The 72,089-nt window shown below is 46.6% G+C and overlaps 1 protein-coding gene and 1 long non-coding RNA gene across 33 annotated transcripts; both read left to right on the top strand.

Annotated features, from left to right (window-relative positions):
• The first annotated feature begins 31,580 nt into the window (after window positions 1-31,580).
• On the top strand, window positions 31,581-63,502 carry LOC118373162 (mothers against decapentaplegic homolog 6-like). Of its 2 annotated transcripts, XM_052509407.1 has the most exons (5): window positions 31,581-33,082; window positions 34,415-34,471; window positions 35,938-36,037; window positions 38,733-38,745; window positions 61,805-63,502. In XM_052509407.1, the coding sequence occupies exons 1-5, from the start codon at window positions 32,299-32,301 to the stop codon at window positions 62,399-62,401; spliced, it is 1,551 nt and encodes a 516-aa protein (XP_052365367.1). In that variant the 5' UTR covers window positions 31,581-32,298; the 3' UTR covers window positions 62,402-63,502. The 2 variants fall into 2 exon arrangements, with proteins under 2 accessions (XP_052365367.1, XP_052365368.1); XM_052509408.1 differs by lacking the exon at window positions 38,733-38,745 and having other exon boundaries at window positions 35,938-36,024; window positions 61,767-63,502.
• On the top strand, window positions 44,365-48,270 carry LOC127924702 (uncharacterized). Of its 31 annotated transcripts, none has more exons than XR_008118627.1 (7): window positions 44,365-46,410; window positions 46,890-47,009; window positions 47,092-47,331; window positions 47,412-47,451; window positions 47,492-47,531; window positions 47,612-47,651; window positions 47,692-48,270. It is a non-coding gene; the product is annotated as an uncharacterized LOC127924702 (long non-coding RNA). The 31 variants fall into 31 exon arrangements; XR_008118638.1 differs by lacking the exons at window positions 47,492-47,531; window positions 47,612-47,651 and adding exons at window positions 46,570-46,609; window positions 46,770-46,809; XR_008118632.1 differs by lacking the exons at window positions 47,492-47,531; window positions 47,612-47,651 and adding exons at window positions 46,570-46,689; window positions 46,770-46,809.
• Window positions 63,503-72,089: the final 8,587 nt, after the last annotated feature.

Raw genomic sequence — 72,089 nt, 5'->3', positions numbered from 1 at the left:
TCTCACAGACCTGTTAGTTTTTCTATAAGAATCACTCCTGTTCTCCACTCATTACCTGTATTAACTGCACCTGTTTGAACTCGTTACCTGTATACAAGACACCTGTCCACACACTCAATCAAACAGACTCCAACCTCTCCACAATGGCCAAGACCATAGAGCTGTGTAAGGACATCAGGGGTAAAATTGTAGACCTGCACAAGCTGGGATGGGCTACATGACAATAGGCAAGCAGCTTGGTGAGAAGGCAACAACTGTTGGCGCAATTATTAGAAAATGGAAGAAGTTCAAGATGATGGTCAATCACCCTCGGTCTGGGGCTCCATGCAAGATCTCACCTCGCGGGGCATCAATGATCATGAGGAAGGTGTGTGATCAGCCCAGAACTACACTTACAGGACCTGGTCAATGACCTGAAGAGAGCTGGGACCACAGTCTCAAAGAAAACCACTACGCCGTCATGGATTAAAATCCTGCAGCGCACGTAAGGTGCCCCTGCTCAAGCCAGTGCATGTCCAGGCCCATCTAAAGTTTGCCAATGACCATCTGGATGATCCAAAGGAGGAATGGGAGAAGCTCATGTGGTGTGATGAGTCAAAAATAGAGCTTTTGGTCTAAACTCCACTCGCCGTGTTTGGAGGGAGAAGAAGGATGAGTACAAACCCAAGAACACCATCCCAACCATGAAGCATGGAGGTGGAAACATCATTCTTTGGGGATGCTTTTCTGCAAAGGGGACAGGACGACTACACCATATTGAGGGGAGGATGGATGGGGCCATGTATCGCGAGATCTTGGCCAACAACCTCCTTCCCTCAGTAAGAGCATTGAAGATGGGTCCTGGCTTGGTCTTCCAGCATGACAACGACCTGAAACACACAGCCAGGGCAACTAAGGAATGGCTCCGTAAGAAGCATCTCAAGGTCCTGGAGTGGCCTAGCCAGTCTCCAGACCTGAACCCAATAGAAAATCTTTGGAGGGAGCTGAAAGTCCGTATTGCCCAGCGACAGCCCCGAAACCTGAAGGATCTGGAGAAGGTCTATATGGAGGAGTGGGCCAAAATCCCTGCTGCAGTGTGTGCAAACCTGGTCAAGAACTACAAGAAATGTATGATCTCTGTAATTGCAAACAAAGGTGTCTGTACCAAATATTAAGTTCTGCTTTTATGATGTATCAAATACTTATGTCATGCAATAAAATGCAAATTAATTACTTACAAATCATACAATGTGATTTTCTGGATTTTCTTTTAGATTCCGTCTCTCACAGTTGAAGTGTACCTGTGATAAAAATTACAGACCTCTACATGCTTTGTAAGTAGGAAAACCTGCAGAATCGGCAGTGTATCAAATACTTGTTCTCCCAACTGTATATCTATATCTGGATTTACTTCTGGATCTGGATCTATATCTGGATCTACATCTGGATCTGGATTTATATCTGGATCCACATCTGGATCTGGATCTATATCTGGATCTGCATCTGGATCTATATCTGGATCTATATCTATATCTGGATCTAGATCTTGACTGACTATTTGGACTGAAGAGTACAAGGTTTGTAGTTCCGAGATATGAACTATTCTACATAAAAGGCCTGACCAATATAAATGTTTTGAATATCCCAGGATGATCCCAGGATCATTTTGCAGAAGGGACATCTGATCCATGTTCTTCCTCTGAACCTCTGAGTGGGGCACGTTGTATTGGATTATTTCATTATTGCTATGATTCAGCACTAGTGAATCCACCTCTCTGGTATGGGTTAGGGTCCGCCTCTGTGTTCACTTCCCAGCAGCCACACTCACACAGACCAGAGGTCACAGGTCATACGTCTTATGGGTCATTGATGTGTGTGTGTGTGTGTGTTTTTACTCTCCTTGTGGGGACCAGAAGGTTAGTAAAAGGATAGTAAAACACGGACAGATTAGCTGGTCCCTACGAAGGAAAAAAGCTGCTTTTGTGGTTAAGCTGTGTACGTGTGTGTGTGTGTGTGTGTGTGTGTGTGTGTGTGTGTGTGTGTGTGTGTGTGTGTGTGTGTGTGTGTGTGTGTGTGTGTGTGTGTGTGTGTGTGTGTGTGTGTGTGTGTGTGCGTGCCTGCATTCGTGAGAGGCCATATCTCTACTGTGGGCGCCTGCTGTGTCAGCCAGCCAGAAAGAGAACGAGAGAGAGAGAGATGTGTGTGTTTGTGTGTGGAGTCAGTGCTCTTATCTCCCGCCTGTACTGACGCCACTCTCTTCCTGTCTCCAATCTGCACTTCTGATTTCTCCTCTCTCTCTCTCCTCTTTCTCCTTTCTCTCCAGACCTCTCTCTCTCTCCTCTCTCTTCAGACCTTCTCTCCCCAGCCAACCAGCCCGCATGGCTCCCCAGCCAGTCAGTCAGCCAGACAGCCAGCCCTCATGACTCCCCAGTTCCTACTCTCTGGTTTTAGAGGAGGTTTTCTTCCCCTCTGAACAGATTAGATGTAGGATACTGGTCTTTTCCAACGTCATAGGGTGCAGCCCTAGACGGCCACCAGCTAGTGAGATTGTTGTTGTCGGGACACTAAAGGATGTGAGCTGAGGGACACAACGGTGACGCAGTGAAACACATACTGTCCACTGTACAGACATGTATTCTCATTCACACTTCATCTGAACCCATTCTCTACAGAACCTCAAATCTATTGGCTCTATACATATACAACATTATTATCCAACAATGGAACATACATGGAGAAAGGGCCACTCGGTGCAGATAATGTGCAACTTATAGCACGGCAGACGATCGAGTTGGGAAAAGTTACATGTGCCTGAATAACATGGGCAGTAAGCAAATAACTCAAATATTCAAAATATGACACTTTACATCATGAAGAGAATACTGCATGTCTGCTGGTTGAAATGGGGACAGCAAAGCCTGTTGGACAGCATGTGTAGATGGAGAAGTGCCTGTTCCAACCCCTCTGGTTCTGTCCCAGTATGAGTCTGGCAAGGGAGAGGATTGGGCCTGGCCTCATCTGTCACAAACTCATGGAACATTCACTCACAAACTGGGACACAATGTCCACGGTAGATATACTGTTCCAAGGGGTTGAGACTTTTGTTGAACTGTGGTCTGTGACTAAAATGAGGTTACCAGACAAGCGTGTGTTTGGAGTCAGGACAAAGTATGAATTTGTCATCATACCTCAGATTCCCCTTATGGCACCATGCAAAAATATTTTCACAATATAACTTTGCAAAATGCAACACAAATAAATGTACAATTTACAGTTTCATCAAGGGCAGTGCATTCTATGAATCTTTCTCAGTGCATTCTATGAATCTTTCTCAGTACATTCTATGAATCTTTCTCAGTGCATTCTATGAATCTTTCTCAGTACATTCTATGAATCTTTCTCAGTGCATTCTATGAATCTTTCTCAGTGCATTCTATGAATCTTTCTCAGTGCATTCTATGAATCTTTCTCAGTGCATTCTATGAATCTTTCTCAGTGCATTCTATGAATCTTTCTCAGTGCATTCTATGAATCTTTCTCAGTGCATTCTATGAATCTTTCTCAGTGCATTCTATGAATCTTTCTCAGTGCATTCTATGAATCTTTCTCAGTACATTCTATGAATCTTTCTCAGTGCATTCTATGAATCTTTCTCAGTGCATTCTATGAATCTTTCTCAGTGCATTCTATGAATCTTTCTCAGTGCATTCTATGAATCTTTCTCAGTACATTCTATGAATCTTTCTCAGTGCATTCTATGAATCTTTCTCATTCTATGAATCTTTCTCAGTGCATTCTATGAATCTTTCTCAGTGCATTCTATGAATCTTTCTCAGTGCATTCTATGAATCTTTCTCAGTGCATTCTATGAATCTTTCTCAGTGCATTCTATGAATCTTTCTCAGTGCATTCTATGAATCTTTCTCAGTGCATTCTATGAATCTTTCTCAGTGCATTCTATGAATCTTTCTCAGTGCATTCTATGAATCTTTCTCAGTGCATTCTATGAATCTTTCTCAGTGCATTCTATGAATCTTTCTCAGTGCATTCTATGAATCTTTCTCAGTGCATTCTATGAATCTTTCTCAGTGCATTCTATGAATCTTTCTCAGTGCATTCTATGAATCTTTCTCAGTGCATTCTATGAATCTTTCTCAGTGCATTCTATGAATCTTTCTCAGTGCATTCTATGAATCTTTCTCAGTGCATTCTATGAATCTTTCTCAGTGCATTCTATGAATCTTTCTCAGTGCATTCTATGAATCTTTTCAGTGCATTCTATGAATCTTTCTCAGTGCATTCTATGAATCTTTCTCAGTGCATTCTATGAATCTTTCTCAGTGCATTCTATGAATCTTTCTCAGTGCATTCTATGAATCTTTCTCAGTGCATTCTATGAATCTTTCTCAGTGCATTCTATGAATCTTTCTCAGTGCATTCTATGAATCTTTCTCAGTGCATTCTATGAATCTTTCTCAGTGCATTCTATGAATCTTTCTCAGTGCATTCTATGAATCTTTCTCAGTGCATTCTATGAATCTTTCTCAGTGCATTCTATGACTCTTTCTCAGTGTGTTCTATGAATCTTTCTCAGTGCATTCTATGAATCTTTCTCAGTGCATTCTATGACTCTTTCTCAGTGTGTTCTATGAATCTTTCTCAGTGCATTCTATGAATCTTTCTCAGTGCATTCTATGAATCTTTCTCAGTGCATTCTATGAATCTTTCTCAGTGCATTCCACAAATCTTTCTCAGTGCATTCTATAAATCTTTCTCAGTGCATTCTATGAATCTTTCTCAGTGCATTCTATGAATCTTTCTCAGTGCATTCTATGAATCTTTCTCAGTGCATTCTATGAATCTTTCTCAGTGCATTCTATAAATCTTTCTCAGTGCATTCCACGAATCTTTCTCAGTGCATTCCACAAATCTTTCTCAGTGCATTCTATGAATCTTTCTCAGTGCATTCTATGAATCTTTCTCAGTGCATTCTATGACTCTTTCTCAGTGTGTTCTATGAATCTTTCTCAGTGCATTCTATGAATCTTTCTCAGTGCATTCCACGAATCTTTCTCAGTGCATTCTATGAATCTTTCTCAGTGCATTCTATGAATCTTTCTCAGTGCATTCTATGAATCCATCCTTTGTCAGAAAGAATATTGACACAACAAACTGTAGCACAACATTTCTCCCCTGTTAATTCTCTGCACTGACCTACGTAGCTGTGAACGTGTGGTTTTCCATGAAAGTCCACGTCCGCTCTCAGCCTATGGCCGGTTGTAGTGTGGCGCCATGTTTTGCACGACACCACTGCAGCCAGGAACAGCAAGGGACAGGCTCTATCACATAGGGTCCTTTCCTCTTCCTTTGTTTTGGGCCTGTTTCCTTCCTCGTTTTCTTAGATACTGTTCCCCCCTGATGGAAGTCTAAACAGACACTTGTTTTGAAAGCAAACAAACGAACAAGTATAAGGTCCTTGAACTTGCCCCTTGTGGAGAAAGGCCTAAAGACGTGTGGTGGAGGAGGGGGGGAGGAAGAGGAGAGGACGAGGAGGAAGAGGAAGAGGACGAGGACGAGGAGGAAAAGGAGGACAAGGAGGAGGAGGAAAAAGAGGAGGAAGAGCATGAGGACGAGGAGGAAGAGGAGGAGGATGAGGAAGAGGAGGAGGAAGAGGACCAGGAAGAGGAAGACGAGGAGGAAGATGAGGAGGAGGAGGACAAGAAAGAGGAGGAGGAAGAAGACCAGGAAGAGGAAGACGAGGAGGAGGATGAGGAGGATGAGGAGGAGGAGGAGGAGGAGGAGGAGGAGGAGGAGGAAAGGAGGAGGAAGAGCATGAGGACGAGGAGGACGAGGAAGAGGACCAGGAAGAGGACCAGAACGAGGACCAGGAAGAGGAAGACGAGGAGGAAGATGAGGAGGAGGAGGAGGAAGATGAAGAGGAGGAGGAAGAAGAAGAGGAGGATGAAGAGGACCAGGAAGAGGAAGACGAGGAGGAAGATGAGGAAAATAGGAAAGGAGAGAGTGATGTATTAAAACAGTAAACCATTTGATCCACCAGATGTGGCTGTAAGAGGTGCGTTGTTTATCCCCTGTTTACATCCTGGATTATATTCATGAAACATTGAAAGGCATTTTGGCTCAATATTGAACACTTGAACTCACAATTGAATGGCTCACAAGTGAACATTTGTGAACATTCATGTTTGCTATAGTGGGATAAATGTCAACTAAAACACACTCAGGAATGATTCTTAACACTCTGATGAGCTCTACCTAAATATTCCTACATGTCCATGTCAACAGATGGGTTGGTGCATCACTCAGTGCATAATATCCATCAACCTGTTTGCGGTTGTGGACTCCGATGATGCCGGTATTAGAAATGATGAATGTTTGCTTATTCAGCGCTCAATTCTGAAGCTCCACCAGGGATCATTTAAAATCCTTTACTAACATTTAAAATCCCCCCTCCTCCTCTCCTCCTCCCTACCTCTCGTGCTATTTAGACATGTAATGGAAATCCTTAATGAATACTTAATTTCCAGGAAACACTGGTGTCCTGTGTCACACGAGTGTGTTTCATTCATTGCCGACTCCCTCTTTTAAAATGGAGGGAAGCAAGGAAGAGAGGGAATAGTGATAAACGAGTAGGAGGACCAGCCAGTCGGCCTCAACCCAAAGCGCCGGTCGGTCCCGTGAAAGGAAGAGAGGGAATAGTGATAAACGAGTAGGAGGACCAGCCAGTCGGCCTCAACCCAAAGCGCAGGGTCGGTCCCGTGAAAGGAAGAGAGGGAATAGTGATAAACGAGTAGGAGGACCAGCCAGTCGGCCTCAACCCAAAGCGCCGGTCGGTCCCGTGAAAGGAAGAGAGGGAATAGTGATAAACGAGTAGGAGGACCAGCCAGTCGGCCTCAACCCAAAGCGCAGGTCGGTCCCGTGAAAGGAAGAGAGGGAATAGTGATAAACCCAGCCAGTCGGCCTCAACCCAAAGCGCCGGTCGGTCCCGTGAAAGGAAGAGAGGGAATAGTGATAAACGAGTAGGAGGACCAGCGGGTCGGTCCCGTGAAAAGAGAGGAAGAAAAATAAATAACCGGCGGGGGGGAAATAGCGTGGAAAGACATTAGGCTTGAAAGTTGAGTGCCGTTTCAAAGGGCCGGGACAGCATTAGTGTTGAACTGTGAGTGAAGGGAGCAGAGCGGCTCCTGATTGGGCCTCTTCCCTCTCATTAATATCGCTGGTCGCTGTATGTCTCAGTCCAGCTGACATGAGAAGTGTGGGCTAGATGGAGAACCCAAATACAGTCGATAGTAGAAAGGTACTGTAGATACTACTGCACTGTAGCTCAGTAGAAAGGTACTATAAATACTACTGCATTGTAGCTCAGTAGAAAAGTACTGTAGGCCTCCTGAGTTGTCTAAGACACTGCATCACAGTGCTAGCTGCACCACTAGAGATTCTGGGTTTAAGTCCAGGCTATGTACGCCGCCCCGGGAGACCCATGGGGCGGCGTACATTTGGCCCAGCGTCGTCCGGGTTAGGGGAGGGTTTGACCGGCAGGGATGTCCTTGTTCCATCGTGCACTAGCGACTCCTGTGGCGAGCCGGGCGCAGTGCACGCTGACACGGTCGCCAGGTGTACGGTGTTTCCTCCGACACATTGGTGTGGCTGGCTTCCGGGTTAAGTGGGCATTGTGTCAAGAAGCAGTGCGGCTTGGTTGGGTTGTGTTTCGGAGGACGCACGGCTCTCAACTTTCGCCTCTCCCGATTCCATACGGGAGTTGCAGCGATGAGACAGGGCTGTAACTACCAATTGGATACCACGGAATTGAGGTATTGTAAATACTACTGTATTGTAGAAAGGTACTGTAGATTCTACTCTACTGTAGTTCAGTAGAAAGGTACAATAAATACTACTGTATTGTAGTTCAGTAGAAAGGTACTGTAAATACTACTGTACTGTAGTTCAGTAGAAAGGTACTATAAATACTACTGTATTGTAGTTCAGTAGAAAGGTACTATAAATACTACTGTATTGTAGCTCAGTCGAAAGGTACTGTAGGCCTCCTGAGTGGTCTAAGACACTGCATCACAGTGCTCGCTGCGCCACTAGAGATTCCAGGTACTATAAATACTACTGTATTGTAGAAAGGTACTGTAGATTCTACTGTATTGTAGAAAGGTACTGTAGATTCTACTGTATTATAACTCAGTAGAAAGGTACTATAAATACTACTGTATTGTAGCTCGGTAGAAAGGTACTGTAGATACTATTGTACTGTAGTTCAGTAGAAAGGTACTGTAGATACTACTTACTGTATTGTAGTTCAGTAGAACGGTACTGTAGATTCTACTGTACTGTAGTTCAGTAGAAAGATACTATAGATTCTACTGTACTGTAGTTCAGTAGAAAGGTACTGTAGAATCTACTGTACTGTAGTTCAGTAGAAAGATACTGTACATTCTACTGTACTGTAGTTCAGTAGAAAGGTACTGTAGATTGTACTGTACTTCAGTAGAAAGGTACTGTAGATTCTACTGTATTATAACTCAGTAGAAAGGTACTATAAATACTACTGTACTGGAGTTCAGTAGAAAGGGACTGTAGATTATACTGTAATGTAGTTCAGTAGAAAGGTACTGTAGATTATATTGTATTATCACTCAGTAGAAAGGTACTATAAATACTACTGTACTGTAGTTCAGTAGAAAGGTACTGTAGATTCTACTGTACTGTAGTTCAGTAGAAAGGTACTATAAATACTACTGTACTGTAGTTCAGTAGAAAGGTACTGTAGATTCTACTGTACTGTAGTTCAGTAGAAAGGTACTGTACATTCTACTGTACTGTAGTTCAGTAGAAAGGTACTGTACATTCTACTGTACTGTAGTTCAGTAGAAAGGTACTATAGATTATACTGTACTGTAGTTCAGTAGAAAGGTACTATAAATACTACTGTACTGTAGTTCAGTAGAAAGGTACTGTAGATTCTACTGTACTGTAGTTCAGTAGAAAGGTACTGTAGATTCTACTGTAATGTAGCTCAGTAGAAAGGTACTGTAGATTCTACTGTAATGTAGAAAGGTACTGTAGATTCTACTGTACTGTAGTTCAGTAGAAAGGTACTGTAGATTCTACTGTATTGTAGAAAGGTACTGTAGATTCTACTGTACTGTCATTCAGTAGAAAGGTACTGTAGATTCTACTGTACTGTCGTTCAGTAGAAAGGTACTGTAGATTCTACTGTACTGTAGCCAGAGTTTGAGTGGAGTTGAGCTCAGAGCTCATGAATCGGTGCCTGGCACTCCACGTCCTTTCCTGCCTCTCTGCTAAAAAATACAAATAAACTGTGCACCGAATTCACTCCATTCATTAAGATCACAATTTAACCACCACCCATCTATTGTTGTGACTACCTGGACCTACATTACCATTTGGGTTTGAAGTATTGAAACCAAACCATATGATTTGAATGAAAAGTATTATAATTAACATGAAAAGGTGAATGTAAGAAGTTCTCATCATTTCAAATAGTCTCTATGTCATAGTTAACATCATAGAAACACTTTAAATAGGTCAGGACCCAGACAGGGAGCCTAAGAATATGAATTATTTAGGCTATATTATTTCAATTATTTCAAGGCTATAGCCTACAAATAAACACATTGTGAAGCATTAGCGAGTGCGACACACTAGGCTGGTAGGGAGTCATAGACATTAAGCGCTCAGCATTTAAACAACATTTTGATGTATTAAGGCTGTGACTCAGAATGAAATACAAATTAAACTTATTAGGCTCAGTCAACAGTGTCATTGAATTCATTTCTAGAAAAACCAGTGTGGCCAGAGTCTGTGGATTCAGTGCCTGGAGAGCAGGCCAGCAGGGGAGAATATCTTCTCTGCGCTTGCAGAGCCACTGGGGATGCTAAACACCCTTTTGGCCACTCTTGCTAGGCTGGGCAGGGATGCAGAGTTATTTTCTTATACAGACTATACAGTATATACACCCCTTCATATTAGTGGATTTGGCTATTTCAGCCACACCCGTTGCTGATAGGTGTATATAATCGAGCACACAGCCATGCAATCTCCATAGACAAACATTGGCAGTCAAATGGCCTTACTGAAGAGCTCAGTGGCTTTCAACGTGGCATCGTCATAGGATGCCACCTTTCCAATAAGTCAGTTTATAACATTTCGAACCTGCTAGAGCTGCCCTGGACAACTGTAAGTGCTGTTACTGTGAAGTGGATACGTCTAGGAAGAACAACGGCTCAGCTGCGAAGTGGTAGGTCACACAAGCACACAGAAGGGGACAGCCGAGTGCTGAAGTGGTAGGTCACACAAGCACACAGAACGGGACAGCCGAGTGCTGAAGTGGTAGGTCACACAAGCACACAGAAGGGGACAGCCGAGTGCTGAAGTGGTAGGTCACACAAGCACACAGAACGGGACAGCCGAGTGCTGAAGTGGTAGGTCACACAAGCACACAGAACGGGACAGCCGAGTGCTGAAGTGGTAGGTCACACAAGCACACAGAACGGGACAGCCGAGTGCTGAAGTGGTAGGTCACACAAGCACACAGAAGGGGACAGCCGAGTGCTGAAGTGGTAGGTCACACAAGCACACAGAACGGGACAGCCAAGTGCTGAAGTGGTAGGTCACACAAGCACACAGAACGGGACAGCCGAGTGCTGAAGTGGTAGGTCACACAAGCACACAGAAGGGGACAGCCGAGTGCTGAAGTGGTAGGTCACACAAGCACACAGAACGGGACAGCCGAGTGCTGAAGTGGTAGAACGCACAAGCACACAGAACGGGACAGCCGAGTGCTGAAGTGGTAGGTCACACAAGCACACAGAACGGGACAGCCGAGTGCTGAAGTGGTAGGTCACACAAGCACACAGAACGGGACAGCCGAGTGCTGAAGTGGTAGGCCACACAAGCACACAGAACGGGACAGCCGAGTGCTGAAGTGGTAGGTCACACAAGCACACAGAACGGGACAGCCGAGTGCTGAAGTGGTAGGTCACACAAGCACACAGAAGGGGACAGCCGAGTGCTGAAGTGGTAGGTCACACAAGCACACAGAAGGGGACAGCCGAGTGCTGAAGTGGTAGGTCACACAAGCACACAGAAGGGGACAGCCGAGTGCTGAAGTGGTAGGTCACACAAGCACACAGAACGGGACAGCCGAGTGCTGAAGTGGTAGGTCACACAAGCACACAGAACGGGACAGCCGAGTGCTGAAGTGGTAGGTCACACAAGCACACAGAACGGGACAGCCGAGTGCTGAAGTGGTAGGCCACACAAGCACACAGAAGGGGACAGCCGAGTGCTGAAGTGGTAGGCCACACAAGCACACAGAATGGGACAGCCGAGTGCTGAAGTGGTAGGTCACACAAGCACACAGAACGGGACAGCCGAGTGCTGAAGTGGTAGGTCACACAAGCACACAGAACGGGACAGCCGAGTGCTGAAGTGGTAGGTCACACAAGCACACAGAACGGGACAGCCGAGTGCTGAAGTGGTAGGTCACACAAGCACACAGAACGGGACAGCCGAGTGCTGAAGTGGTAGGTCACACAAGCACACAGAAGGGGACAGCCGAGTGCTGAAGTGGTAGGTCACACAAGCACACAGAACGGGACAGCCGAGTTCTGAAGTGGTAGGTCACACAAGCACACAGAACGGGACAGCCGTGTGCTGAAGTGGTAGGTCACATAAGCACACAGAACGGGACAGCCGTGTGCTGAAGTGGTAGGTCACACAAGCACACAGAAGGGACAGCCGAGTGCTGAAGTGGTAGGTCACACAAGCACACAGAACGGGACAGCCGAGTGCTGAAGTGGTAGGTCACACAAGCACACAGAAGGGACAGCCGAGTGCTGAAGTGGTAGGTCACACAAGCACACAGAAGGGACAGCCGAGTGCTGAAGTGGTAGGTCACACAAGCACACAGAAGGGACAGCCGAGTGCTGAAGTGGTCGGTCACACAAGCACACAGAAGGGGACAGCCGAGTGCTGAAGTGGTAGGTCACACAAGCACACAGAAGGGGACAGCCGAGTGCTGAAGTGGTAGGTCACACAAGCACACAGAACGGGACAGCCGAGTGCTGAAGTGGTAGGTCACACAAGCACACAGAACGGGACAGCCGAGTGCTGAAGTGGTAGGTCACACAAGCACACAGAAGGGACAGCCGAGTGCTGAAGTGGTAGGGCACACAAGCACACAGAACGGGACAGCCGAGTGCTGAAGTGGTAGGTCACACAAGCACACAGAACGGGACAGCCGAGTGCTGAAGTGGTAGGTCACACAAGCACACAGAACGGGACAGCCGAGTGCTGAAGTGGTAGGCCACACAAGCACACAGAAGGGGACAGCCGAGTGCTGAAGTGGTAGGCCACACAAGCACAAGGAAGGGACAGCCGAGTGCTGAAGTGGTAGGCCACACAAGCACACAGAACGGGACAGCCGGGTGCTGAAGTTGTAGGTCACACAAGCACACAGAACGGGACAGCCGAGTGCTGAAGTGGTAGGTCACACAAGCACACAGAAGGGGACAGCCTGGTGCTGAAGCGTGTAAAAAGAAAATATGTCCTCGGTTGCAACACAGAGGCAGTTCCAAACTGCCTCTGGAAGCAAGCTTCATGAAATGGGTTTCCATGGCCAAGCAGCCTCACACAGGCCTAAGATCACCATGCGCAAAGCCAAGCGTCGGCTGGTATGGTCTAAAGCTCTCCGCCATTGGACTCTGGAGCAGTGGAAACACGTTCTCTGCAGTGATGAATCACGCTTCACCATCTGGCAGTCCAACGGATACCTCTGGATTTGGCGGTTGCCAGGAGAACGCTACCTCCCCGAATGCAAAGTGACAACTGTAAAGTTTGGTGGAGGATGAATAATGGTCTGGGTCTGTTTTTCATGATTCGGGCCCCGTAGTTCCAGTGAAGGGAAATCGTAACGCTATAGCATACAATGACATTCTAGACAATTCTTTGCTTCCAACTTTGTGGCAACATTCTGGGGAAGGCCCTCTCCTTTTCATCATGACAATTCCCCCGTGCACAATGCGAGTTACATACAGAAATGGTTTTTTGAGATCAGTGTGGAAGAACTTGACTGGCCTGCACAGAGCCCTGACCTTAACCCCATCAAACACCTTTGGGATGAATTGGAACACCGACTGTGAGCCAGGCATAATTGCTCTAACATCAGTACCCGAAATCACTAATGCTCTTGAGGTTGAATGGAAGCAAGTCCCAGGTACTGTAGATACCACTGCTGGGCACAGGGTACTGTACAGTTCCATACAAATGGAATGGAAAGATACTACTGTACTGTAGCTCAGTAGAAAGGTACTGTAGATACTATTGTATTGTAACTCAGTAGAAAGGTACTATAAATACTACTGTACTGTAGTTCAGCAGAAAGGTAATGTAGTTCAGTAGAAAGGTACTGTAGCTCAGTAGAAAGGTACTGTAGCTCAGTAGAACGGTATTATAGATTCTACTGTACTGTAGCTCTATAGAAAGGTACTATAAATACTACTGTACTGTAGTTCAGTAGAAAGGTACTGTAAATAATTCTGTATTGTAGTTAAGTAGAAAGGTACTGTAGATAGAAGATCTCAAGGTAGACAATTTCCATGACATACTGTACGTATCTAGGATTGGTTCTCTTTTCTCAATCAGCCAATATCCAGACCCCAAACATGTAAACTCGCTAGCTGGCTAAAGTGGTTAATGTTTGGCAGGCCGTCTTCACAGAGATTCCTATGGTCCAAGATTAAGAGTTGCTGGCATCTATCCAGTTGTCTGGCCCCACATTATCTTCAACACCCCGGACAGCATGTTTTCATAAGGAGGCTCCTTGTCTAGCCAGGACCCAGGGGGGTTTGTGTGTGTGTGTGTGTGTGTGTGTGTGTGTGTGTGTGTGTGTGTGTGTGTGTGTGTGTGTGTGTGTGTGTGTGTGTGTGTGTGTGTGTGTGTGTGTGTGTGTGTGTGTGTGTGTGTGTGTGTGTGTGTGTGTGTGGGAGCTTGGTGAGGAGTTGAGTACACTCTGTGTATGAGTAGCAGAGGGCCATTAGGGGAGCAATGGAGCTGATGACATGTTATTCCTGTGACATGCCTGGCCCCTGGCTCCTGGCTCCTCTGCTCTCTACTGGACCATGGGAGCCCCAGGGCCTCCAAGTGGACAGAGACAGACAAACGCACAGACAGAGGGAGGGAGGGAGGTTATTTTAGGAGGTGGTCTGGTGCCGGACGCCGGACGCCCTGTCTCCCACCACCAGCCAGTCCAGCACACAACATGTCTCCTGATACACTATCAACAGGCCGGCAGGCAGGCAGATCGGCGCGTTTTTAAACGGGAGCCAGGGCAATTATTAGACTGACGCCAAGGGAACAGAGTTATCAGAGGCCCGGGAGACAGTAGATAAAATGGCTGTTCCTCCAATAAGAACAGTCTGGAGGGAAACAACACGTCCACAGTAAAAACACTCTACCGAGAACACTACGTAGTTATAGTAACTAAGTAAAAACACTCTACCGAGAACACTACGTAGTTATAGTAACTAAGTAAAAACACTCTACCAAGAACACTACGTAGTTATAGTAACTAAGTAAAAACACTCTACCGAGAACACTACGTAGTTATAGTAACTAAGTAAAAACACTCTACCGAGAACACTACGTAGTTATAGTAACTAAGTAAAAACACTCTACCGAGAACACTACGTAGTTATAGTAACTAAGTAAAAACACTCTACCGAGAACACTACGTAGTTATAGTAACTAAGTAAAAACACTCTACCGAGAACACTACGTAGTTATAGTAACTAAGTAAAAACACTCTACCGAGAACACTACGTAGTTATAGTAACTAAGTAAAAACACTCTACCGAGAACACTACGTAGTTATAGTAACTAAGTAAAAACACTCTACCGAGAACACTACGTAGTTATAGTAACTAAGTAAAAACACTCTACCGAGAACACTACGTAGTTATAGTAACTAAGTAAAAACACTCTACCGAGAACACTACGTAGTTACAGTAACTAAGTAAAAACACTCTACCGAGAACACTACGTAGTTACAGTAACTAAGTAAAAACACTCTACCGAGAACACTACGTAGTTACAGTAACTAAGTAAAAACACTCTACCGAGAACACTACGTAGTTATAGTAACTAAGTAAAAACACTCTACCGAGAACACTACGTAGTTACAGTAAATAAGTAAAAACACTCTACCGAGAACACTACGTAGTTACAGTAACTAAGTAAAAACACTCTACCGAGAACACTACGTAGTTACAGTAACTAAGTAAAAACACTCTACCGAGAACACTACGTAGTTACAGTAACTAAGTAAAAACACTCTACCGAGAACACTACGTAGGTAGTTACAGTAACTCAGTAAAAACACTCTACCGAAAACACTACGTAGTTACAGTAACTAAGTAAAAACTCTCTACCGAGAACACTACGTAGTAACAGTAACTAAGTAAAAGCACTCTACCGAGAACACTACGTAGTTACAGTAACTAAGTAAAAACACTCTACCGAGAACACTACGTAGTTACAGTAACTAAGTAAAAACACTCTACCCAGAACACTACATAGTTACAGTAACGCAGTGCTTCAGAAGTTATCACAACAAGTCAGCTCACTTTTGAACACACAACTACTCTTCTTACAACAAAAAATAACACGCAATTGATTTAGAGATTTTGTATGTGCATCAAATCAAATCATTTTATTGGTCACATACACATATTTAGCTGATGTTATTGGTCACATACACATATTTAGCTGATGTTATTGTGGGTGTGGCGAAATCCTTGTGTTTCTAGCTCCAACAGTGCAGTAGTATCTAACAATACACAACAATACACACACATCTAAAAGTAAAAGAATGGAATTAAGAAATATAGAAATATTAGGACGAGCAATGGCATTGACTAAAGTACAGTAGAATAGAATACAGTCAGTGGTGATTTTAGCATGTGAATCTTGGTGGGGGAAAATAAAACAATGTAGGATGCATGTCAGCAAAGCCACTACACAACACTAAACAATATAGGAATTATTGCTCTATAACGTTGACAAACGGTGCCCACAAACTGTTAGGGCTGACATAAAGATGTCCCAACAGCAGTCCCAGCATCTTACCACTGCTGAACCCGGCTTTCAGCAGAGCCTTGTCTGGCAGCGAAACAGTTCATTCAGCCACATTTATTGCCTTTTTTAAAAATCTAAGCTGATATGGCAGACTTGCTTAAACAAATGTGGTTTCTACTGTCAATTGAGATGTAAAAATTATGGCACAGGGGGACGACAAGCGGATAAGAGGCAATCCGTCATTTCGATGAAGACATTAATGAGCGAGCGAGTACGGACGTAGTCAGTATAACTATTGGTTCAGCACTTTCTAAATGTACAGCAAAAGAATTCAGAACATGGGCCGATCTTACAGTGTACTCCCTGTACACCAACTCAGAACCGTAGGATAAACAAATAGGACATATAAACAGACAAAGAAAGCTCTTACAATATTTGATGATTACATTTCTCTAAAACAGGTGATAGGCTATTTGTGCACCACCAAGTCAGAACAGTAGGTGAAATGAAGAGGTGACAATAGACCAAATTATTAGGGTAAGGCACATTGAACACCGTTTGGGTCTTTGCGTGTCAAAAAATACATAACACTATAACACTCTACCGAGAACACTACGTAGTTACAGTAACTAAGTAAAAACACTCTACCGAGAACACTACGTAGTTATAGTAACTAAGTAAAAACACTCTACCGAGAACACTACGTAGTTATAGTAACTAAGTAAAAACACTCTACCGAGAACACTACGTAGTTATAGTAACTAAGTAAAAACACTCTACCGAGAACACTACGTAGTTACAGTAACTAAGTAAACGGGTTAAATAAGCTTTTAATTTGACATTATAGAATGTTGTGTGTGTTGAATTTGCACATGGTTAAAAAAATATTTCTTACGTTCAAACTACTCCCCTGTGAAGTCGTGACTTGTGACATACGGCTAGTTTCCTGAATCGGGTCACATATAACTCTATGGCAGAACCTAAGGGGCAAAAATGTTCTGAGCCAATCATCACAGAAAATTGAGCCAATCAGGTGCAACGCTCTGTATTTTCTGCTGGCTAGCCCCACCACCATAGAAAGCCCTGAGCTAGGCTGAAACACCTGCATTTTGGAGCTGCCTTACTCAAGAATGCAAAAAAGAGACCATGTTTGTACGCGGCTTTATTAACTCAATTACAATTTTTTTTTACATTGTTTGCAAACTGATATGTGACTCGTATTAATATCAAAATTACAAGCAAAACAGGCAAGCCCCCCCCAATGCTATTTTTTTTTTACCTAAAAGTGTGGTTCTCAAAACAGGTGGGGCCCTGCCCCACCCGCCCTGAATGACGGGTCACCACTGAATACAGTATTCGTATGAGATGAGTAAAGCAAAAATATGTGAACATTATTAAAGTGACTAGTGTTCCATTATTAAAGTGACCAGTGATTCCATGATTCCTATGTATATAGGGCAGCAGCTTCTAAGGTCTGATGGCCTTAGAAGCTGTTTTTTAGTCTCTCGGTCCCAGATTTGATGCACCTGTACTGTCCTCGCCTTCTGGATGGTAGTGGGGTGAACAGAACGTGGCTCGGGTGGTCGATTGATGTCTTTGATGATCTTTTTGTCCTTCCTGTGACATCGGGTGCTGTAGGTGTCCTGGAGGTGAGGCAGTGTTCCGCTGGTGATGCACTGGACAGACCGCACCACCCTCTGGAGAGCCCTGCGGAGCCCTGCGAAGTTTCCAAACCAGGTGGCGATACAGCCTGACAGGATGCTCTCAATTGTGCATCTGAAAAATTTTGTGAGGGTCTCAGGGGCCAAGCCGAATTTCTTCAGCCTCCTGAGGTTGAAGAGGCTCTGATGCGCCTTCTTCACTACACTGTCTGTGTGGGTGGACCATTTCAGATTGCCAGTGGTGTGTACACCGATGAACTTGAAGCTTTTCACCTTATCCACTGTGGTCCCGAAGATGTGGATAGGGGCGTGCTCCCTCTGCTGTTTCCTGAACTCCACAATCAGCTCCCTCGTTTTTGTTGACGTTGAGGGAGAGGTTATTTTCCTGGCACCACTCTGCCAGGGCCCTCACCTCTTCCCTGTAGGCTCTCGTCATTGTTGGTAATCAGGCCTACTACTGTTGTGTTGTCTGCAAACTTGATGATTGAGTTGGAGGCGTGTGTGGCCATGCATTCATGGGTGAACAGGGAGTACAGGAGGGGGCTGAGCACACACCTTTGTGTGACCCCTGTGTTGAGGATCAGCGAAGTGGAGATGTTGTTTCCTACCTTCACCACCTGGGGCGGCCCGTCAGGAAGTCCAGGACCCAGTTGCACAGGGCGGATATCAGACCCAGGGCCCCGAGCTTAATGATGAGCTTGGATTGTACTATGGTGTTGAAGGCTGAGCTGTAGTCTATGAACAGCATTCTTACATAGGTATTCCTCTTGTCCAGATGGGATAGGGCAATGTACAGTGCGATGGCGATTGCATCGTCAGTGGACCTATTGGGGTGGTATGCAAATTGAGAGGGTCTAGGGTGTCTGGTAAGGTAGCAGGTATATGATCCTTAACTAGCCTCTCAAAGCACTTCATGATGACAGAAGTGAGTGCTACGAGGCTATAGTCATCTGGTTCAGATATCTTTGCTGTCTTGGGTCCCGGAACAATGGTGTACACCTTGAAGCAAGTGGGGACAGCAGACTGGGAAAGGAAGAGATTGAATATAACAGCCAGCTGGTCTGCGCATGCTCTGAGGACGTGGCTAGGGAGGCCGTCTGGGCTGGCAGCCGTGCGAGGGTTAACACGCTTAAATGTCTTACTCACGTCAGGCACGGAGAATGAGAGCCCACGGTCCTTGGGAGTGGGCAGCGTCGGTGGCACTGTGTTATCCTCAAAGTGTGCAAATAAGGTCTTTAGCTTGTCCGGGAGCAAGACGTCAGTGTCCGCGACGTGGCTGGTTTTGCCTTTGTCTGTAGACCCTGCCACATACATCTTGTGTCTGAGCCGATGAATTGCGACTCCACTTTGTCTCTGTACTGAAGTTTTGCGTGTGTGTGTGTGTGTGTGTGTGTGTGTGTGTGTGTGTGTGTGTGTGTGTGTGTGTGTGTGTGTGTGTGTGTGTGTGTGTGTGTGTGTGTGTGTGTGTGTGTGTGTGTGTGTGTGTGTGTGTGTGTGTGCTATTTTAACACACAATCTTGTTGTCCCTCATCACTAAAGACTAACCAAATTCGGCTAGTTAGAATTCAATATAATTACCTTTTCTGCCCTCGAGACACTAATTATTTATTGAGCAACATCAGAACGAGGCTTCCATATCAGCTAAAAATGACCAATTAAGCAGGAATCTGGCAGATGTTTTTCATTTCATATCAAATTAGAATAAACTGAACATCCTTTGTTTGTTTGTGTTTTGGGATTTGAAGTGGGCTCTTCAGTCTACGTTGCTTTAAGGGGTCAGCCGCGAGGTGGCTTCAAAACAAATCCATTCTGACAAGGCTGCCTTAATGTCTGATTGGGTCAGCTTCTCAGAAAATAACGCTGAGATGCCTTTTGCGTTCAGGTAATTTAGGTCATGGTTGGGGATCAAGAGGTTCGGTTAAAGATATAGAGCTCATTCAGAAAGTATTCAGCCCCCTTGACCTTTTCAACATTTTGTTACGTTACGCCCTTATTCTAAAATGGATTGAATGTAAATATTCCTCAGCAATCTACACACAAAACCCCAAAATTACAAAGCAAAAATCAGTTTTTAGAGATGTTTGCAAAAAATATATATATATATATTTTTTTAAACTGAAATACTTCATTTACATAAGTATTCAGACCCTTTGCTATGAGACTCGAAATCGAGTTCATGTGCAGCCTGTTTCCATTGATCATCCTTGAGATGTTTCTACAACTTGATTGGAGTCCACCTGTGGTAAATTCAATTGATTGGACATGATTTGGAAAGGCACACACCTGTCTATATAAGGTCCACAGTTGACAGTCCATGTCAGAGCAAAAACCAAGCAATGAGGTGGAAGGAACTGTCCGTAGAGCTCCGAGACAGGATTGCGTCGAGGCACAGATCTGGGGAAGGGTACCAAAAAAGGTGTGCAGCATTGAAGGTCCCCAAGAACACAGTGGCCTCCATCATTCATTTTATTTAACTAGGCAAGTCAGTTAAGAACCAATTCTTATTTACCAAACCCTAACCCGGGCGAAGCTGGGAAAATTGTGTGGCGCCCCATTGGACTCCCAATCACGGCCGGTTGTGATATAGCCCAGGATCGAACCAGGGTCTGTAGTGACGCCTCTAGCACTGAAATGCAGTGCCTTATTCTGCTGCCCCACTCGGGAGCCCCTTCTTCAATAAAAGAAGTTTGGAACCACCAAGACTCTTCCTAGAGCTGACTACCTGGCCAAACTGAGCAATTGGGAGAGAAGGGCCTTGGTCAGGAGGTGACCAACGACCTTAAAGGTCACTCTGACAGAGCTCCAGAGTTCCCCTGTGGAGATGGGAGAACCTTCCAGAAGGACAACCATCTCTGTGGCACTCCACCAATCAGGCCTTTATTGTAGAGTGGCCAGACAGAAGCCACTCCTCAGTAAAAGGCACATTACAGCCTGCTTGCAGTTTGCCAAAAGGCACCTAATGGACTCTCAGACCACGAGTAACACGTTTCTCATGTCTGATGAAACCAAGATATAACTCTTTGGCCTGAATGCCAAGCTTCATGTCTGGAGGAAACCTGGTACCATCCCTACAGTGAAGCATGGTGGTGGCAGCATCATGCTGTGGGGATGTTCTTCAGCTGGAGGGTCTGGGAAACTAGGCAGGATTAAGGGAAAGATGAACAAAGTACAAAGTACAAAGAGATCTTTGATGAAAAGGACCTCAGACTGGGGGCGAAGGTTCAAATTCCAACAGAACAAAGACCCTAAGCACACAGCCAAGACAACGCAGGAGTGGCTTCAGGACAAGTCTCTGAATGTCCTTGAGTGGCCCAGCTAGAGCCCGGACTTGAACCCGATCGAACAGCTCTGGAGAGACCTGAAGAGAGCTGTGCAGCGCTGCTCCCCATCCAGCCTGACAGAGATTGAGAGGATCTGCAGAGACGAATGGGAGAAACTCCCCAAATACAGGTGTGTCAAGCTTGTAGTATCATACCCAAGAAGACTCGAGGCTGTAATCGCTGCCAAAGGTGCTTCAACAAAGTGCTGATTAAATGGTCTGAATACTTATGTAAATGTGATATTTCAGTTTTTATTTTTGTTTTTGCTTTGTCATTATGGGGTAATGTCTGTAGATTTATTAGGTATAAAAAAAACGATTTAATACATTTTAGTATAAGGCTGTAACGTAACAAAATGTGAAAAAAGTCTAAAGCACTGTATCTACTAGGCATCTACTAGGTATCTACTAGGCAATACAGGAACATGGCATAAATTGCCTTGTGGGAGTTTGCTTCTGTAGCCGGAGTGGATTTTAATCTTCCACCTTGAAACTTTCTGATGCTTTCATTCTAATCTAACGGCTACTAGTCCAAGATACACTCTAATAACAGTAATTCTAATCTAACCACTTGGCTAACAGCTACTAGTCCAAGATACTCTCTGATAACAGTCATTCTAATCTAACCACTTGGCTAACAGCTACTAGTCCAAGATACACTCTAATAACAGTAATTCTAATCTAACCACTTGGCTAACAGCTACTAGTCCAAGATACACTCTAATAACAGTCATTCTAATCTAACGGCTACTAGTCCAAGATACACTCTAATAACAGTCATTCTAATCTAATGGCTACAGCTACTAGTCCAAGATACACTCTAATAACAGTCATTCTAATTTAACCACTTGGCTAACAGCTACTAGTCCAAGATACACTCTAATAACAGTCATTCTAATCTAACCACTTGGCTAACAGCTACTAGTCCAAGATACACTCTAATAACAGTCATTCTAATCTAATACTAACACTCTAATAACAGTCTTCTACTAACGGCTACCAAGATACACTCTAATAACAGTCATTCTAATCTAACGGCTACTAGTCCAAGATACACTCTAATAACAGTCATTCTAATCTAACAGCTACTAGTCCAAGATACACTCTAATAACAGTCATTCTAATCTAACCACTTGGCTAACGGCTACTAGTCCAGGATGCACATGATAGGTTTTCCATGTATCTATTAATTAACAACATGGGTTATCTCGGATGACACGGACACATTTCCTTGTCAAATTGGCTCCCAGAACCCCCCAGATGTTTAGTTATGACCAGTGTGACAAGCTGCCTAAAAAGTCTCCTTGTGTGGAGGCCTATTGTTTGTCATATTTCGCCACCATTCCAAATGGATAATTGTATGACACGCTACAGACCGGGTTTACATTAGACCTATGATACATCAACCTTGTCTTTCCTGTCTCAATGGCGTTTTAAAATGCCAGTATGCAGAAGCTCTCTAACAACAGTTATCTTTTCCCTGTCCAACATTTGATTGAGTTACACTGGGGAACACATTTTGAACAGGTGCCTTGCATACACCCCTTCCCCATACCCATCAACCCCTTTCCACCTCCGCCTCCACTACCCCCAACTCTCTGATCTATTGGACGAAACCGGACCCCCACAGAAAGACTTTAACGTGCCTCTCAGTCCTCCCAGACCCTTGGTTGAGATGGGGCTGCAAAGAGAGGAACAAGGCATAACTCTACGTACTGTGTAACCTGCGTACACACAGAGTTATCTCTTCTTATTTCAGTCACAAGCAGTTCATGACCTGGAACCAGTGGAGGCTGCTGAGGGGAGGACGGCTCATAATAATGGCTGGAACGGAACAAATGGAATGGCATCAGTTGTTGATTGTTTTATTTTACCTTTATTTAACTAGTCAGTTAAACAAACAAATTCTTATTTACAATGACGGTGATCCATTCCCACCTGTTCCGCTCCAGCCATTACCACGTGCCCGTCCCGCTCCAGCCATTACCACGTGCCCGTCCCGCTCCAGCCATTACCACGTGCCCGTCCCGCTCCAGCCATTACCACGTGCCCGTCCCGCTCCAGCCATTACCACGTGCCCGTCCCGCTCCAGCCATTACCACGTGCCCGTCCCGCTCCAGCCATTACCACGTGCCCGTCCCGCTCCAGCCATTACCACGTGCCCGTCCCGCTCCAGCCATTACCACGTGCCCGTCCCGCTCCAGCCATTACCACGTGCCCGTCCCGCTCCAGCCATTACCACGTGCCCGTCCCGCTCCAGCCATTACCACGTGCCCGTCCTGCTCCAGCCATTACCACGTGCCCGTCCCGCTCCAGCCATTACCACGTGCCCGTCCTGCTCCAGCCATTACCACGTGCCCGGTCCCGCTCCAGCCATTACCACGTGCCCGTCCCGCTCCAGCCATTACCACGTGCCCGTCCCGCTCCAGCCATTACCACGTGCCCGTCCCGCTCCAGCCATTACCACGTGCCCGTCCCGCTCCAGCCATTACCACGTGCCCGTCCCGCTCCAGCCATTACCACGTGCCCGTCCCGCTCCAGCCATTACCACGTTCCCATTACCACGTGCCCGCTCCAGCCATTACCACGTGCCCGTCCCGCTCCAGCCATTACCACGTGCCCGTCCCGCTCCAGCCATTACCACGTGCCCGTCCCGCTCCAGCCATTACCACGTGCCCGTCCCGCTCCAGCCATTACCACGTGCCCGTCCCGCTCCAGCCATTACCACGTGCCCGTCCCGCTCCAGCCATTACCACGTGCCCGTCCTCCCTAATTAAGGTGCCTCGAACATGGTGCTAATCCCACAGCCTGGTATCTGCCAAACAGCCAACACTCCCAAACAAAAGGAGAATTACAACACAGACCTTGAGTCAGTTGTTGTGTTGGTGCAATCATCATCAATGCCAAAGGAGAAGGTCCTCTTGTCTCTCAATGGATTCATCTGTTCTAGGATCAGTGGTTACCATGTTTTTCATCTGCACTTTTTGTCTTTCACTTGTCTTATTTTGTGTGAATAAATAAATAAATATAGGTGTGTTTGCACTTTTGTCATTGGGTTTGAGGTTTCAAAGAACTGGGGGTGTTCAGTAGGAAGACTGTGCAGGAAACAATTACTGTAGTAGGTTAATGTTTTTTCCAGGTTCTCTTTGTACTTCTGCAATATGAATTCTCCTTTTAGTTTGGCATTTGGATAAGTATTATCCTGTTTGTTCCCGCTGCTATACACCACTCCGGTTGACAAAGGGTTAACAGCTGACCTTTGACCAGGGCTCGATTAAGAACATAGCTTTGTCCAACACTGAGATAATATAATAATAATAATATATGCCATTTAGCAGACGCTTCCTGCTCCAAAGCCACTTACAGTCATGTGTGCATACATTCTAATTATGGTGGTCCTCGGAATCAAATCCCACTACCCTGGTATCTGCAAGCAGCCATGCTCTACCAACTGACAAAAGGACAACAGAGATCCTGAGTCAGTTGAGTGGACTTTCAATCATCATAACTGTATCACCTTTAGATGGCATGACCTACCTCTGGTTGGTTCAGGCATTCCTGTGGGGGAAATGACATCTGCACTCTGGTTGGTTTAGCCATTCCTGTGGGGGAAATGACCTACCTCTGGTTGGTTCAGACATTCCTGTGGGGTTTCAAATGACCTACCTCTGGTTGGTTCAGACATTCCTGTGGGGAAATGACCTACCTACTAGTGGTTGGTTTTTTCAGGCATTCCTGTGGGGTTCTGAAATGACCTACCTCTGGTTGGTTCAGACATTCCTGTGGGGGAAATGACCTACCTCTGGTTGGTTCAGACATTCCTGTGGGGGAAATGACCTACCTCTGATTGGTTCAGGCATTCCTGTGGGGCTGAAATGACCTACCTCTGGTGGTTCAGACATTCCTGTGGGGGAAATAATACCTAATAATGGTTGGTTCAGACATTCCTGTGGGGGAAATTACCTAGTCTGGTTGGTTCAGACATTCCTGTGGTCCCGGGAAATGACCTACCCTGGGTTCAGACATTCCTGTGAAGGACCAAATGACCTACCTCTGGTTGGACTTCAGGACCTTATTCCTTTGGGGGCAATGACCTACCTCTGGTTGGTTCAGGCATTCCTGTGGGGGAAATGACCTACCTCTGGTTGGTTCAGACATTCCTGTGGGGGAAATGACCTACCTCTGGTTGGTTCAGACATTCCTGTGGGGGAAATGACCTACCTCTGGTTGGTTTAGACATTCCTGTGGGGGAAATGACCTACCTCTGGTTGGTTCAGACATTCCTGTGTCAGAAATGACCTACCTCTGGTTGGTTCAGACATTCCTGTGGGGGAAATGACCTACCTCTGGTTGGTTCAGACATTCCTGTGGGGGAAATGACCTACCTCTGGTTGGTTCAGACATTCCTGTGGGGGAAATGACCTACCTCTGGTTGGTTCAGACATTCCTGTGGGAGAAATGACCTACCTCTGGTTGGTTCAGACATTCCTGTGGGGAAATGACCTACCTCTGGTTGGTTCAGACATTCCTGTGTCAGAAATGACCTACCTCTGGTTGGTTCAGACATTCCTGTGGGGAAATGACCTACCTCTGGTTGGTTCAGACATTCCTGTGTCAGAAATGACCTACCTCTGGTTGGTTCAGACATTCCTGTGGGGGAAATGACCTACCTCTGGTTGGTTCAGACATTCCTGTGGGGGAAATGACCTACCTCTGGTTGGTTCAGACATTCCTGTGGGGAAATGACCTACCTCTGGTTGGTTTAGACATTCCTGTGGGGGAAATGACCTACCTCTGGTTGGTTCAGACATTCCTGTGGGGGAAATGACCTACCTCTGGTTGGTTCAGACATTCCTGTGGGGGAAATGACCTACCTCTGGTTGGTTCAGACATTCCTGTGGGGGAAATGACCTACCTCTGGTTGGTTCAGACATTCCTGTGGGGAAATGACCTACCTCTGGTTGGTTCAGACATTCCTGTGGGGGAAATGACCTACCTCTGGTTGGTTCAGACATTCCTGTGGGGGAAATGACCTACCTCTGGTTGGTTCAGACATTCCTGTGGGGAAATGACCTACCTCTGGTTGGTTCAGACATTCCTGTGGGGGAAATGACCTACCTCTGGTTGGTTCAGACATTCCTGTGGGGAAATGACCTACCTCTGGTTGGTTCAGCCATTCCTGTGGGGGAAATGACCTACCTCTGGTTGGTTCAGCCATTCCTGTGGGGGAAATGACCTACCTCTGGTTGGTTTAGCCATTCCTGTGGGGGAAATGACCTACCTCTGGTTGGTTTAGACATTCCTGTGGGGGAAATGACCTACCTCTGGTTCGTTCAGCCATTCCTGTGGGGGAAATGACCTACCTCTGGTTGGTTCAGACATTCCTGTGGGGGAAATTACCTACCTCTGGTTGGTTTAGCCATTACTGTGGGGGAAATGAATGAGGAAAGAATGAGGTTTTGGGATAAAGGTGAAAATCAAATCTGAGGTTAACACATAATTAGGAGTTCTTATTTTACCTTTACTTAATTAGGCAAGTCAGTTATGAACAAATTCAAACAATGGCTGCCTGCCCCGGGCAAACCCTAATGACACTGGGCCAATTACGTTCCAGCCCCCTGCCCATCCGCTCAAGAAAGAATCGGTCAGCAGGTGGATCTAGTTGATGATCCCTGGTATAAGATCTCCTAAACCTGCGTTTAGGAGATCTTATGTTTGGTGTTTATCCCCCCAAAAAATGATCATTTCTCCATAGGCTTTGGCCAACAAGTAATGGCAGAGTTATTGTCTACAAAAAAGTCACCATTACTATTGCTCTCTATGTTGGTTGCAAGTGAGTTTAGCTGTGCAGGTGATTTTAGCGTGTATTGATGGTTTAATGAGAAATGAGCTGTTCATAATCTGGTGGCTTTCCATGATTGCAACTGGCCCCACGAGTCTTGCCAATGACTTTTAGGATGTGTGAACGAGTTACCCTCTACTGTCCTCCTAGAAAAAGTTGAGGAGTTGAATGGTACAAAATGTTAAATTTGGACGTTTCATGCTGTTAGAATGTTTCATAAACTACACTCTTGGAAAAAAAGGTGCCAACTAGAACCTTAAATGGTTATTTGGCTGCCCCCATAGGAGAACCCTTTGAAGAACCCTATTTGGTTCCAGGTTGAACCCTTTGAAGACCTGGAAGTATGTAGAACCAATCAGAGGTTGGGTATTCCTGAATGGGGCGAGGCTATGACTTCTTAAGTGCTACTCTGAGCTATTTCAATATATAATTGGGCAGCTATGTCATCTTAACTGCTTCTCTGAGCTATAGCAATATATAATGGGAAGCTTTGCCTTCTTAACTGCTTCTCTGAGCTATAGCAATATATAATGGGAAGCTTTGCCTTCTTAACTGCTTCTCTGAGCTATAGCAATATATAATGGGAAGCTTTGCCTTCTTAACTGCTTCTCTGAGCTATAGCAATATATAATGGAAGCTTTGCCTTCTTAACTGCTTAACTGCTTCTCTGAGCTATAGCAATATATAATGGGAAGCTTTGCCTTCTAAACTGCTTCTCTGAGCTATAGCAATATATAATGGGAAGCTTTGCCTTCTTAACTGCTTAACTGCTTCTCTGAGCTATAGCAATATATAATGGAAGCTTTGCCTTCTTAACTGCTTCTCTGAGCTATAGCAATATATAATGGAAGCTTTGCCTTCTTAACTGCTTCTATGAGCTATAGCAATATATAATGGAAGCTATGTCATCTTAACTGCTTCTCTGAGCTATAGCAATATATAATGGAAGCTTTGCCTTCTTAACTGCTTCTCTGAGCTATAGCAATATATAATGGAAGCTATGTCATCTTAACTGCTTCTCTGAGCTATAGCGATATATAATGGAAGCTTTGCCTTCTTAACTGCTTCTCTGAGCTATAGCAATATATAATGGAAGCTTTGCCTTCTTAACTGCTTCTCTGAGCTATAGCAATATATAATGGGAAGCTTTGCCTTCTTAACTGCTTCTCTGAGCTATAGCAATATATAATGGGAAGCTTTGCCTTCTAAACTGCTTCTCTGAGCTATAGCAATATATAATGGGAAGCTTTGCCTTCTTAACTGCTTCTCTGAGCTATAGCAATATATAATGGAAGCTTTGCCTTCTTAACTGCTTCTCTGAGCTATAGCAATATATAATGGAAGCTATGCCTTCTTAACTGCTTCTCTGAGCTATAGCAATATATAATGGGAAACTTTGCCTTCTTAACTGCTACTCTGAGCTATAGCAATATTAAATGGGAAGCTTTGCCTTCTTAACTGCTTTTCTGAGCTTTTGCAATATATAATGGAAGCTTTGCCTTCTTAACTGCCTCTCTGAGCTATAGCAATATATAATGGAAGCTATGCCTTCTTAACTGCTTCTCTGAGCTATAGCAATATATAATGGGAAGCTTTGCCTTCTTAACTGCTACTCTGAGCTATAGCAATATATAATGGAAGCTTTGCCTTCTTAACTGCTACTCTGAGCTATAGCAATATATAATGGAAGCTTTGCCTTCTTAACTGCCTCTCTGAGCTATAGCAATATATAATGGAAGCTTTGCCTTCTTAACTGCTTCTCTGAGCTATAGCAATATATAATGGAAGCTTTGCCTTCTTAACTGCTACTCTGAGCTATAGCAATATATAATGGGAAGCTTTGCCTTCTTAACTGCTTTTCTGAGCTATTGCAATATATAATGGAAGCTTTGCCTTCTTAACTGCCTCTCTGAGCTATAGCAATATATAATGGGAAGCTTTGCCTTCTTAACTGCCTCTCTGAGCTATAGCAATATATAATGGAAGCTTTGCCTTCTTAACTGCTACTCTGAGCTATAGCAATATATAATGGGAAGCTTTGCCTTCTTAACTGCCTCTCTGAGCTATAGCAATATATAATGGGAAGCTTTGCCTTCTTAACTGCCTCTCTGAGCTATAGCAATATATAATGGAAGCTTTGCCTTCTTAACTGCTACTCTGAGCTATAGCAATATATAATGGGAAGCTTTGCCTTCTTAACTGCTTCTCTGAGCTATAGCAATATATAATGGGAAGCTTTGCCTTCTTAACTGCTTCTCTGAGCTATAGCAATATATAATGGAAGCTTTGCCTTCTTAACTGCTTCTCTGAGCTATAGCAATATATAATGGGAAGCTTTGCCTTCTTAACTGCTTTTCTGAGCTATAGCAATATATAATGGGAAGCTTTGCCTTCTTAACTGCTTCTCTGAGCTATAGCAATATATAATGGAAGCTATGTCATCTTAACTGCTTCTCTGAGCTATAGCAATATATAATGGAAGCTTTGCCTTCTTAACTGCTTCTCTGAGCTATAGCAATATTAAATGGGAAGCTTTGCCTTCTTAACTGCTTTTCTGAGCTATTGCAATATATAATGGAAGCTTTGCCTTCTTAACTGCCTCTCTGAGCTATAGCAATATATAATGGGAAGCTTTGCCTTCTTAACTGCTTTTTCAATATTAAATGGAAGCTATAGCTAAATATATAATGGAAGCTTTGCCTTCTTAACTGCTCTCTGAGCTATAGCAATATATAATGGAAGCTTTGCCTTCTTAACTGCTTCTCTGAGCTATAGCAATATATAATGGGAAGCTTTGCCTTCTTAACTGCTTCTCTGAGCTATAGCAATATATAATGGAAGCTTTGCCTTCTTAACTTAACTGCTCTCTGAGCTATAGCAATATATAATGGGAAGCTTTGCCTTCTAAACTGCTTCTCTGAGCTATAGCAATATATAATGGGAAGCTTTGCCTTCTTAACTGCTTCTCTGAGCTATAGCAATATATAATGGAAGCTTTGCCTTCTGCTAGAGCTATAGCAATATATAATGGAAGCTAAACTGCTTTCTGAGCTATAGCAATATATCTGGAAACTTTGCCTTCTTAACTGCTACTCTGAGCTATAGCAATATATAATGGGAAGCTTTGCCTTCTTAACTGCTTCTCTGAGCTATAGCAATATTAAATGGGAAGCTTTGCCTTCTTAACTGCTTTTCTGAGCTATTGCAATATATAATGGAAGCTTTGCCTTCTTAACTGCCTCTCTGAGCTATAGCAATATATAATGGGAAGCTTTGCCTTCTTAACTGCTACTCTGAGCTATAGCAATATTAAATGGGAAGCTTTGCCTTCTTAACTGCTTTTCTGAGCTATTGCAATATATAATGGAAGCTTTGCCTTCTTAACTGCCTCTCTGAGCTATAGCAATATATAATGGAAGCTTTGCCTTCTTAACTGCTTCTCTGAGCTATAGCAATATATAATGGGAAGCTTTGCCTTCTTAACTGCTTTTCTGAGCTATAGCAATATATAATGGGAAGCTTTGCCTTCTTAACTGCTTCTCTGAGCTATAGCAATATATAATGGGAAGCTTTGCCTTCTTAACTGCTTCTCTGAGCTATAGCAATATATAATGGGAAGCTTTGCCTTCTTAACTGCTTCTCTGAGCTATAGCAATATATAATGGGAAGCTTTGCCTTCTTAACTGCTTCTCTGAGCTATAGCAATATATAATGGGAAGCTTTGCCTTCTTAACTGCTTCTCTGAGCTATAGCAATATATAATGGAAGCTTTGCCTTCTTAACTGCTTCTCTGAGCTATAGCAATATATAATGGAAGCTTTGCCTTCTTAACTGCTTCTCTGAGCTATAGCAATATATAATGGAAGCTATGTCATCTTAACTGCCTCTCTGAGCTATAGCAATATATAATGGAAGCTATGTCATCTTAACTGCACTTGAAAGGGCATTAACCCTTTAATGAATGAAAAGTGAAATACTTGAATCATAGCAATAGTAATGATGAAAATAGCCTAAATATAACAATGATGATAATGATAGTAATAATAATAACAACATAACATGTGTTGAATAGTAATATGGTCCTTGTTGATTATTATGATGATTATACATATTATTGTGTTGTTTATAACTTATAAATCAATAATGGCATTTTGCATGTGTAATAAATAAGGTCATCATGCCAAAACAGGAAGTCAAATATGGACCTACAGGGCACACACTGCCAGTATCTGCTGGTTTCTCAATGACACACGTTCAAGAGAAAATCATTCTGTTCAGATTGTGCTTTTATAGAATGAAAATCAGAAATAATTCAGATTCCATACAGTATTTTACTGAATGGGCGTTTTCCTGTCATTAAATATGAAGTGTTTCCCTGAGATAAACGTGTGGATTGCTGTTTCGGTAGGTTAGTAAACGTGTTCAGTGTGATATAAAGTTCGTGGGAAGAGTTGAAAGTTTGAGAGAAGAAAGGTGGATGTTGCGCCTTTAAGAGTTAAGAAACTTGAAACCATGTTTGCGCAACAATCAGTGCGGCTCACAGCCGCCAAAGTGTCTAGACTGGCACGTGATGGGAATCAACCAATGGCTCCAGAGCTTTCCTGGGGCCCCCGTGTGTGTACGGGCGAGTGTGTCCGAAAAGAATAGCAGAGGGTGAGACTGGCAGCAAAGTAATTCAAGTTTTCCTTTAAACCACTCCTGAGTCTTGAATCGGAGTAGCTTCATCTGCATCCGTATGTTTGAGCAGCATAAAAACCCAATCTAAACTTTTTATTTCGGGGTTGCAAACGGATTATTCTACACCACGGTGGAAAATAACATTGGAATCTGAATGCGGCAAGGATTATTTGGGATTATTTCGTGGTGAAGCAACTCCATCGATGTGCCGTCAGAAGGATTCTCAAGCGAAGGATTTAACCAAGGCTGCTCAAAGTCCAAGACAAAAAACTAACTATTTTGCTGTCGTTTCATGTGGTAGCTATAGTGTAGTTATTGGAGGAATAATTATGGTATAGCCTATAAATTGCTGCTCGGAAGATTGTCTTGGCGAATTGTGTTGCCTCTGTAAAAACAAACGTTTTCATTGAGTTGGTAGACTATATGGTTGTAGGATATAACAGACCAGTAAATGCATGTATGTCGCATTCTGTTTTGTTGTGTAATATCGTTACATTTGACTTTGTTTAATGCAACATACAACCGTAAATTACATTCTAATGCTGCGAGTTAGTCATAAATCTACGACCCCCGGCTGCGCATGTAGTGCGCGCCGTTTACAAAACATTAATGTTGTGCGGAGACCATAAATCAATGTGGAATCCTCACAGACCTGGACGGGAACAATACGACACATCCAAAACTGTTTAAATTGTCGTATGTTCAGGTCGAAACGCTCAGGTCTTATACGGCGACTCTGGAGAAGCCGTTTAGTCCCAGACAGAGACGGGGGAGATGGGAGAAGCAAACGAAGCGAGGAGTTTCGGGACGGTTCGTGTGGCAGTAACCCAGAAAAAATTCCCAAAACGGAGCTCCGGTCGGTGACCCGTGCCTCGCCATCTCTGGGAACTTTCGACGAAGTGTGCAACACAGACCTCACGGACAGCGCAGAGTCGGCGCCGGGGGACAATTCGGACCATGGTCAGGGGGATGCCATGTGTGTCCCCGTCCCTCATCACCGAGGCTCTCAGACAGAACACGAGAATGACAGTAGAACGGTTACATGCTGTTTGTTTCGAGACAGGGATCCTCGACCTCGGAGCCCCGTCTTGACCCGGGGTATTCCAAATTCTAGTCCCCGCGATGGAGGTATCCTCACGGGACGGGAGGGGAATACTGGCTCGGTGGCGGAGCAAGAACTCAAGAACGTTACCTATGCTCTTTTGAAAAGACTCCAGGAGAAACCGCTGGATGCCTTGTTGGAGGCGGTGGAGTCGAAAGGAGGGATGCCCAGTGACTGTGTTCTGGTACCCCAGACGGAGCTGCGTTTAGGTGGCCACTCGACATCTCCTCCATTTCTGCTCTGTAAACTCTACCGATGGACTGACCTGCACCACTCGACTCAACTCAAAGCGCTGTGCCACTGTCAAAGCTTCCGGGCATTGGACAGCAGCGAAACAGTGTGCTGTAACCCCTATCACTACAGTCTCTTGTGTGGGCCAGGTAGGACAACTGAGATTGGTTACAATCACACACTTTTACCCCCTTCTACACAAATCAAATCTGTATGAATTGAAAGGGTCTATTTTTTTTAGATCGGTTTACGCACAAGTGCGCATAGTGAGGCTACACGTATATATGCTTTTCAAACGTGATAACCAAGCACTGCGTGCCAATAGCGATGCCAGAAAGGTAGGCCCACATTCTACCTGAAGTCAGGAGGATGGTGAAAGATGGACTCATTAGAAGGCCAGGCTGCGCTAAAGGTGTCCACCGTATGTGAGGTGAAATTAAAACGTGTTATACAGTCACAAAGCCAATTAATAACCACTTAGGGTTATACTTCTCTGCGTTTAAGTGAGACATACTTGTACCCTTGAAGTTTTGTTGATGCGCATTGTTGTAAATATTTGGTTGCTTAGCCAATGCGCGGGAGTTAACATTTTCTAGCGAATTGTATGATTACAGCAACTGAATTCCAACTGTTGGAAGTGTAGCTAGTATACTCTCCCTCAAAAACAACACTGTACACACACTCACACAGAGCTAGAGGGAAAGGGAGAGCTTGAGTTATAATGTATTTGCAGCAAATATTTTCTCTGCTAAGTACTCAACAACACATTCCTCTATGTTTTAGTTCATGATATCGATTATATTCATTTGTTTCGTTTCTACGTTATCCATTTGAAGATCGCTCTGAAGTAGCGCTTTGAAAGGCTCTTTTTCCTTCCCTAGGAGGTCCCCCTCTTGCTATTTAGGTGAAGGAGTGGTGATAATATACAGTTTGCATACTGCTGGCGCCAGGCTGACTAGCTGGGTATCTCACTGACTGAGTACTCCAGCAATTACTGCCTCCACTCTTAAAGAACCCGCAGCCATTATATCCACTCCGTTCCCATGGACTGTTTCTTTGTCCCAGACAACTATTTCGACAGTTCACCATTAGCTTTCTTGGTTTTATGTTTGGAAAATGCCCTTTGACAACATGTAGCCTACTTTTCTTTTGTGTTCTTTATTTATAGCCGTTTAATTAGGACCTGAAAACATATTTTATATGTGATGTAATTACGTTTTTAGGTATGAACCGTTGGAAGTGCTTATTCAATAGAGTTGTGAAGGTCTCATCTTTTATTCTATATTCTGTCTGAATAATTGTAAGTTGATCTGCCCATTCAACCATCAACTGCTTCTTTTTTACTGCCATGCAGATTGTTGTCTGTGTTTCCCCAGTAATCCATGTTATTTATGATTTGATACAGTAACTGATTATTCTCTGATACCTAACTGTGTACTTCAGCAGTACCAAGCATCTAAGACACATATTTTGTGTTTCAGAATCACCACCACCCCCCTACTCACGACTATCTCCCTCAGATGAACACAAGCCACTGGGTAAGTCAGGAAGCAACAGTCATGCCCCCCCCCTCAGCAACAGTCATGCCCCCCCTCAGCAACAGTCATGCCCCCCCCCCTCAGCAACAGTCATGCCCCCCGCCCCTCAGCAACAGTCATGCCCCCCGCCCCTCAGCAACAGTCATGCCCCCCCTCAACAACAGTCATGCCCCCCCCTCAGCAACAGTCATGCCCCCTCAGCAACAGTCATGCCCCCCTCAGCAACAGTCATGCCCCCCCCTCACCCCCCCTCAGCAACAGTCATGCCCCCCTCAGCAACAGTCATGCCCCCATAGCAACAGTCATGCCCCCCTTAGCAACAGTCATGCCCCCCCTCAGCAACAGTCATGCCCCCCCTCAGCAACAGTCATGCCCCCCCCCTCAGCAACAGTAAGCCACAGAGATATCTGCTAAGTTCACAAGTGGTTTCACTGTAATGGAGTTTTGGTAGCATTTTACTTCCCAGCACAGTTTTGTTTTGTCTTTTTAAAGTAATTATATATTTATTAACATAACATTTATATAGTTGTGAAAAACTAAAAGTAATTACATCTTGTTCCCACTTCATCCAGGCTGTATTAGAACCGGCCGTGATTGGGAGTCCAATAGGGCGGCTCACAAATGGCCCAGCGTTGTCCGGGTTTGGCCGGTGTAGGCTGTCATTGTAAATAAGAATTTGTCCTTAACTGACTTGCCTAGTTAAATAAAGGTTAAATAAATATATACCATGGGTGCCCAAGTGGTGCAGTGGTCTAAGGCGCTGCATCTCAGTGCAGGAGACGTCACTACAGTCCCTGGTTTGATTCCAGGCTGCATCACAACTGGCCATGATTGGGAGTCCCATAGGGCAGTCCACAATTGGCCCAGCGTGGTCCGGGTTTGGCCGGTGTTTGTTCTTAACTGACTTGCCCAGTTAAATGAAAATAAATACCATTGTCTCCTGACTGGTATAGTGGTCTAAGGCGCTGCATCTCAGTGCAAGAGACGTCACTACAGCCCCTGGTTTGATTCCAGGCTGTTTCACATCTGGCCATGATTGGGAGTCTCATAGGGCGGCGCACAACTTTCACAGAATCGTCCGGGTTTGGCCAGGGAAGGCTGTCATTGTAAATAAGAATTTATTCTTAATTAACTGACTTGCCTAGTTAAATAAAGGTAAAAAATAAAATCAAAAATCAAAGTTATACCCCTTATTTTCTGTGCTGGAAAGTGAAGTGTTACCGGAGCTGAAATGTAGGGTCTTTACCTCAAAGGTATGTGCCAGTACATTATTCCTGCTTTCACATGCCTTCTCCTGCTTCAAATTCATTTTGTATTCTCCTCACACCTCTCTTTGAGGAACATGGCGTTATAGTAGGACCACAACACAACGCTCTCTGGACAGTAGTTAACGCCAAAGTCTATGGTTACAATGGTTTCCATGGCGCTCCGGATTTCACTCCCCTGTCATGTTCTGTCCTTTGCAGAACTATCAGATTCAACACTTTCAACACTGTCGTACACTGAAACTGTGGCCCCCCAGTCCCCCGATGTCGCGCCAAGACTCTTCTCAGGTGAGACGCTACTGTCAACCAGCTTCCATGCTCCAGACTTATTACCACGGAATGCTAGGCCAACATTAGCATAGGGGGCTATTGATTTAGCGTTCAGTCCATTGATCGAAAGAGTGACATAGTTTAACACAAAATTCACTTATTTCATTCCTTTATTGTTTGTTTGGGATGGGGTTTTGTTGTTGGTTAATATAATGTTGGAATACAGTAGTAGAACATATGAATTTTACTTCATGTCTAGTCTGGTTCGTGCTGTGCACTATTGTTTGTGGAGTTCACTCCTAACCAATCATTCTGATCACATAGGGAAGCAGCGTATTACTGATAGAGAGATCTGATCTGAGATCTGAGTACCTCTGCCATGCATTACTCATGTTTGTATTCAGATCAAACCCTGATGAACACAGCTTAGCTGTCCAAACTTTGGTTAAATAAATCATTGCGTCGGAGCCATTAGAGTGATGATGCTTTTCCTTTCATTATCTACTGTGTCCATTAGGCTCCAAATGGAAGAAACTACACTGAAACAGGGAGGGAGGGACTGACTGAAATTGACCAATAAGAAATTATTGTTTCAGGTTTCCTGTCGCAAAACATTTTGCGACGGTGTGCCTGCCCTGAAAGCAAACAACACAGTTCTTTTTAGTATGAGCACCCTAAAGGTAAAGAGGAGTGTTGAACACAGGAGTAGTGCCCCCCCTAAAGACAAAGAGGAGTGTTGAACACAGGAGTAGTGCCCCCCTAAAGGTAAAGAGGAGTGTTGAACACGGGAGTAGTGCCCCCCCTAAAGACAAAGAGGAGTGTTGAACACAGGAGTAGTGCCCCCCCTAAAGACAAAGAGGAGTGTTGAACACAGGAGTAGTGCCCCCCCTAAAGACAAAGAGGAGTATTGAACACAGGAGTAGTGCCCCCCCCTAAAGGTAAAGAGGAGTGTTGAACACAGGAGTAGTGCCCCCCCTAAAGACAAAGAGGAGTGTTGAACACAGGAGTAGTGCCCCCCCTAAAGACAAAGAGGAGTGTTGAACACAGGAGTAGTGCCCCCCCTAAAGACAAAGAGGAGTGTTGAACACGGGAGTAGCCCCCCCCTAAAGGTAAAGAGGAGTGTTGAACACGGGAGTAGCCCCCCTAAAGGTAAAGAGGAGTATAGAACACGGGAGTAGCCCCCCTAAAGGTAAATAGGAGAATAGAACACGGGAGTATGCCCCCCTAAAGGTAAAGAGGAGTATAGAACACGGGAGTAGCCCCCCTAAAGGTAAAGAGGAGTATAGAACGCGGGAGTAGGCCCCCCTAAAGGTAAAGAGGAGTATAGAACACGGGAGTAGCCCCCCCCCCTAAAGGTAAAGAGGAGTATAGAACACGGGAGTAGCCCCCCTAAAGGTAAAGAGGAGTATAGAACACGGGAGTAGCCCCCCTAAAGGTAAAGAGGAGTATAGAATGCGGGAGTAGGCCCCCCTAAAGGTAAAGAGGAGTATAGAACACGGAGTAGCCCCCCTAAAGGTAAAGAGGAGTATAGAACACGGGAGTAGGCCCCCCTAAAGGTAAAGAGGAGTATAGAACACGGGAGTATCCCCCCTAAAGGTAAAGAGGAGTATAGAACACGGTAGTAGCCCCCCTAAAGGTAAAGAGGAGTATAGAACACGGGAGTAGCCCCCCTAAAGTTAAAGAGGAGTATAGAACACGGTAGTAGCCCCCCCCCCTAAATGTAAAGAGGAGTATAGAACACGGGAGTAGGTCCCCCCTAAAGGTAAAGAGGAGTATAGAACACAGGAGTAGTCTCCCCCCTAAAGGTAAAGAGGAGTATAGAACACGGGAGTAGCCCCCCCCTAAAGGCTAAGAGTAGTATTGAACACAGGAGTATGGCCCCCCCTAAAGGTAAAGAGGAGTATAGAACACGGGAGTAGCCCCCCTAAAGGTAAATAGGAGTATAGAACACGGGAGTAGGCCCCCCCCTAAAGGTAAAGAGGCGTATAGAACACGGTATTATGGACCCCCTAAAGGTAAAGAGGAGTTTGGAAAACACGGGAGTAGGGCCCCCCCTAAAGGTATAGAGGAGTATAGAACACGGGAGTAGGGCCCCCCCTAAAGGTATAGAGGAGTATAGAACACGGGAGTAGGGCCCCCCCTAAAGGTATAGAGGAGTATAGAACACGGGAGTAGGGCCCCCGCTAAAGGTCAATAGGAGTATAGAACACGGGAGTAGGCTTCCCCCCCTAAATGTAGAGAGGAGTATAGAACACGGGAGTAGCCCCCCCCCCCCCTAAATGTAAAGAGAAGTATAGAACACGGGAGTAGCCCCCCCCTAAAGGTAAAGAGGAGTATAGAACACGGGAGTAGGGCCCCCCTAAATGTAAAGAGAAGTATAGAACACGGAGTAGCCCCCCTAAATGTAAAGAGAAGTATAGAACACGGGAGTAGCCCCCCCCTAAAGGTAAAGAGGAGTATAGAACACGGGAGTAGCCCCCCTAAATGTAAAGAGAAGTATAGAACACGGGAGTAGCCCCCCCTAAAGGTAAAGAGAAGTATAGAACACGGGAGTAGGGCCCCCCCTAAAGGTAAAGAGAAGTATAGAACACGGGAGTAGGGCCCCCCCTAAAGGTAAAGAGGAGTATAGAACACGGGAGTAGGGCCCCCCCTAAAGGTAAAGAGAAGTATAGAACACGGGAGTAGGGCCCCCTAAAGGTAAAGAGAAGTATAGAACACGGGAGTAGGCCCCCCTCCCCCGTAAATGTAAAAGAGGAGTATAGAACACGGGAGTAGGGCCCCCCTCCCGTAAATGTAAAGAGGAGTATAGAACACGGGAGTAGGGCCCCCCTAAAGGTAAAGAGAAGTATAGAACACGGGAGTAGGGCCCCCCCTAAAGGTAAAGAGGAGTATAGAACACGGGAGTAGGGCCCCCCCTCCCGTAAATGTAAAGAGGAGTATAGAACACGGGAGTAGGGCCCCCCTCCCGTAAATGTAAAGAGGAGTATAGAACACGGGAGTAGGGCCCCCCTCCCGTAAAGGTAAAGAGAAGTATAGAACACGGGAGTAGGGCCCCCCCCTCCCGTAAATGTAAAGAGGAGTATAGAACACGGGAGTATGCCCCCCTCCCGTAAATGTAAAGAGGAGTATAGAACACGGGAGTATGGCCCCCCCCCTCCCGTAAAGGTAAAGAGGAGTATAGAACACGGGAGTAGGGCCCCCCTCCCGTAAATGTAAAGAGGAGTATAGAACACGGGAGTAGGCCCCCCCCCCTCCCGTAAATGTAAAGAGGAGTATAGTGTGCAAGTATCAACACGCTATGAGCCATAAATCAGGGTCAATGCGGACAAGGAGCATGGGGGCTGGAAAGTGGAAACCCATTTCCCAGAATTCCTTGTTTATGAGGTGGGGTTGCTTGTTATTTATTGGCCTTGCCAGTTGTCAACCACTGTACATGTTTTCAAGGACATGCTCATGTTATTGACAAAGAAAGTTACTCCAGGTGATAAGAAAATATAGAACCATGTTGGGAAACTGGTCTGCTGTCAATACTAGAACTGGCCCACATATTGCTTTTCACTGACACATCATCAGCGACCAGACAAGCACTCACAACATAAGCAGCTGAGCTTCTTGTTGCCATCTATGGAAATGAGGTCCAGATGAGGAGACCTGACATCAGGGGTCTCCGCAATACTTCCATGATCATTTTACTCTTCTCTTTAAAAAGTCCCACAAAAGTCAACGCAACCAGTAACATTGTATGCTAAAGCAATAGCATATTTCTGAAATTAATTTCACTCGAGTTCGCCCACATTTCATCACCTACCTATGTGGATTTTGTTATCGGACATCAGTTCACCTCCAAAACTAGAAAGGGTTAACAGTTAGTCTTGAATATGGCAGCCCAAACACACACCCCTAGCCTAAGGTATATTGGCCCCCCCATCTGTATGTTTGCATAAATGGGCAAACTCTGCAGTTAATGAAGTTATTATGTTGTGCTTTACTCCCTCTGTTGAAAGCCTATTAAGACCAACCAAAGAGAGGGCCACATAATGCTCCTATTGTGAAAGTCGGATGGAGGGGGTCTTCTACAATCTAGATGCCACAGCAATGTAGCTATGTTCTCACTCTTTCTCTCTGCCCCCCTCTCTCTCTCTGTCTCTCTCTCTTTCTCTGCCACCCCCCTCTCTCTCTGTCTCTCTCTCTCCCCCTCCCTCTCTCTCCCTCCCCCTCTCTCTCACTTTTTCTCCCTCTCCCTCCCTCCCCGTCCCCACTCCCTCTCTCACCCTGTCCCCCTCTCCCACTCCCTCTCTCTCCCTGTCCCCCTCTCCCTCTCTCTCCCCATCCCCCTCTCCCACTCCCTCTCTCTCCCCCATCCCCCTCTCCCACTCCCTCTCTCTCTTCCCTCAAATCCCTCCATTCCTCTGGGTAATTGAGCAGTGGAAGGGGGTTGGCATTTTGTAAAGCAGAGTGGAGCAGAGTTCTGGTAAGAGGGGCTTTGGGGGGCTGGCTAGCAGGGCTGGCTGAGGCAGGAAACAGTCCCCTCTGGTTGAAACTCGAGTCCTGTTTGTTTACGCTGGGGGTCCTTGTAGTGCGGAGAGAGACCGCAGACTCACTCCATCAAACTCCACTGCCCAGCTCGTGGGGTGTTGAAAGGTGAACTAGCGTTATGTCCAACCTATCTTCAGCCGACTGTTTGTTCATAGCCAATCAAAACAGCCCTGAAAGCCCCGCCATGAGCCCCCATAGTCATTCAGTTATTTAGTGTGTTGTGTGTCGTTCCAAAACTCTTTACTCCCCAAATGTTTCGTTCTCTTGTTACTGTTTACAGGAATCATGGCACATTCCCTAGCTACTGTTGGTTCTACAAACTCCCAACACTTTTAGCTTCCTTCTGAATCTGTTGAAAGTGGAGTTTTGGGGGAGAGGGAGAGGTTAACATTTCTGATTCAAAGTGAGTGCATTCAGTCCTGTCAATCCACAATGTTGATGTTGGTTGTAATTTGTAGCAGGCACACAGAGCCAGTGACCCAGAGATAACTAAGGGAGGGCTTCTCCTATTGTTGGCCAGGAGAGTTGAGTGGAAATGGAAAGATCAATTTACCAAAGGTCGTCTGTGTGGTCCCTTCACTGCCCCGCCCCCCAGGCTGGATCAAATGACAGGAGGGGAATAAGGAAGGAGTGCAGCAGGCACACAAATGTATTCATTCCTCAACGTTTAAAGATCAAATGAAATCAACCTATTCAGAACTTCTTTTTTTTTTTTTTATTCAGCCTCAGTTTAGTTTATCTATTATGGATTAGATTATTGTGAAATAATTTCTCTTTATACTTTACAAATGATCAGTTCAAACTACAGGTGTAAAAAAAAAAGAATGGTTGCATTTGGTTGAATCATCTATGATCTCTTCTCTTTATTCATCTTAAAACAGTTGTTGTGAAGGCCTTGCAGCAGACAGGGTGTGGTGGTGCATACCTTCTACACAGACCTTTATCATTCCATCACTTAACGTAACCTGAAAACACACCACAAAATGTCCCTTGCTTTACAAATAGAAATGTCAACTGGAAGCTTTTAGGGCTTTTAGGGGGCCAGCTAGCGAGCGAGCTATCTCTACCTTCAGTCTAAGGTCTGTAAATAACACAGGGGTAGACCGCGTGTCACAGGCCTGTTTGTCGTTAAGGTCTCATTCATGGGAAAACCAGGGCAATGCCTTGTGTGAGACGCTCAGGAATGCCTTTCTGAATGACTTGGTGGAGATAACATCGGCGCTGAGGACTCTCATAGGGGTTCTACCAGGACACCGGCTAACTCAGCACTCTACACAAGAACACTATCAAGGAAGAGATCTATTGAACTTGATGTGGAGACTAGAGGCATAAGCAAAGCATACCAGCTCAACCCTTTTTCCTACCGAAGGTAATGGGGGACCATGTAAGATCAGGCAGATTATCAGGGTAGGACCGCTTGATGTTGACTCACGAAGGTAACTATATTTGTTGCGTGTTGTTTCTTCAAAGTGTAAGAGCATAAAAGAGAGATTCCACTGCTGGTGGTATTACATTGAGAGATAACGTGTTGTCTAACTGGCTACATCTAAAAATGAATTGGCTTCCTCTCCTTGCCTCCTCTCTATATTATCCACTGACCTACACAAAGCCCAGATAGTTCAAGGTAATTATTCTGCATGAGCTTCCCGTACTGTTCTGACCTATCCTGGATCCTATCCTGGATCCAAGCTAGCTGCTTTACAGTAATGAGACTGGGTATGAGTTGCACTCTAGTCTTGAGGTTAGGTGAGTGGACCCACTTCCTCTTTGCCCACCCTCCCAAATCCTATTTTTTGCGGCTTGTTGGTTTAAGCGGTGCGAGGAGGACTCAGTCAAACAACATCCTGCTTCAGAGCCCCTGTCTGCTCTTGTAGCCGCGCCAGGCCATGAATTGGCCCTTTGACTGTGGGGGCACGGCACTGGAATGCTGGGAAGAGAAGAGGGGGGGCCAGAGTGTTTCAGAAACAAGGAGAGGATGGTGGGGAGAGAGGGGGAGGAGGGGGTGGTCGAGAGTTACAGGTGATACGTGTTCGAACGTATCGCCGTCAGGACGAGGTTTTGTAGAAGTCCGTGTGTGTGTTTTCTATGCTGTGACTGACGTGCTACATTCTCAGCTACATTTCCAGCCACAACAGGGCTGCACAATTTAAGTCTTTAAAGCCCATAGTCTGGTTTTAGCTGCCACTTAATGGATCCATACCTGAACTCCCTAGTATCAATTCATCTCTAATTAGAAGTCAAAGATGAAAATGTACTACTACATACTAAAACCAGCATCCCTACAGAAACATTATTCTTCCCATCTCAGGGTTCTCTGTTTGACCTGAAGCGATAGCGTGGTCCCTTTGACCTGAAGCGATAGCATGTCCCTTTGACCTGAAGGGATAGCATGTCCCTTTGACCTGAAGCGATAGCATGTCCCTTTGACCTGAAGCGATAGCATGTCCCTTTGACCTGAAGCGATAGCGTGGTCCCTTTGACCTGAAGCGATAGCATGTCCCTTTGACCTGAAGCGATAGCGTGGTCCCTTTGACCTGAAGGGATAGCATGTCCCTTTGACCTGAAGCGATAGCATTGTCCCTTTGACCTGAAGCGATAGCATTGTCCCTTTGACCTGAAGGGATAGCGTTGTCCCTTTGACCTGAAGCGATAGCATTGTCCCTTTGACCTGAAGCGATAGCGTGGTCCCTTTGACCTGAAGCGATAGCATTGTCCCTTTGACCTGAAGCGATAGCATTGTCCCTTTGACCTGAAGCGATAGCGTGGTCCCTTTGACCTGAAGCGATAGCGTGGTCCCTTTGACCTGAAGGGATAGCATTGTCCCTTTGACCTGAAGGGATAGCATTGCCCCTTTGACCTGAAGCGATAGCAGAGTTCCTTTGACCTGAAGCGATAGCTTTATCCCTTTGACCTGAAGCGATAGCTTTATCTCTTTGACCTGAAGCGATAGCGTGGTCCCTTTGACCTGAAGCGATAGCATTGTCCCTTTGACCTGAAGCGATAGCGTTGTCCCTTTGACCTGAAGGGATAGCATTGTCCCTTTGACCTGAAGGGATAGCATTGTCCCTTTGACCTGAAGCGATAGCATTGTCCCTTTGACCTGAAGGGATAGCATGTCCCTTTGACCTGAAGCGATAGCATTGTCCCTTTGACCTGAAGCGATAGCATTGTCCCTTTGACCTGAAGCGATAGCATTGTCCCTTTGACCTGAAGCGATAGCATTGTCCCTTTGACCTGAAGGGATAGCGTTGTCCCTTTGACCTGAAGCGATAGCGGGGTCCCTTTGACCTGAAGCGATAGTGGGGTCCCTTTGACCTGAAGTGATAGCATTGTCCCTTTGACCTGAAGGGATAGCATCGTCCCTTTGACCTGAAGCGATAGCATGTCCCTTTGACCTGAAGCGATAGCGTGGTCCCTTTGACCTGAAGGGATAGCATTGTCCCTTTGACCTGAAGCGATAGCATGTCCCTTTGACCTGAAGCGATAGCGTGGTCCCTTTGACCTGAAGCGATAGCATTGTCCCTTTGACCTGAAGGGATAGCATTGCCCCTTTGACCTGAAGCGATAGCAGAGTTCCTTTGACCTGAAGCCTTTATCCCTTTGACCTGAAGCGATAGCTTTATCTCTTTGACCTGAAGCGATAGTCCCTTTGACCTGAAGCGATAGCATGGTCCCTTTGATCTGAAGCGATAGCTTTATCCCTTTGACCTGAAGCGATAGCATTGTCCCTTTGACCTGAAGCGATAGCATTGTCCCTTTGACCTGAAGGGATAGCATGTCCCTTTGACCTGAAGCGATAGCATGTCCCTTTGACCTGAAGCGATATCATTGTCCCTTTGACCTGAAGCGATAGCATTGTCCCTTTGACCTGAAGCGGTAGCGAGGTCCCTTTGACCTGAAGCGATAGCATTGTCCCTTTGACCTGAAGCGATAGCGAGGTCCCTTTGACCTGAAGCGATAGTGGGGTCCCTTTGACCTGAAGTGATAGCATTGTCCCTTTGACCTGAAGGGATAGCAACGTCCCTTTGACCTGAAGCGATAGCATGTCCCTTTGACCTGAAGCGATAGCGTGGTCCCTTTGACCTCAAGCGATAGCGTGGTCCCTTTGACCTGAAGGGATAGCATTGTCCCTTTGACCTGAAGCGATAGCATTGCCCCTTTGACCTGAAGCGATAGCATGTCCCTTTGACCTGAAGGGATAGCATTGTCCCTTTGACCTGAAGGGAAAGCGTTGTCCCTTTGACCTGAAGCGATAGCGGGGTCCCTTTGACCTGAAGCGATAGTGTGGTCCCTGGCATGCGTACAACACTTCCTCTTATGCATGACTGAGACACATTAGAGTATGGAATTCAACATTAAGAGCTGGCCCATTAACCACTTGCCATTTCCTCAAATATTTTCCATGGCGGCTCTTTTTCACTGGGAGCACATAGGTCCAGAGCTAGCAGCAGAGCTCTGGCTCACTGCTGCTTTCCACTACCTTTAGACTAGCGCCACTACAGGGGTCTTTACAACTGGAAGCAGATGCCTTTCACTCTTCAACCACTGATTTAAAAGGATTTGATAGTTGAAAGCAGTATGGCTGAAATCTATCCAGTCCTTTTACCTAGCAGTGGTCCAAGAAATGTTACCTTGGCTGGTGTAACCGATGTAAAATGGATAGCTAGTTAGCGGGGTGCGCTCTAATAGAGTTTCAAACGTTACTCGCTCTGAGACTTGGAGTAGTTATTCCCCTTGCTCTGCATGGGTAACGCTGCTTCGAGGGTGGCTGTTGTCGTTGTGTTCCTGGTTCGAGCCCAGGTAGGAGCGAGGAGAGGGACGGAAGCTATACTGTTACACTGGCAATACTATAGTGCCTATAAGAACATCCAATAGTCAAAGGTTAATGAAATACAGATGGTATAGAGAGAAATAGTCCTATAATTCCTATAATAACTACAACCTAAAACTTCTTACCTGGGAATATTGAAGACTCATGTTAAAAGGAACCACCAGCTTTCATATGTTCTCATGTTCTGAGTAAGGAACTTAAACGTTAGCTTTTTTACATAGCACATGTAAAAAAACACTTTCTCTCTCTCTCTCTCTCCTCTCTCCATTTATCTGTATGTTACTACCCTTACTCAGTCTCTCTCTCTCTTTCTCTCCCTCCTTCTCTCTCCATTTCTCTGTATGTTACTACCCTTACTCAGTCTCTCTCTCTTTCTCTCTCTCTTTCTCTCCCTCCTTCTCTCTCCCGCTCTCCTCCCTCCATGTAGTCAGGCTGTCGCAATTTAAAATACGGTTTAAATTACAGGACTGGCTGTGGCTTTCCATCGTTCCGTCAGAGTTTTTGCCAACTCGCAATTTGCCTAATGGAAGCCTGCCATGCTGTTGAACCTAAAGATTATTTGCAGATGTTGACAGGCAATGACTTTATGAAATGTTGGAAATTGTCGCGTGTGCTTTTTGCAGGAACGGTTGGTTAAGTTGTGTTTGTTTGAGAGAAGTTCTGTTTGCCTTGTTTAAGGAAATACTAGCTCGCCACGTTGTTGTTGAGTTGACTGTGTGTGTTTGCGCCCTAGAGACATACGGGGCGGTGTGTGTGTTTGTGTGTGTCTGCTTATGCGTGTGATTGCTTTCGTCAGTGTGTGTGTGTGTGTGTGTGTGTGTGTGTGTGTGTGTGTGTGTGTGTGTGTGTGTGTGTGTGTGTGTGTGTGTGTGTGTGTGTGTGTGTGTGTGTGTGTGTGTGTGTGTGTGTGTTCCTGCGCTGCATGATGTGATGGAAAGAGGCTACTTGAGACATCACGCTGACAGCCATTTTTCTCATGCCTGGGCCAGATGGATAGGTGGGTGTAGGAGTTTCTCATGCCTGGGCCAGATGGATAGGTGGGTGTAGGAGTTTCTCATCCCTGGGCCAGATGGATAGGTGGGTGTAGGAGTTTTGATGCCTGGGCCAGGTGGATAGGTGGGTGTAGGAGTTTCTCGTGCCTGGGCCAGATGGATAGGTGGGTGTAGGAGTTTCTCGTGCCTGGGCCAGATGGATAGGTGGGTGTAGGAGTTTCTCATGCCTGGGCCAGATGGATAGGTGGGTGTAGGAGTTTTTCATGCCTGGGCCAGATGGATAGGTGGGTGTAGGAGTTTCTCATGCCTGGTCCAGATGGATAGGTGGGTGTAGGAGTTTCTCGTGCCTGGGCCAGATGGATAGGTGGGTGTAGGAGTTTCTCGTGCCTGGGCCAGATGGATAGGTGGGTGTAGGAGTTTCTCATGCCTGGGCCAGATGGATAGGTGGGTGTAGGAGTTTTTCATGCCTGGGCCAGATGGATAGGTGGGTGTAGGAGTTTCTCATGCCTGGTCCAGATGGATAGGTGGGTGTAGGAGTTTCTCATGCCTGGGCCAGATGGATAGGTGGGTGTAGGAGTTTCTCATGCCTGGGCCAGATGGATAGGTGGGTGTAGGAGTTTCTCATGCCTGGGCCAGATGGATAGGTGGGTGTAGGAGTTTCTCATGCCTGAGACAGATGGATAGGTGGGTGTAGGAGTTTCTCATGCCTGGGTCAGATGGATATAGGTGGGTGTAGGAGTTTCTCATGCCTGGGCCAGATGGATAGGTGGGTGTAGGAGTTTCTCATGCCTGGGCCAGATGGATAGGTGGGTGTAGGAGTTTCTCATGCCTGGGCCAGATGGATAGGTGGGTGTAGGAGTTTCTCATGCCTGGGCCAGATGGATAGGTGGGTGTAGGAGTTTCTCATGCCTGGGCCAGATGGATAGGTGGGTGTAGGAGTTTCTCATGCCTGAGCCAGATGGATAGGTGGGTGTAGGAGTTTATCATGCCTGGGTCAGATGGATAGGTGGGTATAGGAGTTTCTCATGCCTGGGCCAGATGGATAGGTGGGTGTAGGAGTTTCTCATGCCTGGGCCAGATGGATAGGTGGGTGTAGGAGTTTCTCGTGCCTGGGCCAGATGGATAGGTGGGTGTAGGAGTTTCTCATGCCTGGGCCAGATGGATAGGTGAGTGTAGGAGTTTCTCATGCCTGGGCCAGATGGATAGGTGGGTGTAGGAGTTTATCATGCCTGGGCCAGATGGATAGGTGGGTGTAGGAGTTTCTCATGCCTGGGCCAGATGGATAGGTGGGTGTAGGAGTTTCTCATGCCTGGGCCAGATGAATAGGTGGGTGTAGGAGTTTCTCATGCCTGGGCCAGATGGATAGGTGGGTGTAGGAGTTTCTCATGCCTGGGCCAGATGGATAGGTGGGTGTAGGAGTTTCTCATGCCTGGGCCATATGGTTAGGTGGGTATAGTAGTTAAACAGAGGCTCCTCTCCTCACCACAGCTCCATTCAGCTCTGACTGTAACTTACTGTGACACCCAGAGCTTTCAATGAAGGTCGTGTCTCCAAGAGATTCATCTGAAACCACATCCATTAGTGAGCCTCATGGACGATCCTGTAAAGTCGTACTGCACCGACATTCATACAGTATCTTGTCTGTGTCCAGCTCGTTAATAATCGCCCAAATGAAAGATAAACAGTCAGGGAACATCGGGAATTCCCCAAAACGATGACTGGAGGACTATGTTTGGCGGCGAGGAAATAATACCCATTTTCAGTGCGGCCCTCCAGACCTTGTTTAAGGCCAAATGCTGCCCCAGCCTGTCCCTCTACCCAACCCCCCTGGCCCTCAACCTGTCCCCCTGCCCAACCCCCCTGGCCCTCAACCTGTCCCCCTGCCCAACCCCCTGGCCCTCAACCTGTCCCTCTACCCAACCCCCCTGGCCCTCAACCTGTCCCCCTGCCCAACCCCCTGGCCCTCAACCTGTCCCCCTGCCCAACCCCCCTGGCCCTCAACCTGTCCCTCTACCCAACCCCCCTGGCCCTCAACCTGTCCCCCTGCCCAACCCCCCTGGCCCTCAACCTGTCCCCCTGCCCAACCCCCCTGGCCCTCAACCTGTCCCTCTACCCAACCCCCTGGCCCTCAACCTGTCCCCCTGCCCAACCCCCTGGCCCTCAACCTGTCCCCCTGCCCAACCCCCCTGGCCCTCAACCTGTCCCTCTACCCAACCCCCCTGGCCCTCAACCTGTCCCTCTACCCAACCCCCCTGGCCCTCAACCTGTCCCCCTGCCCAACCCCCCTGGCCCTCAACCTGTCCCCCTGCCCAACCCCCCTGGCCCTCAACCTGTCCCTCTACCCAACCCCCCTGGCCCTCAACCTGTCCCTCTACCCAACCCCCCTGGCCCTCAACCTGTCCCTCTACCCAACCCCCCTGGCCCTCAACCTGTCCCCCTGCCCAACCCCCCTGGCCCTCAACCTGTCCCCTGCCCAACCCCCTGGCCCTCAACCTGTCCCCTGCCCAACCCCCCTGGCCCTCAACCTGTCCCCCTGCCCAACCCCCCTGGCCCTCAACCTGTCCCCCTGCCCAACCCCCCTGGCCCTCAACCTGTCCCTCTACCCAACCCCCCTGGCCCTCAACCTGTCCCCCTGCCCAACCCCCCTGGCCCTCAACCTGTCCCCCTGCCCAACCCCCCTGGCCCTCAACCTGTCCCTCTACCCAACCCCCCTGGCCCTCAACCTGTCCCTCTATCCAACCCCCCTGGCCCTCAACCTGTCCCCCTCCCCACCCCCCCTGGCCCTCAACCTGTCCCCCTGCCCAACCCCCCTGGCCCTCAACCTGTCCCTCTCCCCAACCCCCCTGGCCCTCAACCTGTCCCTCTACCCAACCCCCCTGGCCCTCAACCTGTCCCTCTACCCAACCCCCCTGGCCCTCAACCTGTCCCCCTGCCCAACCCCCCTGGCCCTCAACCTGTCCCCCTGCCCAACCCCCCTGGCCCTCAACCTGTCCCTCTACCCAACCCCCCTGGCCCTCAACCTGTCCCCCTGCCCAACCCCCTGGCCCTCAACCTGTCCCCCTGCCCAACCCCCTGGCCCTCAACCTGTCCCCCTGCCCAACCCCCCTGGCCCTCAACCTGTCCCCCTGCCCAACCCCCCTGGCCCTCAACCTGTCCCCCTGCCCAACCCCCCTGGCCCTCAACCTGTCCCTCTACCCAACCCCCCTGGCCCTCAACCTGTCCCCCTGCCCAACCCCCCTGGCCCTCAACCTGTCCCCCTGCCCAACCCCCTGGCCCTCAACCTGTCCCTCTACCCAACCCCCTGGCCCTCAACCTGTCCCTCTACCCAACCCCCTGGCCCTCAACCTGTCCCCCTGCCCAACCCCCTGGCCCTCAACCTGTCCCCTGCCCAACCCCCTGGCCCTCAACCTGTCCCTCTACCCAACCCCCTGGCCCTCAACCTGTCCCTCTACCCAACCTCCCTGGCCCTCAACCTGTCCCTCTACCCAACCCCCTGGCCCTCAACCTGTCCCCCTGCCCAACCCCCTGGCCCTCAACCTGTCCCCCTGCCCAACCCCCTGGCCCTCAACCTGTCCCCCTGCCCAACCCCCTGGCCCTCAACCTGTCCCCCTGCCCAACCCCCTGGCCCTCAACCTGTCCCCTGCCCAACCCCCTGGCCCTCAACCTGTCCCTCTACCCAACCCCCTGGCCCTCAACCTGTCCCCTACCCAACCCCCTGGCCCTCAACCTGTCCCCCTGCCCAACCCCCTGGCCCTCAACCTGTCCCCCTGCCCAACCCCCTGGCCCTCAACCTGTCCCTCTACCCAACCCCCTGGCCCTCAACCTGTCCCTCTACCCAACCTCCCTGGCCCTCAACCTGTCCCTCTACCCAACCCCCTGGCCCTCAACCTGTCCCCCTGCCCAACCCCCTGGCCCTCAACCTGTCCCCCTGCCCAACCCCCTGGCCCTCAACCTGTCCCCCTGCCCAACCCCCTGGCCCTCAACCTGTCCCCCTGCCCAACCCCCTGGCCCTCAACCTGTCCCTCTACCCAACCCCCTGGCCCTCAACCTGTCCCCCTGCCCAACCCCCTGGCCCTCAACCTGTCCCCTGCCCAACCCCCTGGCCCTCAACCTGTCCCTCTACCCAACCCCCTGGCCCTCAACCTGTCCCTCTACCCAACCCCCTGGCCCTCAACCTGTCCCCCTGCCCAACCCCCTGGCCCTCAACCTGTCCCCCTGCCCAACCCCCTGGCCCTCAACCTGTCCCTCTACCCAACCCCCTGGCCCTCAACCTGTCCCTCTACCCAACCCCCTGGCCCTCAACCTGTCCCTCTACCCAACCCCCTGGCCCTCAACCTGTCCCCCTGCCCAACCCCCTGGCCCTCAACCTGTCCCTCTACCCAACCCCCTGGCCCTCAACCTGTCCCCCTGCCCAACCCCCTGGCCCTCAACCTGTCCCCCTGCCCAACCCCCTGGCCCTCAACCTGTCCCTCTACCCAACCCCCTGGCCCTCAACCTGTCCCTCTATCCAACCCCCTGGCCCTCAACCTGTCCCCCTGCCCAACCCCCTGGCCCTCAACCTGTCCCCTGCCCAACCCCCTGGCCCTCAACCTGTCCCTCTACCCAACCCCCTGGCCCTCAACCTGTCCCCTGCCCAACCCCCTGGCCCTCAACCTGTCCCCCTGCCCAACCCCCTGGCCCTCAACCTGTCCCTCTACCCAACCCCCTGGCCCTCAACCTGTCCCCTGCCCAACCCCCTGGCCCTCAACCTGTCCCCCTGCCCAACCCCCTGGCCCTCAACCTGTCCCCTGCCCAACCCCCTGGCCCTCAACCTGTCCCTCTACCCAACCCCCTGGCCCTCAACCTGTCCCTCTACCCAACCTCCCTGGCCCTCAACCTGTCCCCCTACCCAACCCCCTGGCCCTCAACCTGTCCCCCTGCCCAACCCCCCTGGCCCTCAACCTGTCCCCCTGCCCAACCCCCCTGGCCCTCAACCTGTCCCCCTGCCCAACCCCCCTGGCCCTCAGCCTGTTCAGTGACATGATTGGCTGTAACACAGTATGACATATTGGTCCTGCCCCGTTCATACAACTAGAGACGTATCGTTCTCGTCATTGTATTCATTCTGTTGTAGATGGAGTGTGTGTTCCTCAGGCTACATAGAGGAGTTGAGCCTCTCTGTTTGCTCTGCCCTCTCCTCAGTACACTTTGATGTTAAAGTAGAGAGAACAGAAGAAACTGTCTGCTTTCTGTCCTCATTTTGTAAAGACTAGTGTCATACTGTAGGACTAATAACCCTCCTCCTGCCCACCAGTCTCAATGGGAACACTGTTCCTTCCTTGCCTTCACTTCTTCACACCAAGTCTTGTGTTTTCTCTTCAGTGATTGGTTGAAGTGAAGAGTCTAGCAGTGTTATTTTAGTGTCCCTTTTTTTTTTAGAAATCCACTTCTGAGGAAAGAAGGAAGGAGGGTTCAGCAGATATGACGTTGAATGTGCTCTAGTCCACCCATCTTTACATAGATCCATACTGACCCACACCGTACAGAGGCTACACACAGAGAGAGCACTGAGTGTGCCTTGTTGCCATAACTCATTCAATCTTCTGCTTGAATGCATTTTCCAATCAACAAAAAAATCACAAGCACAACTGACTGGCGGCCAGCAGGCCCTGTTGTAGTCTGTGTTGTCTGGCTGATGATACAGTCTTCTGATGGTAGAGATATCCCAGACTCCAACCTAAATGTGGCCCTGCTAGATGGAAGTTGCCCTGTAATGATAGTTGTCTCCAAAAACACAGGTCCGGGCCGTACCACTAGACTGCCAGGCAGGGGTGCCGGGAGGGTGTAGGATATTTTAGATTTTCGAGCCTTTCGGAAATTCGAGGAACTTTAATTGAATGAAACATCTCTTGAATGCCCAGTCATAAATAATGGAGAGGCTGGGTTTGTCAAGGTTGTTGTCGGTGGCTGAATTCTATCCTCCCCTGTCGTCCCTGGTTCCCTCGCTCCCCCCCTTCTCCCCCTCTTCTCTGTCAGCGCAGTGGAAGAGTCTAATAACTGGAGGGGAATCTAATCCTTGGCACAGGATGAGAGACATGGGTCTCCCTCCCTCCCCCAGTCTCTTTTTCTCTCTCACTCTCAAGTCTCTCCCACTTTTTTTTTTTTTGGTGCTGGCTATGGTTGGCAGGGTCTTTCTCTCTCACTCCCTCTCTCTCTCTCTCTCTCTCTCTCTCTCTCTCTCTCTCTCTCTCTCTCTCTCTCTCTCTCTCTCTCTCTCTCTCTCTCTCTCTCTCTCTCTCTCTCCCTCTCTCTCTCTCTCTCTCTCTCTCTCTCTCTCTCTCTCTCTCTCTCTCTCTCTCTCTCTCTCTCTCTCTCAATCTCTGTTGCTCCCTCTCTCTCTCTCACCCCCTCTCTCTCTCTCTCAATCTTTCTCTCTCTCTCTCTCTCTCTCTCTCTCTCTCTCTCTCACTCTCTCAATCTCTGTTGCTCCTCTCTCTCTCTCTCTCTCTCTTCTCTCTCTCTCTCTCTCTCTCTCTCGCTCCCTCCCTCTCTCTCTCTTTCTGTCGTTCTCTCTGTCTCTCAATCTTTCTCTCTCTCCCTCCCTCTCTTTCTCTCTTTCTCTCTCTCTCTCTCTCTCTCTCTCTCTCTCTCACTCCTTCCCTCTCTTTTTTTCCCTCCGTGCTGGTGGAGGTTGGCAGGAGTTTCCTACACAGTCAGAGCTAGCTGCAAAACTGGGAGTTCATTTATACACTATGGATAGAAAGAAAGAAAGAAAGAAAGAAAGAAAGAAAGAAAGAAAGAAAGAAAGAAAGAAAGAAAGAAAGAAAGAAAGAAAGAAAGAAAGAGAGAGAGAAAGACAGAGAGAAAGAAAGAACGACAGAAAGAAAGAAAGAAGAGAAGGAAAGAGAGAGAGAGAGAAAGAAAGAAAGAAAGAAAGAAAGAAATGTGTCCATGTTGGTACTGAGGTGGTTAGAGACTGAGGTTCAGGAGCCTGTGGGGAGCCGGCAGGAAACGACTTGTCTGACCTCTGAACTTGGAGTGGTACTTCTTTAGTCTCACGTCTTCGTGCACGAGCCTCATAAGAGGAGTTAATACCCGCCACTTGATCCGACCAGGAAAAACTCCTACTTATTAATCATCTGTTTTAACATGTTCATCAGCACTTATTGTCCATTCATTCATGTAGCAGGTATATCAGCACAGTGAACAGTTGATCTGATAATATCCTTTAATAAATGACTAGTTTCAAAATGGTTGTACCTCAAAATGGTGGACTAAATGTTTGTCAGTGTTCAGTAAACAGCAGAAATAGGACGACTTCCAATGGGTTTGAAGTAACATCACAAGGACGTCAAACAGACAGACATCAACTAGATGTCGACCACCATGACATCTCTTCCAATGGGTTTGAAGTAACATCACAAGGACATCAAACAGACAGACATCAACATCAACTAGATGTCGACCACCATGACATCTCTTCCAATGGGTTTGAAGTAACATCACAAGGACATCAAACAGACAGACATCAACATCAACTAGATGTCGACCACCATGACATCTCTTCCAATGGGTTTGAAGTAACATCACAAGGACATCAAACAGACAGACATCAACATCAACTAGATGTCGACCACCATGACATCTCTTCCAATGGGTTTGAAGTAACATCACAAGGACATCAAACAGACAGACATCAACTAGATGTCGACCACCATGACATCTCTTCCAATGGGTTTGAAGTAACATCACAAGGACGTCAAACAGACATATATCAACATCAACTAGATGTCAACCACCATGACATCTCTTCCAATGGGTTTGAAGTAACATCACAAGGACATCAAACAGACAGACATCAACATCAACTAGATGTCGACCACCATGACATCTCTTCCAATGGGTTTGAAGTAACATCACAAGGACATCAAACAGACAGACATCAACTAGATGTCGACCACCATGACATCTCTTCCAATGGGTTTGAAGTAACATCACAAGGACATCAAACAGACAGACATCAACATCAACTAGATGTCGACCACCATGACATCTCTTCCAATGGGTTTGAAGTAACATCACAAGGACATCAAACAGACAGACATCAACATCAACTAGATGTCGACCACCATGACATCTCTTCCAATGGGTTTGAAGTAACATCACAAGGACATCAAACAGACAGACATCAACATCAACTAGATGTCGACCACCATGACATCTCTTCCAATGGGTTTGAAGTAACATCACAAGGACATCAAACAGACAGACATCAACATCAACTAGATGTCGACCACCATGACATCTCTTCCAATGGGTTTGAAGTAACATCACAAGGACATCAAACAGACAGACATCAACATCAACTAGATGTCGACCACCATGACATCTCTTCCAATGGGTTTGAAGTAACATCACAAGGACATCAAACAGACAGACATCAACATCAACTAGATGTCGACCACCATGACATCTCTTCCAATGGGTTTGAAGTAACATCACAAGGACATCAAACAGACAGACATCAACATCAACTAGATGTCGACCACCATGACATCTCTTCCAATGGGTTTGAAGTAACATCACAAGGACATCAAACAGACAGACATCAACATCAACTAGATGTCGACCACCATGACATCTCTTCCAATGGGTTTGAAGTAACATCACAAGGACATCAAACAGACAGACATCAACTAGATGTCGACCACCATGACATCTCTCTGGTTCTCATACCTTGGAGGGTGAAACGGAGAGACAAGGAGAGAAGTGTGAGGGTGTTTGGGGTGTGTCTGTCAGATTGGCACTAAGAGAGGGTGAAACGGAGAGACACGGAGAGAAGGGTGAGGGTGTTTGGGGTTTGTCTGTCGGATTGGCACTAAGAGAGGGTGAAACGGAGAGACACGGAGAGATGGGTGAGGGTGTTTGGGGTGTGTCTGTCAGATTGGCACTAAGAGAGGGTGAAACGGAGAGACAAGGAGAGAAGTGTGAGGGTGTTTGGGGTGTGTCTGTCAGATTGGCACTAAGAGAGGGTGAAACGGAGAGACACGGAGAGAAGGGTGAGGGTGTTTGGGGTGTGTCTGTCAGATTGGCACTAAGAGAGGGTGAAACGGAGAGACAAGGAGAGAAGTGTGAGGGTGTTTGGGGTGTGTCTGTCAGATTGGCACTAAGAGAGGGTGAAACGGAGAGACACGGAGAGAAGGGTGAGGGTGTTTGGGGTTTGTCTGTCGGATTGGCACTAAGAGAGGGTGAAACGGAGAGACACGGAGAGAAGGGTGAGGGTGTTTGGGGTTTGTCTGTCGGATTGGCACTAAGAGAGGGTGAAACGGGGAGACAAGGAGAGAAGGGTGAGGGTGTTTGGGGTGTGTCTGTCAGATTGGCACTAAGAGAGGGTGAAACGGAGAGACAAGGAGAGAAGGGTGAGGGTGTTTGGGGTGTGTCTGTCGGATTGGTACTAAGAGAGGGTGAAACGGAGAGACACGGAGAGAAGGGTGAGGGTGTTTGGGGTGTGTCTGTCGGATTGGCACTAAGAGAGGGTGAAACGGAGAGACACGGAGAGAAGGGTGAGGGTGTTTGGGGTGTGTCTGTCGGATTGGCACTAAGAGAGGGTGAAATGGAGAGACACGGAGAGAAGGGTGAGGGTGTTTGGGGTTTGTCTGTCGGATTGGCACTAAGAGAGGGTGAAACGGAGAGACACGGAGAGAAGGGTGAGGGTGTTTGGGGTGTGTCTGTCAGATTGGCACTAAGAGAGGGTGAAACGGAGAGACATGGAGAGAAGGGTGAGTGTGTTTGGGGTGTGTCTGTCAGATTGGCACTAAGAGAGGGTGAAACGGAAAGACATGGAGAGAAGGGTGAGGGTGTTTGGGGTGTGTCTGTCAGATTGGCACTAAGAGAGGGTGATTTTGAAAATGCAATAACAAAAGCTACTTATCTAATTGGTAAACAGAGCTGTTAAAGGGTGGTTGGGTTAAATGGTTGCAGAACACTGTAATTGCTGCCAGATTCTCTCTGTCTCTCTCTCTCACTCTCTGTCTCTCTCTCTCTCTCTCTCTCTCTCTCTCTCTCTCTCTCTCTCTCTCTCTTTCTCTGTCTCCCCCTCTCTCTGTCTCTGTCTCTCTCTCTCTCTGTCTCTCTCTCTCTCTCTCTCTCTCTCTCTCTCTCTCTCTTTTCTCTGTCTCCCCCCTCTCTCTCTGTCTCGCTCTCACCCCTCTCTCACTCTGTCTCTTTGTCTCTCTCTGTCTCTCTCTCTCGCCCCTCTGTGTCTCTGTCTCTCTCTCTCTCTCTCTCTCTCTCTCTCTCTCTCTCTCTCTCTCTCTCTCTCTCTCTAGCCACTAAGGACATGATAACAAGGCATCAGCTACAGCTGTTATTCTGTATATAATTGAAATCAATATATATTCTATAATGTCTAAGTTTGTTATATGATTTGATATGATATGACATAAGAATAATACTATATCAGATTCAGATTATACCATAATTATTGGTCCTGCCCCCATTCATGGAACATTGACTGAAACTTATCAGAGAGAACTATAGAAAATCCAACTGAAACTGATCAACTGAAACTGATCAGAGAGAACTACAGAAAATCCAACTGAAACTGATCAACTGAAACTGATCAGAGAGAACTATAGAAAATCTAACTGAAACTGATCAACTGAAACTGATCAGAGAGAACTATAGAAAATCAAACTGATACTGATCAGAGAGAATTATAGAAAATCCAACTGAAACTGATCAGAGAGAACTATAGAAAATCAAACTGAAACTGATCAGAGAGAACTATAGAAAATCTAACTGATACTGATCAGAGAGAACTATAGAAAATCAAACTGAAACTGATCAGAGAGAACTATAGAAAATCTAACTGTAACTGATCAGAGAGAACTATAGAAAATATAACTGAAACTGAACAGAGAGAACTATAGAAAATCAAACTGAAACTGATCAGAGAGAACTATAGAAAATCTAACTGAAACTGGTCAGAGAGAACTATAGAAAATCAAACTGAAACTGATCAGAGAGAACTATAGAAAATCAAACTGATACTGATCAGAGAGAACTATAGAAAATCCAACTGAAAAGTTCAGTTTAATGCACAAGGCTCAGGTTAGCCAAAACAATGATGAATAATAAATACTCTGACATCCTGAAGGAAACATGTGCACGCGCACACACACACACACACACACAGACACACGCGCACAGACACACACACACACACACACAGACACACGCACGCACACACAGACACACACGCGCACGCACACACACACACACACAGACACACACACACACACACACACACACACACACACACACACACACACACACACACACACACACACACACACACACATTGCTTTTTGTTCTTCAAGCCATAACTAAACAAATTGATAACCTTTAGTTTGTACCCTCCCCTTTCTAAATTCCACAGAAAGTTTACATTCCTCTCTTCCCCCTCTCTCTCCCCTTCTCTCCCCCTCTTTTCCCCCTCTCTTCCCCCTCTCTTCCCCCTCTCTCTCCCCCTCTCCCCCTCTCTCTCCCCCTCTCTCCCCCTCTCTTCCCCTCTCTCTCCCCCTCTCTCTCCCCCTCTCTCTCCCCTTCTCTCCCTCCTCTCTTCCCCCTCTCTTCCCCCTCTTCCCCCTATCTTCCTCCTCTCTTCCCCTCTCTCTCCCCCCTCTCCCCCTCTCTTCCCCCTCTCTCTCCCCTGTCTCCCCCTCTCTTCCCCTCTCTTCCCCCTCTCTTCCCCCTCTCTCCCCCTCTCTCCCCCTCCCTCCCCCCCTCTATTCCCCTCTCTCCCCCCTCTTCCCCTCTCTCCCCCTCTCTTCCCCTCTCTCCCCCTCTCTTCCCCTCTCCCCCTCTCTCCCCCTCTCTCTTCCCATCTCTCCCCCTTCTCTTCCCCCTCTCTCCCCCTCTCTTCCCCCTCTCTTCCCCCTCTCTTCCCCCTCCCCCTCTCTCTTCCCCCTCTCTCTCCCCCCCCTCTCTTCCCCCTCTCTTCCCCCCTCTCTCTCCCCCCTCTCTCTTCCCCTCTCTTCCCCCTCTCTTCCCCCTCTCTCTCACAAGCTCTTAGTGATGAGAGATGATCTGGTAAAGGGAAGCACACATGAGGTGTAATATATCTCTACATTGGATTAGGTCAGAAATGTTACACAGCACATAGCAAATGACATCAATCTACATGAGAGATATACCTGCACAGCACCTGTACAAACCACTGACCTCAATGCACACGATGAACAGCTATATCCTGAAAGAAAGCCTGTGTGAAATGAATGGTAGTGAACACATAGCGTAGTTAAAGAGTCAATATAACCCACTTGTGTGTCATGCATTTGATGCCAATGGATTTGCACTGTTTCAGTTCATGCAGGGGACTGGAGAAATACCTGACATTTAGACATTTCTAATCAAATGTGTATTTTCCCATAGTGCTCCTTCCCCATTCTCCTGTATGAGTTGATCTGTGTTATTACAGGGAAGAGTACAGGCTGTGTAACGTCTGTCTGATCCCGCTCCCTGCTAGCAGCCTGTTCTGTTCCCTCTTATTGTGGAGCTGTAAAAAGTGCAGACCGCAGGAGCTGCCAGGCTGGAATTCACTAATGACACACGTGGGCCTCAGATGAGAAGTGCAATTTGAAAAAACGGTGTGTGTGTTTGCACATGTTAAAGTTTGCACACAGAGTATGTCCACCTACAGAAAAGTCAAATGTCCACAGTGAAAACGTACAGCTCCACACACTGCATCTCCGCACAGCGTCACCTTAAAGCAGCCTGTTAATAGGAAAGAGGGCGGCCATTAGAGCCCCAGAGATGGGGGCTAGCATGAGTATGAAAGGAATGGGGCCACAGGCGCATGGGCTTTAAATCCTCTGTGTCAATAGAGTCTCTGGAGCAAAATAATGGCATCACTCTGTGTGGGAGTTAATGTGAGCTGATAGCATGAGGGCTGGGGGGTCAGGGGTTCGCGGGCTCGCGCTAGGTTGTCAGGGAGCTGAATGCTGCATGATCCCTCCCCCTCTGCCCTCTCTCTCTGCCCTCTCTCTCTCTCTCTCTCCTCTCTCTCTCTCTCTCTCTCTCTCTCTCTCTCTCTCTCTCTCTCTCTCTCTGTCTCTGCTCTCTCTCTCTGTCTCTCTCTGCTCTCTCTTTCTCTCTCTCTGCTCCCCCTCTCTGTCTCTGCTCTCTCTCTCTGCTCTCTCTCTCTCTCTCTCTGCTGTCTCTGTATCTGCTCCCCCTCTCTCTGTCTCTGTCTCTGCTCTCTCTCTCTCTCTCTCTGCTCTCTTCTCTCTCTCTCTCTCTCTCTCTCTCTCTCTGCTCTCTCTCTCTCTCTCTCTCTCTCTCTCTCTCTCTCTCTCTCTCTCTCTCTCTCTCTCTCTCTCTCTCTCTCTCTCTCTCTCTCTCTGTCTCTGCTCTCTCTCTCTGTCTCTCTCTGCTCTCTCTCTCTCTTTCTCTCTCTCTCTCTGCGCTCCCTGTCTCTGTCTCTCTCTCTCTGCTCTCTCTCTCTGCCCTCTCTCTCTCTTTGCCCTCTCTCTCTCTCTCTCTCTCTCTCTCTCTCTGCCCTCTCTCTCTGTCTCTCTCTCTGTCTCTCTGTCTCTCTCTCTGTCTCTCTCTCGCTCTCTCTCTTAATTAAATTAAATTCAGTTTGCTTTATTGGCATGATGTAACAATGTTCATATTGCTGAAGCTTACTTTGGATAACCATTTATTGAACAATAACAATAAGCATACAGTAGAGTACATGTGCAGGTTGATTGGTTTGTCAGACACTGTCCCTCATCTTATGGCAGGCAGCAATGTAGTGCACTGCCAACCCACAGCTCTCTGCATTCTCCCCCAACAGGATACACAGATAGATTCTCTCTCTCTCTCCCTTTCTCTCTCCCCCTTTCCCTCTCTCTCCCCCTTTCCCTCTCTCTCTCCCTCTCTCTCCCTCCTTTTCTCGCCCTCTCCCTTTCTCTCCCTTTCTCTCTCTCTCACTCTCCCTTTCTCTCTCTCTCCCTTCCTCTCCCCCCCTTTCCCTCTCTCTCTCCCTCTCTCTCCCTCCTTTTCTCGCCCTCTCCCTCCCTTTCTCTCTCTCTCCCTTTCTCTCTCTCTCCCTCCTTTTCTCTCTCTCCCTTTCTCTCCCGTTCTCTCCCTTTCTCTCTCTCTCACTCTCCCTTTCTCTCTCTCTCCCTTCCTCTCCCCCCCTTTCCCTCTCTCTCTCCCTCCTTTTCTCGCCCTCTCTCTCCCTCTTTCTCTCCCTTTCTCTCTCTCTCTCTCTCTCTCTCTCCCTCTCTCTCCCTCCTTTTCTCTCTCTCCCTTTCTCTCCTTTCTCTCTCTTTCTCTCCCTTTCTCTCTCTCTCTCTCTCTCTCTCTCTCTCTCTCTCTCTCTCTCTCTCTTCTTTCTCTCTCTCCCTTTCTCTCTCCCTTTCTTTCTCTCTCTCTGTCTCTCTCGCTCACTTTTTCTTTCTCCCTCTCTCTCTTAGCTCGTGGGGATAGGGGCTATGAGATGGAGGAATGGGGGGGGGGGCTCTCCCACGCGGGCTCACCCGTCTGGAATGCGGAGGGGAGGGGTGTAGAGGGGGAGGGGGAGGAAGGTGCAGTGGGGTATTGCTGGTCAAGATGACAGTTTTTCCAGGGTTTTTAGAACTTACTACTAATGGCTCATGGGAAATGAGGAACGAGGAACTTACTAGAAGCTGAGGAGTTTTTGTTTTTGTAAGTAGGATTGTTTTGTGTTGAAAATGTTACAGTTTCCATTTCCTCTCCTCGGTCTATCAGTCTGGTCTCTCTCCTAGGTCTATCAGTCTGGTCTCTCTCCTCGGTCTATCAGTCTGGTCTCCCTCCCAAGTCTATCAGTCTGGTCTCTCTCCTCGGTCTATCAGTCTGGTCTCTCTCCTCGGTCTATCAGTCTGGTCTCCCTCCCAAGTCTATCAGTCTGGTCTCTCTCCTCGGTCTATCAGTCTGGTCTCTCTCCTCGGTCTATCAGTCTGGTCTCTCTCCTAGGTCTATCAGTCTGGTCTCTCTCCTCGGTCTATCAGTCTGGTCTCTCTCCCAAGTCTATCAGTCTGGTCTCTCTCCTCGGTCTATCAGTCTGGTCTCTCTCCCAAGTCTATCAGTCTGGTCTCTCTCCTCGGTCTATCAGTCTGGTCTCTCTCCTCGGTCTATCAGTCTGGTCTCCCTCCTCGGTCTATCAGTCTGGTCTCTCTCCTCGGTCTATCAGTCTGGTCTCTCTCCTAAGTCTATCAGTCTGGTCAATGGACACATGTCTTTACTTGAAGTTAGTGACTGTAGTAAATCTAGCTTTAGTTTGTTCAGATATTCAGGGTAACTTTCACTCTCTTCCTCCCCCACAAATGAATATAATTCATATCAGCTTTATTGGCATGAAAAGTGAATGGGGTTACAACTATAACAATGTCTCTCTCTCTCCTTCTCAGCCCCCGGTACCTCCGTGGGCTCCTCGTCCTCCTGTGAGCGGCGTTCCCACTGGTGCAGCGTAGCCTACTGGGAACAGCAGACGCGGGTCGGCCGCCTCTACCCGGCCCACGAGCCCTCGCTCAGCATCTTCTACGACCTACCTCAGGGCACGGGCCTCTGCCTGGGCCAACTCAACGCCGTTGCCAACGCTAGCAACGGTCACCGCTGCGACGGTCACCATGGCAACCGTAGTCACCGCGGCGGTAGTGGCAGCAGCACGGTCAGCTGTGTCCAGCGAACGCGCAGCAAAATCGGCTACGGGATTGTCCTGAGCCAAGAACCTGACGGAGTGTGGATCTACAACCGTAGCCAGCACCCAGTGTTTGTCCACTCGCCCACCCTGGACCTGCCCAGCTCAGTGAGGGGACTGACGGTGAGGAGGGTGATGCCTGGCTACTCACTCAAAGTGTTTGACTATGACAAGTCCAGTTGGATCCTGCAGCAGGGCATGGAGCCCCCTGTGGGGCTGGAGGGCCCCTATGACCCCCACAGTGTGAGGATCAGCTTCGCCAAGGGCTGGGGCCCCTGCTACTCCAGACAGTTCGTCACCTCCTGCCCCTGCTGGGTGGAGGTGTTGCTCAATACCCACAGATAACACACAGACTAGGAAGACAGACAGAGGGATGGATGGACAGGCATACACACGGATGGACAGACGGGGAAACACAAATACAGTACACGTATATACTTACACAGGTGCTCACAGGTATATGTGTACACACACACACACACACACACACACACACACACACACACACACACACACACACAGACATACACAGACATACACACACACACACACATACACACACACACATAGACACACACACACACAGACACACACACACACACACACACACATACACACACACACACACATAGACACACACACACATAGACACACACACACACACACACACACACACACACACACACACACACACACACACACACATAGACACACACACACACACACACACACACACACACACACACACATAGACACACACACACACACACACATAGACACACACACACACACACACACACACACACACACACACACAGACACACACACACACACACACACACACACACATAGACACACACACACATAGACACACACACATAGACACACACACACACACACACACACAGACACACACACACACATAGACACACACACACATAGACACACACACACACACACACATACACACACATAGACACACACACACACACACACACACACACACACACACACACACACACACACACACACACACACACACACACACACACACACACACATAGACACACACACACACACACACACACACACACACACACATAGACACACACACAGACACACACACACACACAGACAGCTATCTCAACCAACTATCCCAAATATAATCTACCTAGATTTAATATAAAGTTTTATATATTATATGAAATATATTATACTTGTAAATACCAAGTCATTTTTACAATGCAATTATTTATGTATAGTGTAATGTGTATATGGATGAAATAAAACAAAAAAGAACAGAATTATGCACTTTGGATTCTATATATGCTGAAAGAGATATATCCTGCAGACAACATGACACACCTGGTTTTAGTTCTCATATTTTATCAATCACCTGAAAAGTTATGCCATTCACACATTGACAATAAAGTACTCGTATTCTAAGATGTTGGGCTTTCTTCAAACTTTGATTTAGTCTTTCTACTGATATTCTCTGGTGGTGTTTTGTGTATTGAGTTGAGATATGTGACGTGACAGAGGGCACTAGAGTTGTCGAGGTCAAAGTACATTCTGATCAGTTGTGGGATAAAAACAGCAGAGGTGTAGTGGATGATAACACAATGCATTTACCCTTTACGCTCAACAGTACGTTGAAAAGCTTCAGTCATAGTCTTCCAATTAAATAGCTATGTTACTTCATTACCACCGTCAGGATCAACCAAATGAGGTTCATTCACATCTGATTGGCTGTACCAAAGATCCAGAAGGCCCCTGAAGAAGGAGGGCACATCCACTGATCAGCTGCCAGCCTGGAGGTGATGAGGGAAGTTTCCTTTGATAATTCCCTCTGATATTATTTGTGGGTCTAGAATTAAAGTACAACATGAAACCGAAAGCATCTGTCCTGACCAAACGAAGACGGTCCATGCAGCTACGTCTACATCAGACGTAATGACCCGGAGAATACTTCTGGTAATGGGCTACATCAGACGTAATGACCCAGAGAATACTTCTGGTAATGGTCTACATCAGACGTAATGACCCAGAGAATACTTCTGGTAATGGGCTACATCAGACGTAATGACCCAGAGAATACTTCTGGTAATGGTCTACATCAGACGTAATGACCCAGAGAATACTTCTGGTAATGGGCTACATCAGACGTAATGACCCAGAGAATACTTCTGGTAATGGTCTACATCAGACGTAATGACCCAGAGAATACTTCTGGTAATGGTCTACATCAGACGTAATGACCCAGAGAATACTTCTGGTAATGGGCTTCTGGTACGGGCAGACGTAATGACCCAGAGAATACTTCTGGTAATGGGCTACATCAGACGTAATGACCCAGAGAATACTTCTGGTAATGGGCTACATCAGACGTAATGACCCAGAGAATACTTCTGGTAATGGGCTACATCAGGGGAAAAGATATATGTTACTGTCTTTGAAGAACATGTGTCTTGGGTACATCATAGATCTATCTCTCAAGTCCTTCTGTAGCTCAGTTGGTAGAGCATGGCGCTTGTAACGCCAGGGTAGTGGGTTCGATTCCCGGGACCACCCATACGTAGAAGAGAATATGTATGCACACATGACTGTAAGTCGCTTTGGATAAAAGCGTCTGCTAAATGGCATATATTATTATTATTATTAAGTCTGTAGAAAGTACAAACACCCCAAAAAGCATTGCTCCTCATAAACGGATTCTGCTCCAATGTGCGAAAATCATACCCCCCCAACTCTATCCATGGGACGAGAGCCCAATACCAATGGAAACAGACAGAGCGGGTGGTGGTGAGAAGCTGAAAACACATAGCTGGATGATTACACAACAAACCACAGTGGGTACATGGGCCCAGACCGGCTCCAGTAGGAGAAAGTTCTGTGTTTATAACACAATGGCATCCTGTTTGAGTCTTTCAACAACACAAGTATTTGTGGAAGCTCTCATATTTGGGTAAGAGAACGAGAGAGAATGACTGGCTGGAAAAGCAAATGTAAGCAGTACGAATCGTGCCTTGAGACGTCTGTGCTTTTCTTCACTCTTGACAGGGGCGGACATTTTGTTTTTTTTGTCTCTGACGAAGATCTGAGCCGCTGCGTTTTGAAAGCTGTAATTAGCTTTAAACTTGAAAAGTAAACGAGCTGATTATACTGCGTCTGTGGTACAGAACGAAGCAGAGACACATCGCTCAACCATTGAAAGTGCTTTTTATATGTTGTTTTGAATTTGCAGTATTAGACCTACAAAAAGGCCATTCATGGGCATTTGTGAAGTGGTTTTCACACTATTGCAAAGTATCACATAATAATAGTTTCTAGTTGAATGACTGGGATTCAAGGAACAGTAGCCCACATGGTTAAATAAACAGACATTGCATGATCACATGAATGGTGCCGTAGCATATTATTCATTCAATCAAGAGGAACCTTATGAAAACGTTTGTAGCTGTATGTGTTCTGGGACATGATGGGTCTGTTAACATTTTCACAGCACGCCATTTTCCAACCTTGTGATCAAGACCCAGGGCATTCTTGCTGCCTCAAAATTCCAGGGAGTATTCACGTCTGTCTCCATCTCCTGCCTAGTTGCTCCGAGCCAAGTGTGTGGTCTGTGGTGGTGGCATAGAACAGCCGATGGTGAAGGAAGTTGGCAGTGGCCCGGGGGAATAGGGGGCTCCACCATCCAAAATCCACCATCTTGTCTTCCATCTCATTTGGGTTGTATTCATTAGGCAAACAGAAGAAAACTGACTGAATCAGTGAAGGACTCTGAACTCCGTTGCAAAACGTTTTGCTTCGATGTGCCCTAATGAAACAACTCTGGTCTCCCGTCTGAAAACACTGCTCCTGACTTATCACCTCTCATTGTTTTCCTTTGTCAGGATTCAAAGACACGAGGAGCACGTTACATAAACCCCCAGCTCCTTTCAGAGGAGGAGACCCTTGGCTTGGGAAGAGGCTTGTGAGGGCTGTGTTGTGCTGCTGACCCCACGTTGAACTGAGAATGAAGTGGGCTAATTCGAGGGTAGTGAAGTGGGAGTCCGGGATCTGTGTAAATAGAACACACATCTCAATCTTGTCAACAGGTAGCAGGTAAACACGTCTGCATTCAGATGTAGGATCTTAATCTGATCACCCTGTTGCGGGAGAACTTTCCTACAGTGCAGGAAAAGTAAAACGTCTAGTGTATTTGAGGCTATGAAAAGACTTCTGAAGTTTGTCGTTTCCACTTAGAAATTTCAGACTTCATTTTCCCTTACGAGAAATGTATCAACCCCAACAAAAATGTCCATTAATTATAATCCACATAATAATTCACGTTTCCTGTTGCTGCAGGATTATTTTCCTGCTGTAGCAAACTGGCTCAAATTAAGATAACCACATCTGTAGTTGAAGTTTAGTCATGAAAACATTATTGATGATCAATATATCTAATAGTGGATAATCACCTTTTAGGAGTAAGGATATAGTATTATAGTATATCTACAATGTACAGTGTGGCTGGTCTGGAACCTGTGACGAGATCATGCATTATGTTGAGGTGATAATTGAAACAATTTAGTTATTTAGTGATAACAATACCTCAAAAAGTGTTTTTATTACCATAATTGCCTTCAAAGCGATAATTGACTTTAGAATGCAGGTAACCCTCTTTATCGAGTGAAAGTGGAGAAGTTTAAACACAGGTTCACGTCAAGATGTACCAGTCGTACAGCGTTTCCTTCTGTACATTTTGGCTTGCTGTAAAAGATGATTGATTTATGCTCTGGTAAATACACAAGTGATGTGGGAGGGAGGTCACCACCGTGGGAACTGAAACGGACTTTTCCCACCAAACTTGATTTTAACAGACAACACATATTTTAAATGGCAATGATAAATATCACAATAAACAAACAAGTATATTTTTTACATCAATACTTTCTGTCATTGAAACTGGTCACAACGTTCAGGGACGTTGAGTCTGAATAGGAGGTGTTGATGTGAAAAGCATCATATGCTTTTTTGTTAATCGGGATATTTATCTTTGCCATTTAAAATATTTGTTGTCTGTAAAGCTCATCGCCATTGGACTCTGGAACAGTGGAAACACGTTCTCTGGAGTGATGAATCACACTTTACCATCTGGAAGTCCGATGGACAAATCTGGGTTTGGCGGATGCCAGGACAACGCTACCTGTCCGAATGCGTAGTGCCAACTGTAAAGTTCGGTGGAGGAGGAATAATGGTCTGGTGCTGTTTTTCATGGTTCGGGCCCCTTAGTTCCAGTGAAGGGAAATATTAACGCTTCAGTATGACAATGCCCCTGTGCACAAAGTGAGGTCCATACAGAAATGGTTAGTGGAGATCGATGTGGAAGAACTTGACTGGTCTGCACAGAGGCTCAGCACACTGCTGCTGAGAGAGAGGGCTGCGTTTCCCCCATGTCTCTGTGTCTCCATTTAATTACACTGAGGCTGACAGACATGGTGCTTAAAGACACAAAAGAAAAAGACAGGGTCAGAAATAAACAGCACTGCAGTCATTCATTGAGGGCGCGTCACAGACACAGTCCCTACAGTTTACTATACATCATTGACTTGGATTCATATCACAGGAGATTGGTGACACCTTCATTGGAGAGAACGGGCTCGTTCTATTGACTGGAGCGGAGTCAGTGGAATGATAACAAATCCATCAAACACATTCCGTTTGCTCCCTTCCGGACGTTATTATGAGCCGTCCTCCCGTCAGCAGCCTCCTGTGATTCAGATACTTCAACTCTGACAAGCTTGACGCATGATTCAGTATGATTCAGTATGATTCAGTATGATTCAGTATGATTCAGTATGATTCAGTATTATTTAGTATGATTCAGTATGATTCAGTATGATTCAGTATGATTCAGTATGATTCAGTATGATTCAGTATGATTCAGTATGATTCAGTATTATTTAGTATGATTCAGATACTTCAACTCTGACAAGCTGGAAGCACGATTCAGTATGACTCAGTATGATTCAGTATGATTCAGTACTTCAACCTCATCGAACACCTTTGAGATGACTTGGAATGCCGAATGCGAGCCAGGCCTAATCGCCCAACATCAGTGCCCCGACCTCACTAATGCTCTTGTGGCTGAATGAAAGCAAGTCCCCGCAGAAATGTTTCAACATCTAGTGGAAAGCCTTCCCAGAAGAGTGGAGGCTGTTATAGCAGAAATGTTCCAACATCTAGTGGAAAGCCTTCCCAGAAGAGTGGAGGCTGTTATAGCTGCAAAGGGAGGGGACCAACTCCATATTAATGGCCATGATTTTGGAATGAGATGGAATGCATGTTCAGATCACAGGAGGTTGGTGGCACCTTAATTGGGGAGGACGGGCTTGTGGTAATGGTATCAGTGGAATGGTATCAACTACATCAAACACATGGTTTCCATCTGCTAAATGACTTAAATGTAATGTAAATGTGATGCCATTCCATTCGCTCCGTTCCAGACATTATTATGAGCCGTCCTCCCCTTAACAGCCTCCACTGGTTCAGATACAGACACATCCTGGCCAGCCTCACTACATTAAGGATAGCCTGCTCGGCATCTTATAGCCTACAGGACATGCTTCAAGCTTGTCAGAGTTGAAGTATCTGAATCATACTGAATTATACTGAATCATACTGAATCATACTGAATTATACTGAATCATACTGAATCATACTGAATTATACTGAATCATACTGAATCATGCTTCAAGCTTGTCAGAGTTGAAGTATCTGATTCATACTGAATTATACTGAATCATACTGAATCATACTGAATTATACTGAATCATACTGAATCATACTGAATTATACTGAATCATACTGAATTATACTGAATCATACTGAATCATACTGAATCATACTGAATTATACTGAATCATGCTTCAAGCTTGTCAGAGTTGAAGTATCTGATTCATACTGAATCATACTGAATCATACTGAATTATACTGAATCATACCGAATCATACTGAATCATACTGAATCATACTGAATTATACTGAATCATACTGAATCATGCTTCAAGCTTGTCAGAGTTGAAGTATCTGAATCATACTGAATCATACTGAATCATACTGAATCATACTGAATTATACTGAATCATACTGAATTATACTGAATCATACTGAATCATGCTTCAAGCTTGTCAGAGTTGAAGTATCTGATTCATACTGAATCATACTGAATCATGCTGAATTATACTGAATCATACTGAATCATACTGAATCATACTGAATCATGATTCAAGCTTGTCAGAGTTGAAGTATCTGAATCATACTGAATCATACTGAATCATGCGCCAAGCTTGTCAGAGTTGAAGTATCTGAATCATACTGAATCATACTGAATCATACTGAATCATACTGAATCATACTGAATTATACTGAATCATACCGAATCATACTGAATCATACTGAATCATACTGAATTATACTGAATCATACTGAATCATACTGAATCATGCGCCAAGCTTGTCAGAGTTGAAGTATCTGAATCATACTGAATCATACTGAATCATACTGAATCATACTGAATTATACTGAATCATACTGAATTATACTGAATCATACTGAATCATGCTTCAAGCTTGTCAGAGTTGAAGTATCTGATTCATACTGAATCATACTGAATCATACTGAATTATACTGAATCATACTGAATCATACTGAATCATGATTCAAGCTTGTCAGAGTTGAAGTATCTGAATCATACTGAATCATACTGAATCATGCGCCAAGCTTGTCAGAGTTTAAGTATCTGAATCATACTGAATCATACTGAATCATGCGCCAAGCTTGTCAGAGTTGAAGTATCTGAATCACAGGAGGCTGCTGACGGGAGGACGGCTCATAATAACGTCCGGAACGGAGCAAACGGAATGTGTTTGATGGATTTGTTATCATTCCACTGACTCCGCTCCAGTCAATAGAACGAGCCCGTTCTCTCCAATGAAGGTGTCACCAATCTCCTGTGATATGAATCAAAGACAATGATGTATAGTAAACTGTAGGGACTGTGTCTGTGACGCGCCCTCAATGAATGACTGCAGTGCTGTTTATTTCTGACCCTGTCTTTTTCTTTTGTGTCTTTAAGCACCATGTCTGTCAGCCTCAGTGTAATTAAATGGAGACAGAGAGACATGGGGGAAACGCAGCCCTCTCTCTCAGCAGCAGTCAGCCTCAGCCTGTACTGCCTGGAGGTGCTCTCCTCTTGAACCTCGGCCAAGACTTCTCTCTCAGCAGCAGTCAGCCTCAGCCTGTACTGCCTGGAGGTGCTCTCCTCTTGAACCTCGGCCAGACTTCTCTCTCGGAAGCAGTCAGCCTCAGCCTGTACTGCCTGGAGGTGCTCTCCTCTTGAACCTCGGCCAAGACTTCTCTCTCAGCAGCAGTCAGCCTCAGCCTGTACTGCCTGGAGGTGCTCTCCTCTTGAACCTCGGCCAGACTTCTCTCGGAAGCAGTCAGCCTCAGCCTGTACTGCCTGGAGGTGCTCTCCTCTTGAACCTCGGCCAAGACTTCTCTCTCTGCAACAGTCAGCCTCAGCCTGTACTGCCTGGAGGTGCTCTCCTCTTGAACCTCGGCCAAGACTTCTCTCTCGGAAGCAGTCAGCCTCAGCCTGTACTGCCTGGAGGTGCTCTCCTCTTGAACCTCGGCCAAGACTTCTCTCTCGGCAGCAGTCAGCCTCAGCCTGTACTGCCTGGAGGTGCTCTCCTCTTGAACCTCGGCCAAGACTTCTCTCTCGGCAGCAGTCAGCCTCAGCCTGTACTGCCTGGAGGTGCTCTCCTCTTGAACCTCGGCCAAGACTTCTCTCTCGGCAGCAGTCAGCCTCAGCCTGTACTGCCTGGAGGTGCTCTCCTCTTGAACCTCGGCCAAGACTTCTCTCTCGGCAGCAGTCAGCCTCAGCCTGTACTGCCTGGAGGTGCTCTCCTCTTGAACCTCGGCCAAGACTCTTTTGTCTCCTTTTAACACTTTGTATTGCAGTGTTTCTCGTCCAATTAACCCCCGCTACGGGACGAGGAGGTTTCATTGAGATAGAATGACACACAATGAGATAGAATGACACACATTGAGATAGAATGACACACATTGAGATAGAATGACACACAATGAGATAGAATGACACACACTGAGATAGAATGACACACATTGGGATAGAATGACACACACTGAGATAGAATGACACACATTGGGATAGAATGACACACACTGAGATAGAATGACACACATTGAGATAGAATGACACACACTGAGATAGAATGACACACATTGGGATAGAATGACACACATTGTGATAGAATGACACACATTGAGAAACTTTCTCTGTCTGTCTGGGGGGGGCCACTGCACCTTATCTCTGTCTCTCTGTCTCTCTGTCTCTCTGTCTCTCTGTCTCTCTGTCTCTCTGTCTGCCTGTCTGTCTGTCTGTCTGTCTGTCTGTCTGTCTGTCTGTCTGTCTGTCTGTCTGTCTGTCTGTCTGTCTGTCTGTGCCTGTCTGTCTGCCTGTCTGTCTGCCTGTCTGTCTGTCTGTCTGTCTGTCTGTCTGTCTGTCTGTCTGTCTGTCTGTCTGTCTGTCTGTCTGTCTGTCTGTCAGTCAGTCAGTCAGTCAGTCAGTTTATCTATCCATCCACGGTGTCTTAGGTCACTAAAGGCCCTGTAGAGGCTGGGACAAATCCAAAATGAGGACATGAGAGTAGATGTGTCACCGCTACTCTGGTCCTAGTCACACCCTTTTAGTTAATGGGCTGCTGTGTAATGACACAGTGTGTCATTTGCAGTGCATACAATGTTGAAACATGATGTCACCATATTTATTTCATGTGCTTTTTCCCTGTGCTTAAACTGTAGGTGTATTACACTGTCACATATTTAGTTCATCTAAAGTCCTTCACAACATGGACTTCAGTGTAGATCTTGTTGGAGTATTCTGAGAAGAACTAATTCCCCATCCATTACAGTCATTCATTTGAACTATCCAATAGCTCTGTCTCTCTCAACGGGATGCTTTGTGCTG

This window comes from Oncorhynchus keta, unplaced genomic scaffold, assembly GCF_023373465.1.
Source record: "Oncorhynchus keta strain PuntledgeMale-10-30-2019 unplaced genomic scaffold, Oket_V2 Un_contig_4469_pilon_pilon, whole genome shotgun sequence".
Taxonomy (NCBI): Eukaryota; Metazoa; Chordata; class Actinopteri; order Salmoniformes; family Salmonidae; genus Oncorhynchus; species Oncorhynchus keta.
The sequence above is the reverse complement of the archived record's forward strand: the minus strand, read 5'-3'. Positions and strand labels throughout refer to the sequence as shown.

What these genes read in the sequence shown, in the direction of transcription:
- LOC118373162 (XM_052509408.1), top strand. Translation starts at nt 32,299, where the DNA reads ATGTTCAGGTCGAAACGCTCAGGTCTTATACGGCGACTCTGGAGAAGC. An exon ending in CAGTCTCTTGTGTGGGCCAG is followed by an intron (nt 33,083 to 34,414) that starts GTAGGACAACTG and finishes TTTGTGTTTCAG; the next exon opens with AATCACCACCACCCCCCTAC. An exon ending in CGCGCCAAGACTCTTCTCAG is followed by an intron (nt 36,025 to 61,766) that starts GTGAGACGCTAC and finishes TCTCCTTCTCAG; the next exon opens with CCCCCGGTACCTCCGTGGGC.